This window comes from Myotis brandtii, unplaced genomic scaffold, assembly GCF_000412655.1.
Source record: "Myotis brandtii unplaced genomic scaffold, ASM41265v1 scaffold440, whole genome shotgun sequence".
Lineage (NCBI taxonomy): Eukaryota > Metazoa > Chordata > Mammalia > Chiroptera > Vespertilionidae > Myotis > Myotis brandtii.
The window spans coordinates 5,656,197-5,728,285 of NW_005366834.1; the positions used below are offsets into that span (position 1 = coordinate 5,656,197).

The 72,089-nt window shown below is 36.7% G+C and overlaps 2 long non-coding RNA genes across 3 annotated transcripts; both read right to left on the bottom strand.

Annotated features, from left to right (window-relative positions):
* Positions 1-36,777: 36,777 nt before the first annotated feature.
* Positions 36,778-54,459, bottom strand: LOC102259619. Of its 2 annotated transcripts, XR_314069.2 has the most exons (5): positions 54,122-54,459; positions 52,566-52,756; positions 44,004-44,130; positions 38,029-38,119; positions 36,778-37,047 (listed from the first exon to the last, which is right to left on the bottom strand). It is a non-coding gene; the product is annotated as an uncharacterized LOC102259619 (long non-coding RNA). The 2 variants fall into 2 exon arrangements; XR_001363738.1 differs by lacking the exons at positions 52,566-52,756; positions 54,122-54,459 and adding an exon at positions 44,989-45,166.
* On the bottom strand, positions 48,998-50,622 carry LOC106727515. Its single transcript, XR_001363739.1, has 2 exons — positions 50,220-50,622; positions 48,998-49,542 (listed from the first exon to the last, which is right to left on the bottom strand). It is a non-coding gene; the product is annotated as an uncharacterized LOC106727515 (long non-coding RNA).
* Positions 54,460-72,089: the final 17,630 nt, after the last annotated feature.

The following is a 72,089-nucleotide window of genomic DNA, read 5'->3' on the forward strand; positions in this document are numbered from 1 at the left end:
TTTCTCTCATCATTAATGTTTCTATCTCTCTCTTCCTCTCCCTTCCTCTCTGAAATCAATAAAAATACAAAATACATTCTTCTTATTCATTTGTCCAACCTCATGCAGTCTTAAAAACTCAATCCAAGAAATCTCCCTGGCCCTAATATCACAGGTTACTAGTAGGTTACTTGCTAAGATACCTCAGAACAGCCTGGGCTTACTTTTATTACTATACCTACCACAATATTTCACCTTCAGTTGACTCTTTCTTTTCACAGCTATGAACTCTGAGGCTAGGGTGTATGTCTTCTTTTTTTATTGTGCTTAATTTTCCTGAATCCAAAGTGAGCGTGAACTGTGCCATATATTCACACATAAGCAGTCTTTTTTCATTTGACTTGGTTTTACTCTACTGTATAACACAATGGAAGCTGTTAGAAATTTCATTTACGCCTTGGTGCCTTGTAAATACATCATCTTCGGCTCTGTCTATATTGGTCAGCTCATTTTTTTCCCATCCATTTATCTGCTCATCAGGAGAGAGAAAAGTAATGGAAATAACATATGCTGTTCAGAGACTGGTTAATAACTGCTTCTGCTCGACATCGCAGTAGCAGCTTTCCAATTGGAACCAAGCTGCTTATTCATTGATTGATGACCCAAATGGATATTGTTTCCTTTCCTCCCTTAGAAAGGTTTGCCACAGTTCTAAAAGGCTTTTCAAGACCTTTTCCTGAACACTTTACATAAAGTTAATCAAGGACAATGGATGAAATGTGATTTCATGTCACTACTGAATGTCCTAAACGACTCATTTCCATTTTTGTTCAATTGAGGTTATGCTGGGTGGTAGGAAATTATAACAGTATCAAATGAGCTTGATACCAGAAGACATCATGCACTATGCTATTTTTAGGCTGGCAGGAAAACACACTATTTAGTTTTTATTTAAAACCAAGAGCCCAGAAAATTTAACAAATAAGCTTTTTTTTCTCCTCACCCAAGGATATTTTTCCATTGTAGGAGAGGGAAAGTCAGAGAGAAATATCAATGTGAGAGAAACACATTGATTGGTTGCCTCCTGCACGAGCCCCAAGCAAGGCCAGGGCAGGGGAGGAGTCTGCAACCAAGGTAGCAGCTTTCTTTAACCAATGTGCCTTTGACCGGAATCGAACCGGGGACCTTTTGGTCTGCAGGCCTATGCTCTCTCCACTGAGTCAAACTGACTAGGGCAAATTAGTATTTTTGAACAAAAACCTTGCAAAGTTAGAAAAAATCTGGCCTCATAAAATTAACATGATTCATGAATCCTACTGTTCTCATAAAAACATAACTTATACAAAGATTTTTGTCCTAGAGTTCTCAGAACTTCATGAAATAATTTAATCATATTCCTAAAACAAATGTATTCTAAGTTGTTGTAGGTTTATCTAGTCCAAAAATTTGTGACTCTGCTTCATTGCTTACTTAATATGCTAGGACAGGAAACACTGGGTACATGATAACAGAATCTTTATATCCAGACTAGCAATGTTGCCTCCTCTGTTCTACTTCCTCAAAACCAGAGAAATTTCTTTCAAGATAGATTTAGAGAATGCTTTACTTAGATAGCCATAGAGAGGAACTTATTAAAGGAGTCTTCACTCCATCTACCCATTATTTTCCTTTTTCCCTCTCCCTCCCTTGCACAATAATGACATCAGAGTCCAGGGATGCATGAACAAAGAGTAGGTAGGTTTTTAGTACTAAGATAAATTTAGTCATTTTTTCCCAGAAGATGTGTTAACCTAATATGTTGTTTTATCCATTGATCTTAACCACAGACACAATGTTATCTGGAATGCTTTAGACTGTTTAATATTTTTATTATGAATTTATTCTTCAGTAATTTGCTTGTTTATTCACATTGTACTTCTCCCAATATAATGTCCATTACACAATGACAGATATTTTTTGTAGGATTTTGGGAACTGGTGCTATTCAGAACAAACTATATTCTGAATCCATTTCTTCAAAGGTTGACACTGATATGTACATCAGCATGGGTTTCTATAGATATCATTTGTTCCACTCCAGCCCTGACACACACAGATACAAACATATGTAACCTGAGTTTCATGGCTAGGTAAGCAAGGCTGGACACAGAAAGCGTCCTCACTCACTTTGACAAGGGAGAAGGAAAGAGGAGAGGACATTCTACTTATATATGATCCATTACACTTACTACTAGTTCAGTTGCTTTCACCTTGTTTGGCAGCTAATCATCAGTATTTTTCTTTATCTCTCCTGGAAAAGATTCGATTATTTTAGAAATTTCTATTCTAAGATATAGACTAAAATCACTTCCTAGAGATCTCTTCGTTTAAGTGTTCTCAGAACTGTCACTTAGAAAATTGAAAATTGCCAGCTTTTATTCAGTCTCCCTTTCCTTCCGAAAAATCACCCTCTATCTTCTCAGGACACTCAAAACATTACATAGGACAACTTCAAAATTCTTCTCATTATGCAACCATGGAAATTCCAGGTTAGCCATGAATTCTGAGTCTCCCTCATCACTAACAACAATTCTCCGACAAAGTCATGGACAGTGATTTAAGATCCCTCTGCTTTCATTCTACTCTATTGTTGTTTATGAACTGTAATAATTTGCAAACATAAAATGTATCCTTCCACAATACACATGTTTATGTTTTTTAGTATATTCTCAAAGTTTTTCAATCACCATGGCTATCTAATTTTAGAATATTTCATCACCTCCAAAAAGAAATATAGTAGCCATTAGTCTACATTCCTCCCTGTTCTTTGCCCTGGTAAAACACTAATCTATTTTCTGCTCTACAGATTTACTTGTACTATTCACATAAATGGGTTCATATGTGGTGTTTTATGACCAGCTTCTTACATGTAGCATAATGTTTTATGATGTTCATCCATGTTGCAATATATATCAGGACATCGTTCCTTCTTATTGCTGAATAATATTTCATTGTATACCACATTTTGTTCATTGATACATCAGTTAATGGATATTTTAGTTGCCCCCACCTTTTGGTCATTATGAGTAATACCACTAGGATCATTAATGCCAAGTTTTTGTGAACACATGTTTTCATAGTTCTTGGGTATGTACATAGGAGTAGAATTGCTGGTTCATATGGTGACTCTATGCTAAATTTAAACATTTTGGAGAACTGTCAAAATGCTTTCCAAAGCGGTGCATCATTTTTAAATTTCATCAGCATTTATGAGGATCCCAACTTTTTCACATTCTTGCCAACATTTGTTATTTTTCTGTCTTTTTCATTTTAGTCACCCCAGTGGATGTGAAATGGCATCACATTGTGGTTTTAATTCACGTTTCCCTTGTGACTAATTATGTTGAGCGTCTTCTGTGGAGAAAGGTCTATTCACATCCTTTGCCCATTTTTTTAATTGGGTTGTTTGTCTTTTTCTTGTTGAGTTATAACCAAAGACGGAATATATGTGGTGATTTAAAAGGACAGTTTATCTTCAGCCCATCAGATAGCATAGAAATATCAGAACACCTAAATGAACTCCACATATTACTGGGATTAACATAGTAATGACCAGTGTTTATTAGAAAATTTTCATTGTGGATAAAACAATGTGAGAAGAGTAACTGTACTATTTCATTTCATAATGTATTTCCCAAAAATAAAAAGTCGAGCATTTTAACTGAAGAGGATGATTTTGTCTTTTTGCAAAAGTTATTGCAAAATGGAAATTATTGATGAAATGGAAATAAATAAATGTGGTTGTCTTAAAATAGATTGCAACAACAATGCTGGCTTAATGAAAGTTGGCCTCTCATTTATGAGGCAATGGCCACATCTGAATGGAATTTGAAAGAATGTAGTTTGAGAAGTTTTGTGTTCAACCCTAATTATTTTTTTTATAAATAATGATAGATAGCACTGGAGTTTGTTTCACCATTTGCTTCTAATACATGCTGGTAACATATTAAATTTTCATCACTTTTACACATATAACAAAAGCCAGAAATCACTTGGAAATATAAGTGTTGGCATGCATGTAGCTATTAAAAAATTCTCTTTGCTTAAACATCATTGAAGAAAAGCTACAGAAGAATTACTACATAAATGTTATGTACATTTAACATTGTTGTGAAACTAAAATAAAGTCAATTTTATAACTTTAGACTGCATCTTAATGTAAATGACTATGTCTACTTTCAGAATGAGAGCAATAGACCAAATTTGCAGAGGTAGAAACTAAAGGCCTGATGACGACATAATCTCTGAAGGTGATGGCATGAATTATGGACAGAGAAAGAAACAAATTCCAGATGTTTCTGACTGGCTCCAAGTGCAGTACTGCTTCCATCATAAAATAATGGTTATTCAAACATCTGTGACAAATGAAGAATGGCATCCATGGTATGAATTAAATAGAAATAAAAGTACTAACATGCTCATGGAATTTCTTTATTGGATGAAAGTTCTGGTAATACAAATAAATTATATTTCCCTAAAAAGTAGCCAGAACCAGGTCTGCAACTGGCCCCTCAAAGAAACTACAGTGATCAAAGAGTAATTGTTTTCTACTTTCAAATTTACCCTAAAACCAACAGATTTCCCAAATAATGATGATTCTCACCAGGCATGTTCCTACATTACAGAAGGTATCATGATAATTTAATCAGTAGAAAAACTCAAGAAAATAGCCTAAATTTTTGAAAATATGGAATATTAAAGGCCTGTAAGTTATCGTCTAAAAACAGCTACATTTTCATAGCACCAAATAACTGTGTTGATTATAAATTATCATAAATGCTTAATGTTATTGCTTCTAGCATTCATACTTTATCCTTATATAGACCTGGGTATTATAAAGTATTGCCAATGCTTTAATTATGTTTTCATGAGAAATTTGGACATAAAATGTGCTTCACATAAGAACATGCCATGATTTCTCTATATCACCACCCCCCACGCAGGTACAGTTAATGTCCTGAGAGGTATGTTGGAAGGAAGGCCACCACTCACCATTGGTCATACTTGCCGTCAGAGTAATTTGAGAAGCAGCACGTTATGGCTATTGTCCAAAGAACAGAAGACTGTCCAAATAGGTAATCAATCTGTTGGACCCGCAGAGAGAAAGCTTCCAAGTAATGATGCCAGTGGCAGAGGAATCCGGGAGACCAGACTGGAGAGAGTATTCAAAGTAGATGGTGAGAGTTGTAGCCACCTGGAATAAATCTCTGAGTCAATTAACCAGAACCAATGCTGGATTTTTAGATAATTCTTCATGCTATGGAGGGGAAAATGCCCACCTTCAAAACACAGTTTGGATTTAAACGTGCGGGGGAGAGATTTTAAATGTATTCTTCCTTTTTATCTCTTCTACCATTTCCCTTCTGCCATCACCTCATTCCTCACTCAGTTTAGACCCCATTGATGATTACCTTGATTTCTTCCTACAAGGAATCTCATCAAACTTGCAGCTGATTTGATTTTGGTTTTTGTTTGTTTATGTTACAACTATTAACAGTGCAATACTGACTCTACTTCTGAATTTAGGCTACCAAATACTCTACAGAAAAAGAAAAAAGCAAAGGTTTGTTAGGATAGATTTTAACACATTGTGGAAGGATCTTGAGAATTCTTGCTTCATATTACACAATGTTTTACAAAGTATCATACTTTAAAAAATATTAGCTTGTAAGAACACGTAATAAATAACTTCAAAATGCAATGGCTATTTAATTTTAAAGCGTACCTTTAATATTTATGTAAAACATTTTTTGTACTTATTCAGTAGAAACTTATCTGGCCATTGGGTAAAACTAGCAATAAAACTACTGGTCCACAATGTGTGAATATTATAATCTAACCCTTTACTGTAATTTATTAATTGTTTTCTTTCTGGCCGCTGAGTAAAGCTAGCAATAAAACTACTGGTCCGCAATGTATTAATATTCTAATCTAACCCTTTACTGTAATTTATTAATTGTTTTCTTGTCTTTAACCAATTCCCTCTACTAAGTAACAATTTTTAAAACTTTGCCACTCTGTGAATTCTACTACTGCCCATCATCTATGCAAATGACCACAGGACTTGTGGGGAAGGTAAGGAGAAAGTTTCTTGAATATTCTACCTCTACTAAGTAACAACTTTTAAAACTTTGCCACTCTAGAAATCTACTACTTCTCATCATCTATGCAAATGACCACAGGATTTGTGGGGAAGGTAAGGAGAAAGTTTCTTGAATATTCTTGTTATGTTATAGGGTCCTTCCCAATTGTTTTCTTCCTCCTTCTATGAACATACTGAGGCTTTATCTGATAGTTGGAGAGGGCTGTATAATCTAAATCATGCTTACTCATGCCAATCTCTATTCAAGAGTGTTGAAATTCTTGTATTAAAACATCTGATGAGCCCTGCCGGCATGGCTCAGTGGTTGAGAATCAACACATGAAACAGGAGGTCATGGTTCAATTCCTGGTCAGGGTACATGCCCAGGTTGCAGGCTTGATCCCCAGTGGGGAGTATGCAGGAGGCAGCCACTCAATGTTTCTCATCACTGATGTTTCTATCTCTCTCTCCCTCTCCCTTCCTCTCTGAAATAAATTAAAAAATATGTTTAAAACATCTGATGAAAGAGCATCATGAGTTGACCATCACTATCACTCCTAGATAGCCTACCATTAATTAGCCAATTTGAAAGAGCTCAGCAAATAATACAAATCTCAGAGATATCTTTATAACGTCAATCCCACCTTCTCTTATGAATATCACGTCCACTTAGACTTTGATGGCAAATGTGCTCCTACACATCTCTGCCTCAGTGTGACTGTCCCATCCTCATTTGCCACAGGGTGCCTGTGTCAGAGTCCATAGATTCTTCTCGATCTCAGCTGTCTCTAGGGATGTTGACCACAACCACCTCCAGCAGGCCACAACAGAAGTGACCCAGTCAGTATGAGCTCTGACTAACTTCATGGAAGTATAACCCAACAGTGCATTACCTCATACCAACATCCTACTTCCTGCCCAAGGTCTTCCCTGTGGTTTGAAGATGTAAAAACATCCATAAAGTCTTGACTCCAAATGCAAAATGAAAGACTGCAAGGTTGAAAGTAGTTACAGAATAAATTCTCCCTTGATTCTCCTAGGTGGACTGACCTGAGAGGTGGTTCCTAAGACACTTCCACAAGATCCAATTGTCAGGGGTTTTTTTCAGTTATTGTTGTTTTTAATTCTCACCGAGGATTTTTTTTTATTGATTTTTAGAGAGAGTGGAAGAGAGAATGAAAGACAGAGAGAAATATAGATGTGAGAGAAACACATCGATTGGTTGCCTCCTACGTGAGACCCAATCAGGACCCAGGCCAGGGAGAAGCCTGCAACCAAGGTGCATGCCCTTGACCATAATCAACCCGGAACCCTTCAGTCCACAGGCCAATGCTCTATCCACTGAGCCAAACTAGATAGGGCATCCAGTTGTCAGTTTAACTTGATACCAAGGAATGGCCAGTTTTTGTGTCAGACCCTGATATTTGTTCTTCCTCCTTGTCTGCCTTCCCCTTGCTTCCTTGGCTTTGTATTCCCTCATTTCAGCATTTGCCATAAGCTCTTCTCTCTTGGATGAGATACATGTGATAGATTTAATCCATACTTTGAATAATTCTTTCTATATTTGTCAGGGTCTTTCCGAATTCTCAGTGTCTGTAGTATAGATCAAAGTTTCTATTGTAGATGACTGCCACTCAGTTCTTATGAACTCTAAATGAAATATCATTCTTCACTCTGTCCTTCTAGGACAGCGTGGGCAAACTATGGCCCACGGGCCAGATTCGGCCCGTTTGAAATGAATAAAACTAAAAAAAAAAAGACCTTACCCTTTTATGTAATGATGTTTACTTTGAATTTATATTAGTTCACACAAACACTCCATCCATGCTTTTGTTCCGGCCCTCCGGTCCAGTTTAAGAACCCATTGTGGCCCTCGAGTCAAAAAGTTTGCCCACCCCTGTTCCAGGAGCTTCCCATTGTCTCTAAGACAAAAATCAAAGTAATTTTTAGCCTTATACACAGGATTATCCTCATCTGGCATCTGTGCACCTCTCTAGCTTTAACTTCTACCACTCCCAACCCTGTCCTTTACAAATTATTTTCAGTTTTCCATACACATCTGCTAATGTAATTTTGCTCATGTGTTCCTTATTTTAGGAACTTCGGCTGTACATTTGTTTTACTTGTAAAGTTTCATTCATAAAGTCTGAGCATAACCTCACTTTTCTCTAGGAAACATCTTCTGACTCCCTCCCCCAATCATTGTCACCCTAAGAAATTATATTACATGAAATTATGTCATTATGGTAAGATTACTTGTTGCCTTGATGTCTCGTCCACCAGGTAAACTTCTTTGAGATCAAGAACCAAGTTTTATTTGTGTGTGTATTCCTAGGACTCTGAACAATGTTGATTATTCAGAAGGTGTCAAATAAATATTTGCAAAATTGTTGTTAAAATACCCAACAGGGGAGATTGAATAGAAGTCCATAAGATGAAAGCACAATTGACCAAGGTTAGACTTCAATGAAAAATGTTTATATTTAGCTTCAAGAAAAAGACACAAGGAGTGGTCTGGAAGGCAGGCAATAAAAGTCTCAAAGAAACTAAAGAAGACAGACACCAAAGTTCTCCCTAATTGTTGGTACTTTCCTAACAAACTCTGTCTCCCTCAACATTTCTCTAAGACCAACTCCTCAGCTTCATCATAAAAACTGACTCCTAAAGTGATTCCACTTCAATTCACCTTCTAGCCAATCACATAGACTGAAAACATCTTTATTTATTGCCCCCATGAATTCTCCATTGTGATTAGGATTATGTTATTGGAAAATATCTTGTTTTGTAAAACTTTGGACACTTTAACTTAAAAACTCTGTTTAGAAGCATGTTACAAACAACAAATACCTCAAAGATGAAAACAAATGATGATGCTAATTATCAGAGTTGCTGCCATGTATTAAGCGCCTAGCACATAGGAAAGGTTCAGCATAAGATAGTCTATCTTTAATTCTCATACATAAAATAGAAGGGTTTTTTTTTCACTTTACATCTAAGGAAAAAAATATCTCAGGAAATTAAAGTATTTGATCTGAGCTCAGGCCTGTTTGAGGTGAAACTTGTGCTATTAAGAGAACAAATGAACATATTACAATGAAACTAAATTTAATATCAATGGGGAGCTTCATAATTATAAAATTTTTAAATGAAAATAAGTATTAAACTTTCAACATTCAGTCTCAAGACACAAGATTTCTGAAGAACCCACTGAACTGTGTTTCTTCTTGCAATTTACTGCTGGCACTCATTGCCGTTTCATTTGCTTTAAGTCTTGTATTTCATTTCAAATGACTTCCACTGTTACTAAAAATGGATTTAGAGCATAAAGAAGAAAAAAATATTGACAAGTTATTTCCAGTTTCTTAGCTGAGATTTCCAGGGCTTCTGTTATTTTAAAACAGAATCTTTTCCTTTCCTATCCTTCGAAAATTGTATCACTAATGATTAAAGTGAACGTGGCTTTTCTTATATGCCAGGAAATTGCCCCTCATGATCTTCTATCCCCGTCACCACCACCACCTCATCTCTCCAAATCTTCTTAATGGAATCCAAGAGATAAAAATAGCCAAGAGTTACATCTTTAATTTATGCTTAAAAATTAGACTTATAAATGGAAAATTCGGTTTTGGTAAAGAGCTGAGGGTTTTGTTATGGCTCCTGAATGAAGGCCAAGATTTAATAACATATCATTCAAAATGAGAACTCCCTCTGATAGACTGAGATTGCCCCATCCACGGTGGCAGGAGGGAGGAGAGGTCAGGGCTGGTGACTCAAGTGCACGTCAGGGCTGCTCTGGGAACAGGAGCAGCTGTGGTTGGGAGCACAGGCTGGACAGGCCATCCTGGCAAAGAAACCATGCTCTGGGAAAATGTCTGAACATGTGAGTATTAACCAATGAACAGACCTGAGAAACCCAAGCATGCACCTCTCCTTCCAGGCAGGCAGGGTCTGTGCCAGCCTGAGCATGTTGTCCCGATCCTGGATGGCGTGGGGACAGCCTGCAGGAGAGACAGGCCATGGCAGCAATAAAAGCACAGACAGGCAAACACCTGGTCTCCCTTGTGCGCTGATGGAACTCTAGCTTGACTTTAAATGGAATTGAGAAGCTGGAATGATACTGAATAAGTCTCTGTGGTACCCTAACCATCCAGCCAGTGAGGGAATTTATCTAGAAAGATGCCAGGCTGCCTCCTAATCTGAAAAGTTACCTCTTTTAATTTTGAAAAAACAGAGGTATGTTCATTTCACTGTGATGTGGTAATGTGTGTCATACTTATTGCATACATATTTCTGATAATCAAGTATTTTGCATACAGCATTTCTATTGGATTATAGGTAAGCAATTTAAATTCATCATGCTCCTGTATTGCTTTAGAATGGGTGGAACCTCACTAACCATTAAAATCAAGATTGCAGTGTCCAGAATGAGGAAAAAATCAAGCACAAGTCCCCTTACAGAATGCGGTTTTATCAAAGCGTATTTTAGTCTGATTGCGTTACCCGTTACAAAACCATGATTTTCATACCACTGAGAAGCTCTTATTTTAAGCTGACCACATGTTGATGATCCTAAACAAAATATTCTTTCCCTGGGTTAACTGTAATGAAATCCTCACATCAGTACTGCCATATTATTATAAACCGCATGATTCTCACATATCATATTCCCGATTTATAATGTAATTGTTTATAAGAACATGGCCTCGAGAACTTGTGCTTTGGTAACTGTAATACTCTTTTGTAATGCCTAACTGTAGAGTTTTTTCATGAATGCATAGCAGTGTAACTGTATTTCAAATGTAAAAATTCTAACTAGGGATTTAATTTTAGTATCTAAATTGTATTGAGGATTGTACTGACTCCTTAATTGCACTTAATATTTATATACCTCATTACATATTTGCAAGCGACACCTCTCATTCATAAACTCATTAAATCTTATCATTGGTTAACTTAAAAAAAGGTGAGTTTTCTACCTAAGGATAGAGATGACAAAACAGAGAACAGTTTCCCCAAAGTCATGTAGATATGAGCCATATCTCTATGCCTTTGAAAGCTGTTGCTGAGCTAGGAAGACTGATCTTTACAGTTGTTCTGGCTTGGCATTTACATTTACATAAAGCTCCAAGAGTTCAGACTGAGATGTTCATCACAATAACCAGTTCACCATCCAACATGCCACCAAAGTTCTCCTGGAATCAGTCCTTTGGCAAAGATGCGTACCAACCTCATTGCTATTAGAAAGGAAGTACCAGGTGGGTTCGCATGCATCATCCCTCCTCCCTATAGAACCAGAATATTGCATGGCTTAGTGGAACTGCAAACTTGTCTTCAATGGAGCCAAAAAATCTAGCTTTGTTCCTAAACAACAGGTTTCAAAGATTGAGAAAGACTAAAACCCTTTTCTCAACAGCCCAGACAAATTTTAAACAAAGAACACATCTTGACCTTTTGTTCCTAAAGTATTAATTCTGAGTTTCCATATAGCTATCTATCAGTAAATGAAGTTAGGCATTTGTAAAAATTCTCAAGAATCTTTAAGGCAAAAAGTACCAATATGAGCAGGTTTTCTGCCAGATGTTCTGGGGAACTCTATAATCAACAGCACTTTCCTAAACTTTGCCAACGGACATGTGACTCCTATCAGCTAGACACATGAACTTCCAACTTCCATCTCAGTGTTGAAGATACAGAGCATGGCTGTCACATCATCTCAAGCCTTCTGGCCAGAGGAAGAATATTTCATCAAAGAAGCATACCCAACAGTGGCTTTGACTTAACCTGAGATTGATTTCAAGAGATACAGTGGTAAAGAAGTATGATTTTGTACCCAGTAATGCAGTGTTTGTTAATTTTGAGGAACTCCATTCCTATGAAGAACGACACCTCTCCAAATATCTATGTCCTGATTTATGTCTAAGTCCACCAGTTTATTTCTGTAGAAGATGGCCAAGGTCTTCAACTGTAACAGAGGCTAGTTTAGCCAGTAAATGGTCTACAAACTATCTCCTAACTCTTCGCAGCTGTGTGTACAGTCACATGCAAAAGGAATTAGAGTAGGAAATAAAAATATCCTGGGTAATCTATTACCATTTTTTCATAAACAATTCAAAACGCATACCTCATTCTACCCATAATACTAAGAAAGAACACTACTCAAAAGAAAATCCACTAGACTAGCATTAATGAATTAGTATTAGTGTGTAAGTTTTGATTTATGTAAAATTTAAATATCCCTAGGAGAAATGAAACTGGTTATATTCATCAACACTGATAATAAGCCCTAGCCAGTTTGGCTCAGGGGATAGAGTGTTGGCCTGCAGACTGAAGGGTCCCGGGTTTAATTCTGGTCAAGGGCACATGCTGGAATTGCAAGCTCCATCCCCAGTAGGGGACATGCAGGAGGCAGCCAATCAATGATTCTATCTCATCTTTGATGTTTTTCTCTCTCCCCCTCTCCCCTCCTCTCTGTAATAAATAAAAATATATTTTTAAAAAACTGATAACAATAAGTTAATTTCAGATTATTAGTTAAGATTATTTTTGGTGGGAAAGGACCAAGGGAAAATAATATTACAATAGGCACTGAAATTGTTGATCAACTATAATTTTAAGTGGATGAATTGAAACACAAAAATACAAAATAGATATATGTATTTATGTACTGATATGCTATTAAGTCATTTCTTTGCCTCTGTTTAGCATTTATTATTGTTTAGAATCAATTTTGCCTAATAGTTTTATTGAGAGAACAAACATTTCATCATGAGGTCAATGACTATGCATTATCAATTTAGCCATCATGAGGAGATGACAAATTTTTATATATCTAAATACTAATTATATAATGACTAGCCATGAAAATATTTTTGCTGCATATATATTTTTTTTCAGTGTGATCTGTCTAACATTCTAAATTTCATACGTAAAAAGGAAAGCTTACTAAAAATTCCTCATATTTTTAATGTAAACTTAATACATTTTTGTAAGTATATGCATCTGATAAAAATTATGATTGTTAATCATACTTCTTGTTTAGTATCTATAAGAAACATTTTTAAAATTAAAAAAATTTAGTTTACCTTCTTCTCAAAGGGAAATAAAGAACCATTTCAGGACATAGTAAGTTTTGGAACATTGACAAACTGCTGCTATAAAATTGAGGGATAAATATTTGAAGGCTACAAATGAAATTTAAACTATTACAAACCAAATTCTAGTATGAAGATATAGAAATTCCAAAGCATTCATTTATTATTAGAGAGGGTATGTTTTATTTATACTTTTGCAAAGTTGAATAGCTTCAAATGATTAAAATCTTATGTTACACTTATATTAAATATTCATCTAATGACATGATTGTTCCATTCCTGCCCTTCTCAATTCTAACATATTCTTTCTTGTTTTACATGAATAACTTACTTCTGATATATTAAAAATTAAACATCTTTTTTATTGTTGACCAACGGCTCCTATAATAAGCATTGTAGCTAAAGAAAAGTCCCCTGCTCCAGTAGCTGCCTTGTGCTGAGTGGCAGCTTCTCCTGGCGTATCTAATAATTCTTCAACTGCCCAGAGTGGGCTGACCAGTTTCTCAATGAAAAAGAATGGAAAGGACTCCTTGTAATCTAGCCAGGCTCCAGAGGATAAGCTCTTTCCAGTATCCCACATGCAGGAAGGTGTGGAGGACAACTCCTGGGAGCCATCTCTAAGAGAAGAAAGAACTGGTCCATAGCAGAGACAGGACATGGAGGAGGGCAAAGAGGCAACTGGACTGAGCTCCCAGTATTAGCACAACTGTGACGACCTGCTGTTTCAATTCTCACAATAAGACAGTGTCCCAGGTGCAAATCATTCCCAGCAGGACCTGATCAGAAACACTCCTTTCTTCTCTCTCCTAATATTCTTACCTAATCTAACACACTGGATGTCTCTTTCCCTTAAACATACTGATAATTTTACTTCAGGGCCTCCATTCACTCCCTTGCCTCCATGCCTTGTTTGGATCCACCTAAATCCATTTCAAAAATATTCTCCTTTTCAGAAATATAAACCTTGGAAACAGCTGTTTAGAGGCTATTGGTCTCTTCCTCTCAATAAATGATAGGCACTTGGGCAAAGTGACTCAATCTGCTATGGACTCAGGAGATGCCCAGTAGATGAACAGACGGTTCCAAAGGGTCCCAGTACATTCTGTCCTACCTAAAGGGCTGGGCAAAAGCAGGTTTACAGTTGTGAATACACAAAACACAGAGTTTATTCTTGTATTATTTATTTATTAATTATTGTAGTTTTTCTAAGAAAAGCCATTAATTTGATATAATTTGGTACAGTGAGTTTTATGGCATATGATTATACTGTATAATTAACAGATGCAGTATAAAAAATATAGAAAAGGTCAATTTTATTTACCATTTCTGAGGCCTTTCCATGAAACCTGGAGCCATAATTCTGAATTTTCAACTTAAACTGGTCAAGGTTAACTGGAAGACAACTCTGAGAGCAATCTGGTTTCATTTGGTTTCCATGTTTTCTTTGTTTTGATGACCAACATCAGTAATGCTCATTTCATTGATACTATTAGTCTCTGGCCCTAAAATGATACAAATAACAATGGACTGTTTGGTGTTACAAAGGAGACATTTCACTTTATTTGTTACTTTTCCCTGGTAGTTTTATATGTTAAGCCCATAAAACGTATAACCTGATTATCTAAGTAATTGTGCATCTTTCTAATATTTGCCTTTTTAAAATCCCAGGATAACATTTCTGAACATAATGTTTTATTTTTCCATACTGACTCTTAAAATAATAGAAGAGAAAATACTTAGTAATACTTAAGAGTGTAAATGCGTTGTGTTTTAAAGATTTTTCATCTTGCAGCACCTCCTACTAATACTTAACCTATTACATAGAAGTAGAGAAAATTTAACTTCATGGTTAGTTTTAGGTGTATTTAAGATATATGTTATTATGCAAGGTTTTATGAGGTTCAAGAAAAACTTTGAGTGGTTAAATTTGTTTTAAATTATTCTTAGAGGATTAGAGATTATTTTAATTTTCATAAACTGAGATCCCTAAAGAATTGTTCTGTAAATTCTAAAATTTTAGTTAACTTAAACTCATCAAAATCAGCTTCTAAAGCATTATGATTTGATTAAATTATTTCATGAGATCTGGTGTGTGTGTATGTGTATGTGTTAGTGAGTGTGTATATGTATACTTATTAAAACTACTTTCTCATTCTTTTTCTAAATGTATAAAATTTAATTTATTTGCATTCCCCATATTTGAAATAATATAGTAATGGAAAATTTAAATATGTTATTATAGACATTGCTTGAATGTGTTTTTACCAAATGATGTCATAATAACACAGATGTGTTGGGATGATGAGGGAAGAATTGCACTTATTTAGCACAGAAATCTGGAGAATACATGTGAACTACACTCATGAATAAAATATTATGTTTCAAAAAATTATAGTATGTATTTAGAAAAAATATTTTATAATCACATTTATTTTATCTATTTAATGTTATTGACACCAAACATTGACAGCTATTGGGGTGGGGGATGGAGGGACTGAGCAAAAAGGAAAAAAGAGAGAGAGGAAACTCATGGACAAGGACAACATTGTGGTGATTGCCTGGGGATAGGGTGTGGAGGGAGGTGGAGGAGGATATAGGGGGCATAAATGATGATGGAAGGAGACTTGACTTGGGGTGGTGAACATAATACAGGGTACAAATGATGTGTTGTGGACTTGTGCACCTGAAACCTGTATAGTTTTTTTTAACCAGTGTCACCCCAATAAATTCAATAAAAAAAGGGAAAAAATGAGATATATTCCTCTAGAACAGCGGTTCTCAACCTATGGGTCGTGACCCCTTTGGCGATCGAATGACCCTTTCACAGGGGTCACCTAAGACCATCCTGCATATCAAATATTTACATTATGATTCATAACAGTAGCAACAAAAATAATTTTATGGTTGGGTCACAACATGAGGAACTGTATTTAAAGGGCCAGAAGGTTGAGAACCACTGCTCTAGAAGAAACTCTGACTTGCCTTACTCCTTATGCTAACTCAGATATTTTAATTTATTTACATCAATCTACTAGAGGTCCGATGCATGAAGAGTCATGCAAGAATGAGCCTTCCTTCCCCTGGCTGCCGGCACTGCCTTTGCTCCGGCCTGGAGCCACCTTTCCTTCTTCCCATGCTGCCCAGAGGCCTGGAGCAGCTGGGGTGGTGCAGAATGCCTGTGTCATTGCCATGGCGATGATGCAAGCATCCTGCCCCACCCCAGCCACTTGGCGCCTGCTTATGCAAATTAACCCACCATCTTTGTTGGGTTAATTTGCATACTCACTCCTGATTGGCTGGTGGGTGTCGCGAAGGTACGGTCAATTTGCATCTTCCTCTTTTGTTAGTGTAGATGGCCCAAACTCTATTATATCATTATTTAAATATACCTATATAAGATTAAAATAGCTAACAGAGTATCCTTAAAATAAACTCAACAATAAAACAATTACTCAAAATGAATACTTTGAAATTTGAGACAAATGGAACAGATCCCTCACATTTAAAATGACAATGTGTAATCATCATGCAGATTAGTTGAATGAGAGGGTTGAAATATTGTTTTATGTGAAAGAATTATATTTAAATATAGAATAATGGGTAATCACACAACTAGATTTTTTTATTATCATACAGTTCTATTCCATATTTATCTTTTTAGCTCTATTTTTTAAGTCTTCTACACTTACTGTCAAAATCAGAACTTCTTAAATTAAACATTAAAACACAGCAATTCATCTAGATACCACGCAATTCCCCATATGGTGCTGTCATCACATTCCACACACTACTATCTCAGACTTTTGCACATATTCTGTTGCTATGGCCAAAAATGAATAAATTTAGCCTTTGTGAAAATAAAGGACCCCTATCATCACATGTATCCATTCACTCAACTAAGAGTCTTCCTTCTCAAGGACCATATTAGGAACAAGACCCCCTCTCAACCAAAGGCAAAGACCCAATTTGGTGTCACAAAGTTCAGAAATCATCCTCCCATGGGAACACATAAAATCCCAAGAACTGACTGACCACCCCAGTAACTCACTCATGAGTTCGCCCATGTTCACTGGGACATGTACTTTCACATCTTTCACAGCTGCACCCTGTGGGACTTGCAACCAGGGGGGCATCAGGCAGTGGCAGCTTGTCCAAGCTCACCCCCTGATCATGTGTCCAGGAACCTGTGTCCTGGCATCTTTTTCTCTACTTAAATAAAACTTGATTTCACTCTCACTCTTGAATTCTTTCCTGAACCTAGTCAAGAACCTGGCGGTCCCAGAGCACAGTGAGAAACCCAGCCTGTTCCACCTCCAAGGATACACTGAAATTTGCAACCAGAAAATTTTATGGATAAATGATATATAAAATTCTCTCAATCATTATAGTAGTAAATTTTTGTTAAGGAATGAAATTTTTATTCAAATAATCACTTTTTATTGATTTTAGAGAGAGAGGAATGGGAGAGAGAGAGGAAAAGAGAGAGAGAGAAACATCAATGTTAGAGAGGCACATTCATTGATTGCCTCCCGCACAGGCCCTGACTGGAAATTGAACCCGTGACCTTCTGGTGCATGGGAGGATGCTCAATCAACTGAGACATACTGGCCAAGGCTCAATTAATCACTTTTTATTGTGTGTCTATTGTATGTCATGCATTGTGGTAAGCACAAGGAATATGATTGTGAATAAAGTAGATATAACCTCTGCTCTCAGAAAACTTTTGCAGAATAAGATATTAAATAATCACAAGGGTGAATTTATAATCAAATCATTTATAATGATATATTAGGTTACTCACTGCCATTTTAAGAAGACTACAAATTAGATGGCTTAAAAACAGAAATGTATTGTCTCACAGTTCTAGAGGCTAGAAGTCTGAAATCAAGGTATTGGCAGGATTGCTTTCTGCTTTTAACTGTAAGAAAAAATCTGTTCCATTATTCTCTCCTAGATTCTTGTGGGTTTCTAGGAATCTTATTTTTTGGCTTCTAGCCATATCATCCTCATTCCTAACTTTATGTTCATCGAGTGACACGTGTGTGTGTCTGTCTGTCTGTCTGTCTTTATGTATGTATGTCTATGTGTGCACATGTGAAAATTTCTCCTTTTTATAAGGACACCACTCATTTTGGTTTAGAGTCTCACCCTACTTCAGTATGATCTCATCTTAACAAATTACATTTGCAATGACCCTATTTCCAGCTCACAGTCTGAATGAGGTACTGGGAGTTGGAACTCTGACATAGGAATGGGGCGGGTCAGGAATACAATGTAACCCATAACAAATGATAAGTGCTTTTAAAAAAGGACCACATTCCATAAGAGCATAGCAACTTGGGCAAAAGATTCTATTACTCTAATTAGTGCCAATACACAAACCCTGGACATTTTAGAATGAAGGGATCACAATAAAAGTAAAAACTGAGAGCTGTTGCCTTAAAATAAGAATATTTGGTTATTAAAAGTGTAACCCAAAAATAGGGCCAGGAGAGAGAAATGTAGAAAAGTTTGAGTATTTCTCCAAAGAAAATACCCAGACTGAATGTAGATGAAAACAGTTAACACATTGTCAGTAAAACCCTAAGAAAAGCAATGTGATAGCCATCACTCAAAAACTAATACTTTATTGGATTTTGAGAACAACTGATTCCAGGTGGCAAAGCTGACATCCAAAAATCTACTCTTGTTAATGTCACCCATGATCTTGAAATTACCAAATATAGTTGACAATTTAAGTCTTTAACTGACTTGACATTTCATCAGTATTTGACATCAATGCCTAATTCCTTCTTCTTGATGCATCCCATCTCCAATCTTCCATGGTGCCATTTTTGTTGTTGTTCTATTTCTGCCTGCCTACCACTTCTCCTATACACCTCACTGACACATTTTCATGCCAATGTTTCCTAGAAATCCATTATCAACTTTCTTCTCTTCTCACTTTACATAGTCCTGTGGTTCTCAACTGGGCAAATTTATTTTACTCCCAAGGGGCATTTGACAATATCTGAAGACATTTTTTTGCTGTAACAACTTGGGCTATGCTACTTGATTCCTAGTTGGTTGATGCCAGGGATGTAGCTAATCATCCTGCAATGCATAGGACAACCTCACACCCCAACCCACAAAGAACTACCCAGCCAAAATGTCATCTTTCACCTACACAATGACAACTTTCAAATGTGTGTCTGCTGGCCAGAATTGAGCTTGAAATCGCCCCTTATCCATTGCATTTTCTTCAGTTTTGATTCCTACAAGCATCTCATGGAACGTGTCTAAGACAAAATGTACCATCTCTTTCCCAAATCTGCTTTGCCCCATGCAGTCTCTAATTTTGCCACTGACAGCAAAAATAACACTGACATTTATCTTAGTCTACTCTACTTCTCTTACCCTTCATATCTAACTAGCCTCTAAGTCGTGTATTTTCTACTTCTCTCAAAGGAACATTCTTGGCCTAAGTGCTAATATTTATCGGATCATATAAGAATCTCTTAACTTATTACCCCTTTCCTAGCTAACCCTATTAAAGCCAGACTTCTAAATTCATTCACAGATGTCTTTCTAAAATGAAAATCTGAGTGTTTTCTTCCTTTATGAATAACTTCAATGATTTCCAACCTTTCAAAATGTAGTCACCTTTATATGGATACAAACAGTTTATAATGCCCAACCTCACGTTGACCCTCAACTCCATGCTAAAACTCCGACTTTTCTGAAAAAAACAAAAAAACAAAAAAAACAAAAAACATTTCCTGAGAACTGTATTTCCTCTGTGCTTCCTCACATTTGTCCATGATTTCATCTAACCCATTCCTCACCCCTTTGCCCTTCAGCTGCATGGCTAACATTTATTCATCTATCATGACATACTGGTAATAGAAATACCACCTGTTTTCTAATAGAATGGCAATCTTTTTTAAAAAAAAAAATCCAGTTTATAAAAGTATGAGTAAAAAAACATTGTATACACTATTGTTAGATTTGTAAATTTGAACAACCATTTGAAGAAAAATTTTACATTTAAAATGTTAATATTCTTACTTTTGGCAAATTTATTTTTTTAATTTATTGAATAAGATATTACATATGTGAACTTATCCCCACATTACCCCCCACCCCACCCCCACTCATGCCCTCACCCCCCTGTTGTCTGTGTCCATTAGTTAAGCCTATATGCTAGCATATAAGTCCTTTGGTTGATCTCTCCCCCTTACCCCCACCCTCCCCTACCTTCCCTCTGAGGTTTGACGGTCTGATTGATGCTTATACACAAGGTTTGCATACAAGAATATATTTGAAAAGATGACCTTTGCAACATTATTTGTTAAGATAAAAAGATTGAGTCAACTCAATAAAATAACTTTAAAATATGTAAGTCAGCATTATAGAATGACTTATAGGCATTTTTAAAATGAAGTAGATTTATGTGTATTGACCTAAAAGTCTACCCTATATTGTTGGAGGGAAGGAGGGCAGTATGTTAGTATGATCTTACTATCAGCAAAATAAAAGAGGGTTTTTTCACTTTTTAAAAAATAAATGTTTTAGTTTGGAATAATTTTAAATTTGTAGAAAATTTATAAATGTAATACAGAGAGTTTCTGGACACCCCTCATCCATTCCCTCCATTGTTAACATCTTAAATTTTCCTAATACATTTCTCAGAACTAAAATAACCAACATTGATATATAACTATTAACTAAACTCCAAAGTTTATATAGATTTCATCCATTTTTTGTTAATATTCCTTCTCTAAGATCCAGTTCAGGGAACCACATCACATTTAATTCTTTCCTTTCTGACTTTATATGACTCTGTATTATTTGTATTTCTTTTTCAAAGTCCATCAACAACTTTAGCAGTGTTAACAAAGAAATCTCAGTGTTACCTAGAAATCTCTGAGTCCATGGTCCTCTTCAGTTCCCCAGCAATCTTGAGTACCCCACCAAGGTCACACATACTACATCCTGTTGTAATCACTAATTTCCTTTTCTGTATTCAAAATTGGTTTTAATTAGGCAACTCTGAAATAAGATAGTTCTCAGAATTACTAGCTTATTTTGTTTCTTCACATCATGATATCCCTGGAACCAATATGCAAGCACATTAATAAAAAATACAATCAACTAAATAAATAATAAATATTGGCCACTGCAATAATAGAACCAAGGGATACAGCTACCTAAAATATTTATATCTACATCTTTATACATGATAATGAAATCACTGAGGGCTGAGAGAAAAGGTACAAACCTCAGCAGCGGAGTTTCAGAATCAACTAACAAAATTTCCACTTAAAATTAATTAGGTAATGAAATGATTTCATAACCACATTTCACTGTCATTTAAGGTATTGATGAAAACTGATTATAGGATGTGATAGGTAACATGTGCATAGCAAAGTAAACATGCTTATCATTTTCAATGAGTGACAAATATTAACATATATCATAAAGAGGTCTTAGTTGAGAATTCTAAAATGTTCATTCAAAGAATGATCCAGGAACCATTTTATTGATTAGGAATTTTAAATAATCTTTCCAGAACATTATGCATCTGATCACTCAAGGAATTTCAAATGTCCCAAAGAATACTATGACCCCTGTTTTTAGAATCCTGATGAGTTTTGTAAAATTCATTTCAAGTAAACTTTTTGTTTTAGCACAAAATGTTACTAATCTATTGCAAACAGTGCTTGTAATAATTAGATAAGTAGTGAAAAGAAGAGAGTTGGATAAAAAGTTGGTGGCCTATGATGAGAGCAAAGAATTTAAACAATAACAACAAAAGTATTAAAATTTTAAAGTGGCTAGTATTTCATTTAAAATTAAAGTAAATATTTTATATCAAGGGAGTATGTATAAAAAAGCCACTCTTTCTTAAACAATAGATTATGAATTCAACCAATTCTTTTCAAAGTGTGATGTGTATCATGAGTCATGTATTTAAAGAAAATTACTGAGAGTCAAACTCTTGGAAGAAGGAAGTTGGTAGAATATAATGGAGTCAGAAGAATTGAGCACAGAATCCACTTTGTAAGTAAATCATTTTTGGAACTTCAGCAATGAAACACAGTCCAAATAATTCCACTGCATTGTAAATAGTATAATTGCTACAAAGTCTATGGAGACTCACTGACCAATCCAAAACATGATGGATAGAATAAAGGTTGTATGGAAGAAATCAATTATTGAAGGTCAATTAAGCCAAACTTGAAAGGACAAATAAAAAAAATACACTACTTAACTTAACAGGAGACTATATAAAATGCACTGCTGATTACTATATAAAGATAAATTATTGACAAAGCTACATTTGCCTCTCCATTTAAAAAGAGGGCTAATAATAGAATATGGGCAAGGAGTTTATTGAACAAAAGCCCAGATATCTTTCCATTAGGAATTTTCATGTTTGGCATTGTATCGATGCTTGTGAGTTGTCCCACCCTAGGAAAACCTTCTGAACCTATACAAACACTCTCTGTTTTTTAATTTGCCTGGATCTTCTTTAGACCAAATTTTCTTGGCCATTTAAAAAACAGAAAGTCGAAAAATAAGTGATTGGGTGTTGGATTACAAAGAACCTGTCTAAGGAGACTTTGTCATAGGCTCCTTAAACTTTCTTTTCCTTGATAAAATGCCACATTCTGTGGTCCTATTTATCCCATCAAAAGTCTGTCAAGAACTGTGAAGGGCCTGAGATTTCACTCTGCATGCATTGTAACAAGTTAGCAGCTACAGTGTCATGGAAGCTGACCAAAGGCAGGGAACTCCTGGGACCAAAACCAAGGACGTTATTACTCATAGCATGTAGGAAGCATGAGGCTCATGGCTCTGTTGGTCTCTCTTGCTCTCCAAGTTCTATTTACCTCTGACAGCATGTTCTTACTTGGACATTCTACCAGTTTTTAGCCCCAAAATATCTTAATTCTCCGTGTAAATAGAACAGCCACTCTGAACTCAGCCATTACTTACAGGTCTCTGTGATTAAACATTTTAGTGGTTATTCTTCAAAAGTCTATGTGTGAAATAAAGTAGATACCTTACTTGTATCTATTAAACTGTAAAAAAAAGGAAGACCATAAAATGTTACCTTGTAAATGATTAAAGTTTAATAAAACTTAGACTGGAATATTTAAAGCTGAATAAATTCTTTATAGCTCAAATATTCTGTATTTAAGAAATTCAAGATGTAAAAGTTTTCTCATGAACAAAACACACATTGTGTGTGTGCGTGTGTGTGTGAAAGTACCTAAAGTCAGTGAAAGTAAAATCATGATGTAAAGTCTAATGATTATTTTATTTTCTACAGGATCCCTAAATAAATAAAAACATCACCTTACTTCGGAGTCTCCTATATACAAATTAATACACTAGAAAGAATTTGGTTGGCCATTAGAAAAAAGAAAATGCTTATTTTAGTATCTTCAAGCAAGCATGTTGCTATATTTCAAACACACAAATAAAATGCTTATTTGGTTTTAGTATCTTCAAGCAAGCATGTTGCTATATTTCAATCACTCCAACAATACTTTTGCAGCGATTCATACTGCTAAAAACAAGAACAAAACATGCCTCTAGCATGGGTTATATGAGTCTCTTGATTTGGCAAAGTCTAGGTATTTGGTTGATTGACAGCTGGGAGAATTCCCATGATTGGCAGGAGACAGAAATGCCTTCCAGGTGGATAGTTTACATGCTGGCACTGAAAATGATGCCAGCCTCTCTCTCTCTCCTACTTCTTTTTCCAAATTATTTTTTTGAAATATATTTTTATTGATTTCAGAGACAAAGAGAGAGGGAGAGAAACATCAATGATGAGAGAATCATTGATCAGCTACCTCCTGCACACCCCACACTAGGGATAGAGCCTGCAACCTAGGCATGTACCCTGACCGGGAATCTAACCATGACCTCCTGGTTCATAGGTTTAACGCTCAACCACTGAGACACACAGGCCAGACTTTTTATCCAAATTCTTATTAGTAAACTTCTCCTGCTGTTGTACCTGAACCATTAAACACATTATAGGCTTGCTTACCCAGGAAGAAGAAAATAATGAATTAGCTAAAGTAGAGGTTTCAACAGTGGCACCTCAAACACTGAACCACAGTGACATGTCAGAAAGGCAGGTCAAATTCTGCAGGTGAAGAAAGTTTAAAGATTTTCACTTATTCCTTATTTCTGAAAAGGTGCAAAATAATCTAAATCTCCCCCATAATTGTTGTTACCTTCTTTCTTTGGGCTTCCCTGATATGAGATGGGTCTTGGTCATGGTTGGTGATCAAGAGAAGAAAGATTGTAAAACATCCTTCTAATCCCAATTCTTTTTCAAAATAAGAATTAAAAAAATGAATATGAGTCATAGCTCCTATTCTTTGGAGAACATTTTGTTTGCAACCTTGGGACAAAGTGAGCCCTGTTACCAAAAACATTTAAAGACAAATGGAAGAAGTAATAATGATGTGTTAATCAGTTTGATAAAGTCTGCATTTTAAGATTTATCGAGTCATTGTATTCAATATGAATTGGAAGAGCTGGTGCCTAAAGGCTGGAAAAGCAATTGAAAGCCAAATGCTTTGTTCCAAGATGAATAGTATGAAACCCTAGGCTAGGACAATGCGAGGAAGGGGAAAAGAAAGAACTCAAATTAATTCAATGACCACAGAGGCAGCAATAATTACACAGATAACTTATTAGGAATATATAAAAAGCAAAAGGCTAACAGGTGTCTGATTTTTCTAGCCTGAGACACTGACAAAAACACTGTTTTTAATAAGAATGTGGAAAACTCATGTAATAACCTATTAACACCTCGACAAGAGCCAGGAATTGATGGCTGGGTTCTATCACCTCCTGGGGAAAAGTAGTTCATTCATAGTAAAAAAAAAAAAAAATGGGAAGAAGGGATTTATAAACAGACTCAAAATTTTTCATTTGAAAATAATTATGTGAAAGTTAGAACCATGAAAGAAATTTTACTTACTCAGGTTTTTTCACCTATAATTTACATTTACTAAAGTTCACTTTTTTAGATATGCAGCTGAAAGGGTTTTGAACAACATAGTCACATAATCTCTGACAAAATTAAAATGGAGGTCATTTCCATATCTCCAAAAATGTCTTCTATACCTCTTTGCAATCAACCCCTTTCCTCCCTTTCTTAGTCCTTGGTTTCTGATTATGTAATTATGGTCCCTATAGTTTTTGCATTTTCTACAATGTCATATAAATAGACTGATAAACCATATAGCTTCTGTACCCCTTTCCCTTAACATAGTGCTTTTGACCTACCTCCTGTCATTGTAAGCATTAGTAGTTTTCCCTTTTATTGCCCTACATAAGTACACCAGAATTCATCTCTTCATCAATTGATGGGTATTGGGGCTGTTTCCAATTTGGGGCTATTATGAAAAAAGCTGCTATAAACATTTATGCATTGGGCTTTTTGCAGACACGTGTTTTCATTTCTTTTGAGTAAATACCTAGGAGTGAAACTGCTAGATCACATGGTAAAGATATGTTTGACTTAACAGAAACTGCAAGATTGTTTTCTAAAGTGATTGAAATATTTTATAAACCTAATTCCAAAACTATAAAACATCTAAAAGAGAACATGGAAGAAAATCCATATAACTTTAGGTTAAGCAATGATTTTTTTTAAATCTGAAAAGCAAAGCACCAACCATTAATATATATATATGTTGGAGTCAGTCAAAACTTGCTCTTTGAATAATACTATGAAATGAAAAGACAAGGCAAAAACTGGGAGAAAATATTTGCCAAACAAATATCTGATAAATCATGTGTGTACAGATTATATGAAGAATTTAAGCAAAAGATTTGAATAAACACCAGAGAAAAAAATAGAGATGGCAAATAACATGAAAAAAAAAAGTTCAACTAATTAGTCATTAATGTTTTCCTAATTGGTTATTACAAAAATGCAAATTAAAACCATAATTAAATACTAGTATTCACCTTTTAGAATGTACATTTAAAAAAAAAGTGCAGGTGATTGTAAAGAGCAACTGGAACCTTTATAAGGTTTCTTGACTTCTTTATATTTTGTTTCTCATGGCAATTAATACAGTGATAGAATAGTCTTTATTTCAGAAATAGGATCTTTTTCTCCATAATATTGCTTAAGAACCATCTTAGAAATCAGTATTTGAGTCTTTTGGGTAGAAAACATTTATTTGAAAACATTTATTTGCAAAGATATATGCATCCCTATGTTCATTGCAGCATTATTCATAGTGGCCAAGACATGGAGACAACCAAAGTGTCCATTGGTAGAGGATTATATGAAGAAGATGTGGTACATATACACAATGGAATACTACTCAGCCATAAGAAAGGATGAAATACTGCCATTTCTGACAACATGGATAGACCTTGGGAATATTATGCTAAGTGAAATAAGTCAGTCAGAAAAAAAGCTGAAAAGCATATGATTTCACTCATAGATGGAGTACAAAACTCAAACTCATAGACAAAGACAATAGTAGGGTTGTTACCAAGGGAAGAGAGTGGGGGTAGTGGGGAAAAAAGAAATTAGTAGACAAAATCCTCCCATTTTAGCAACGCTGTTTTGCATAAGACACTTCTCTGAAGACATTCATTATAAATCAAGTTTCTCCTAACAACTGTCTATAATAAATATGCTCAGCTTAAAAGAGAAACAGAGACAGAGGAACAGAAAGAGAGGAAAGGAAGGAGGAAGAGAGGGAGGATGGAGTAAGGTAGAAAGAGAGGGAGAGAGAGAGAAAAAACAAATCTTACTCTAATCCAGAGGCTTGAATAACATGGAGCTAAATATGTCCACTGGAATTCTGAATCTGCGTCCCTGAACCATCTAAATACAACAGGGAAATTTTAAAATTTTGAAACGATATCAATGTTGTAGATTGCCTTATGTCCAGACTGATACCAATTGAAATTTCCTCTTTTTCAGCTATCTTTACTGAATATTTTGGTTTCAGATTATATTTTAATTGTCTCTACTCAGTTCATTAGTCAATAATCGCATGCTCCAAATGGCATTGTGGGGGCGGGGGTGGGGGGGTTAAAAAGCAACCAAAGGACTTGTATGCATGCATATTAGCATAACCAATGGACACAGGCACTGCGGTGGTGCCGGCTTGCCTGGGGTGGGAATGGCTGCAGGGGGGTGTCAAACGGGGAAAAGGGAGACATATATAAAACTTTAGACAATTAAAAAAACTATTGCCAAGTACAGGCCCTTAACCAAATAAATAAATATAAATAAAATTGAGATAATAATAAATAATAATAATTGCATGCTCAAAAAGTCAAAACTGGGGCCCCTTTATTGCATGGCATATCAAACCCTGAAAGTATTAAAGTAAGAGCTCTGATCAAAAGATTCATTTTTATATACCTAACTAAAAATAAAATGAATATTTCTGCCTGAACTGAATTTGACAAGAGTTGTTTGGGTAGTTATGTAACCCTCCATTTGCTTTGCCTACGTATGTCCCCACTGACACCTACCGCCAGGTTACGCAGAATTTAGAGCAGGAATTTGCAGAGTCAGCACTAAAAAGCAGCAAGTGAGCAGCAGCCTCAGTTCCTGGTAAAAACCCCGTTCACAGGGTTAGGCAGGAGCAGCCAGAGGTCAAGGAAATCCAGAGCCAAGTAGGGCAGGTGCCAAATGCCATCGGCAAGAACGGGAGCCAAGGAGCCATCAGGAGCCCAGGAAGCATCCATAAGGACACAGACAAGAAATAATTTCTAGAGATTGAATTGTGCAGGATGCTCCAGGAAATCTTTGTAGGTTATCATGCCCGAGCCTGCCGGAAGCTGGTCCATCCTTGCTGCTTGACACAGTCGCTGCAGGAAAGAAACATCTGCACAGCATATGTTTCAAGGGACCTGGCATATATAGCATATTGTTCTTAATATGTTTGCTCTCCTTAAGCGCCATGTGTTTTAACCAAGGTCACCTCTCCGAGAAAGGTTGTTTCCCCAGGTGGGGATTTTTCCCCGAGGTTAGGGAGGGGATACAACCCCTTAACTAAGTGCCAGGCGGGTAGTTAAGCTACATAATCTTTACTCCCTGGAATGGAGATAAGAAACGCCCTAACCTTTGTAATAGAAATTGACAGGATTAAAATCGGCTGGTATAAATATAGACGTAACAAGACAATAAACATCAGATCCTGATCAGTTCCTAACCAGAACTCCAACCAGAACTTTGGCTGGAGATCCTGGCTAGAGGTCCTGACTAGGCTGCTGATCAACTGAAGGCTGTCTCCGTGTCATTCCTTCTTCGCCGACTCTGTCCACACCTTTGGGGACCCCTGGACCTGCTGGGGTTGGACCCCAACACGAGCCAACTTCTATTCTATAACATAGGAAAGACACTACCTTCACTGTAAAACCTTGGTCTTGTTATGGATATTTCTGTTGTTGTTTTGGTTGTTTATAATAATTATCTCTGTTGATAAGTTCAATGATATAGATAATTTATATCTTCATCGCTTCTTTTTTCAACCCTGTAATTGTATACATTTCAGATGCATGATCTCTGGTCAAATTGGTATATTGCAAGATTAGATAGTCATTAAAATCTTTGTTAAAAATTTTCCATTCATATTTAAATAGGTAATTATATGTAGAAGAAGCATGACTATATCAGAGAAAGACTATTTGGATTCTAGCATTTTCTCACTATTTATCTTAAGAATTCCTTAAATATTATGAGCCTCAATTTCCACATTCTGCAAAATACAGCTAAGTAAAACTTTAGCTACCTGAACATAGAAGATAAGACCAAGATATTACCTGATAATCAAAAAGATGGAACGGACTTTTTGGAACAATAAAAGAGAAATATATTATTTTTTGGATAAATTGAAATCTTCCAGTATGGAGCTGTGTAACTGTAGAAAATACAGAATACATTTACATATAATTCCATTTACAGAGACTAAAAAAACAACAATAACAAGGCCTCAGGACAATAGGACCACTGATCCCACCCATTCAGTGAGATGCCTAACAAATCATTTGCTCTCTGTCACTGTGAACCCACAGATCTTAGACATACTTTACCTCAACGCTATACTTACATGAAAATTGGCAAACTGCATTGGTGATCTTTGAGAGCTTGGAATGTCCTGGAAAGAAGTTGTTGGAATAAGGAGCACATAAAAAAAATCAACTTATTTGCTAAAGAAATGCATTTTACATTTCAGTTTCTTTCTTGATGACATGTTGGTAGAGATACTTTTTTCTTTTCTAATTTTAGACTTCAACAAATGATTACATGGAATAAAAAAGGACATTGTACAGAGACAGATACTAACAATGGACAAGAAATTAAAGAATTACTTGATGATAGCAAGTGGATATTACTCATTACCGCACTCAAATGGAACAAAATTATCCAAAAGATTGAGTGTAATATGTCTTTCAACAAAATAACCCAAAATCAAGGCTGGCAAAGGAGGTGACAGGGAGGCCATGTGGAAGACTACAGAGTAAGTTCAAGAACTGTCTCAATTCTAGACACCCCTGACTGTAGCATTCACACCATGCTTGAATTTTGGTTGGGCTGATCACTAAAGAAATGTGGGAATTTTGCCAAAGCAGACTTCAATTATTGGTGTTAGGAGAGAGAGAAAAAATAAATAGCTCTCCAGCTAACCTCCAGCCACACTACACACGCAGGATAAAATGACTCAACACAGCAGTAAAAGCTCCAGAAACTTTAATTTATGCAGTAAATCCTTCCCTACAACTCTTAACACTGACAACTAAAATTTAGGCCGGAAACAGACACATCTTCTCACCCTCAGAAGATGGATGTTTGGCTGGTTTAGAAAGAAGACACCGGGGAACAAGCTGAAGAACTTTGACAATGCTCTCACAGCCAGGAAGAGAATGGCTTCTTAATGTATTATGTCTGGTTTTCCCATAGTGAAGAAAATCAAAACAAATGGAAAACACAAAGTATTGGTAGAGCTAAAAGATATGCCTGTAGCAATGCAAGTTGCATTTGTAATAGAGAGAAGATACATATATTTACCTGCTGACACAGCTACACAGACTCTTAGCTCAGTGCTATATGGAAGAAGTCCACACCAGCAGCAACATATGGATCTATGTCAGGGATTTCAAAACTTGGTATGATTGTCAGATAATGTGATGTTGGACAACACTCAATATCCTGAAAAGAAGCTCAAACAAAGACAATAAATTATTCTAATTAAATAGGGTTAATACAGAAAAGTAGAGGGAATGTTAGTATTCTCAGAGGAAGTTGAGAACAAATTGCATCCATAAATCAAGAGCAAGATACTCTAACAAAGGGATCAAAAAAATTCAAAGAATTTAAAAATGTAAGTGCTGAGGTATTAAAAAATTTCATTTAAGCAGAAAAATACATAATAAATACATACATTTCTTTCTTTCTTCTTCAATATATTCTTAGTCTCTTATTGAATTTAAAAAAAAAAAACTATTCAAGCACATATAGTCAGTCTTCTCCCAAAGAAAGTTGAATGGCAGCAACAATAAAAGTAAAATATAAATTAATATTCTATATAATAAAAGCCTAATATGCTAAGTGCCAGGTCATCTGGTAGTCCATTCAACCAATCAAAGCTTACTATGCTAATGATATGCTAAGGCTGCTCAACTGCTCGCTAAGATGTGCACTGACCACTAGGGGGCAGATGCTCCAACTGGTAGGTTAGCTTGCTGCTGGGTTCTGGCCGATCTCGGGACTGAGCGAGATGGTCTGGACATGTCCTGGAGCCCTCCTGCAGCCCCTCCCAGCTGGCCAACCTCTTGTATACCTCCCCATCCTCGATTGTGCACCAGTGGGGTCCCTTGGCCTGGCCTGCACTCTCTCGCAATCTGGGCTGAGGGACCCCCCAAGTTCACAAATTTCATGCACTGGGCCTCTAGTTTTATATAAGTATTCATAGATGAAAACAAATGAATTTTTAGGTGTCACCATTATTTTTATTCTAACATGGTAATAGTATTTATAAAACCTTTATTATTTTTATCTTTTATGCTTTTTAATCCTCATCCAAAGGTATTTTTTAATTGATTTTGTGGAGAGAGAGGAAGGGCTAAAGAGAGAAACATTGTTATGAGAAACATCAATTGGTTACCTCCCTTAGGCGCCCTGACCAGGGATGAAACCTGACCTAGTTATGTGCCCTACCTGGAATTGAATCTGCAGCCTTTTGGTGTATGGGATGATGCTCCAACGAACTGAGCCACCCGGCCAGGGCAAACTTTTTTTTAATGGAATTTATTGGAGTGACCTTGGTTAATAAAACCATACAAGTTTCAAGTGTACAACTCAATAAAACATCATCTGCATACTGTAGCTTATGCTCGTCACCAAAGTCAATCCTCTTTCTGTCCCCATTTACCCACTTCCAACTCCCTCACCCCCTTTCCCTCTGGCTATCACCATACTGTGATTAGTGTCTATGTGTCACATATATTTTTTTCTTAATCTCTTTACTTTATTCACCAGCTCCTCAATTCCCAACTCTTCTGAGAGCTGTCAGTCTGTTCTATGTATCTATGCTTCTGTTTCTATTTTTTTTGTTAAATTATTTGTTGATTAGATTCCATATATAAGTGAGCTCATATGGTATTTGTCTTTCTCTGACTGGCTTCTTTCACTTAGCATAATAATTTCCAGGTCCATCTATGCTGTCACAAAGGGTAAGAGATCCTTCTTTTTTATAGCTGCATAGTATTCCATTGTGTAAATGCACCATAGCTTTTGTATCTACTCATTTACTGATGGGCACTTGAGCTCTTTCTAGATCTTGGCTATTATAAATAATGCTTCAATGAACATAGGAGTACATGTATTCTTTTGAATCAGTGTTTCAGGTTTCTTTGGGTATATTCCCATAGGTGGAATTGCTGGGTAAAAAGGTAGTCCATTTTTAATTTTTTGAGGAAACTCTATAGTGTTTTCCACAGTGGCTGTATCAGTCTGCATTCCCACCAATAGTACACATCCTTGTCAACATTTGTTGTTTGTTGATTGATTAATAATAGTCATTTTGACAGGCGTGAGGTGATATCTCATCATGGTTTTAATTTGCATTTCTCTGATTAGTGACATCAAGCTCTTTTCATATGTCTATTGGCCATCTGAATGTCCTCTATAGAGAAAGATCTATTTAGATCCTTTGCCCCTTTTTTAATTGGTTGTTTGTCTTCTTGGTATTAAGTTGTATAAGTTCTTCATTAATTTTGGATATGAATCCTTATCAGATACAAACAAATTTTGTAAAATACCAATAAAATAAAGACCTTCTTGCAAACATTCTCAAGAATAAAGAAATGAAATTGGTGAATAACAATAATCAAATTCAAGAACATAAGAATAGTCTAGGACTTTTGAAAATAACAAAGGAGAATGATCACCAACGTTCCTTTAAGACACTCTACAGACAGCACTTCCACCAAAATGCTTTACAACTTTACATCTATTATTCAGGAAATTAAGGAACCTACAGAAAGTCCCCAAGCTGAACTTGGCTCCTAGACAAATCTCCTTAAAGTCAGGAATGGCTTTGTTCAGCGGTTGGGAGCAGCCTGGCAGAAGGATGCTCTCTCACTGGTGCCCCAGTGGATATGAAGGTGCAGCGACTCGAGTCTATCAACCAGGTAGGCTCTCCCAGCAGGTCTTTGGAAGGCACACCTCCATGGCCCCTACACTTAGGGAGGCATAATAGCTCCTTTTAGTCTTACTAAAGATCTATAAAATAAACAGTGGACTAGATTTCTTCTACGTGACTTCAAAGTACAGAAGTAGAACAAAGAGATGGATATTGCCCTCAGACAATGAAAATATGAAGAATGTATACTAATTGGAGTTCAAAAATGGAATGAACAGTTTCATAAATAATGAGAAATATCGTCACAAATTAATCCAGAAGGCCTGTGAACCCCCTTCTCAATCTTGAAGCCTGACACTTAGAAATAAAGGCCGAAAGGAGCTCTGGCCCATGTGGCTTGGTTGGTTGAGTGTCATCCCATACACCAAAAGGTCCCCAGTTAGATTCCCTGTCAAGGCACATGCCTAGGTTGTGGGATTCATCCACAATAAGGGACCCAGATGAGGCAACCAATTGATGTTTCTCTATCTCTTCCTCTCCTTCTCCTTTCATCTCTCTAAAATCAACAAAAACATTTTTTTAAACAGCAGAAAGAATAGAAAGAATTCAAACTATTAAGGAATATGATTTGTTCAAATGATTATAAGAAGACTCAGTTTGGAAGCTTTCATTTTTTTTCCTTTTGTAATAATGGTACATTTTGCATTTCAGTAGAAAACAGTAAAGAATACAGTATCTTAAAAAGCTATTGCCTCTTATTAGTGTGAACTGATTTTTCCCCTGCATTGGGTTAGAATCAAGGACTATAAACCAAACTAAAAGCATAGCCTTTCTGAAGCCTAATGTTCTGAAAAACATCAATAATGTTTGTCTCTCTTTTAATTATTATTTTTTTAAAATCAATCATATGTATTTGCCTTGTGGACACAGCATATGTCCCAGAGAAAGAATAATTTTAGATTTTATCCATGTGATAGTTTCTGCTTCCTTTGGGAGATAACAAAAAAAGAAAAAGCTTTTACACTCTATCTTTTCCCAGGCCACAGAAAGGGTTAAGTATGTTACAGAAGAGTCCTGAATTTGAGCATTGAAAATCTGGCAACCAGCCCAGAGTCCGTTTCCAAAAAGAAGCAGCTATCCTGGGCCTGTACAAAGGAGGTGGTTGCCCTAGCAACAGTATCTGATAAAAGAAAGCATGGCCGACAGGTACACACACAGATTGTTCCAGAGAGAGGAAAGCCATTCGGCTGCTGCTGCACTCGGTTGAGGAGTCATTTAGCAAATCTCAAGTTTTAAAGCTGAATCCTCTAATTTTCAATTGCAGAGATTTTCCGTGTGATATTTATTCAGGTCAGGATCAATGTATTTCATAATTTGGCATTTTTGTAGTGATAGCTGAGAATGGGTACGCCTTTTACTTAAACACAGCCACCACAGATGATTGTTGAGATACATCAGCTAACTCAAAATAGAAAGAGTTGCTCAAATTATGCACTGATTTTTTCCCAAGGTTTTGAATTCAATTCTTCAATATGTCCCAGTTTCCTTTTTTTATCCTTATGCGGAGCTATGACTTTCATATGAAACATTCAAACTGCTCAGAGCCTTCATTATTTTCTTTTACATGATTATTTGACATTTGTGCTGTCATCTTTTTAATAAAAGACTAAACATTTTTTCAGTGTCCTGTGTGTCCTGATTATTTTTAAGTGAATATTTCTTGATGAAATATTTTGTGAAAATAACTTTCGAGATTTTTATAAGAAGCTCTACAGTATGTATAGTCGCTAATGATGCTTGCATGATTATAAAGACCGGATGCTTTTTTAAATATGTTTTTATTGATTTCAGAGAGGAAGGGAGAGGAAGAGAAAAAAAGAGATATCAATGATGAGAAAGAATCATCGATTGGCCACCTCCCGCACAAGCCCACAACCAGCATGTGCCCTCGACTGGAATTGAACCCAGGACCCTTCAGTCTGCAGGCCGTCGCCCCATCCACTGAGCCAAACCAGCCAGGGCAAGAATGGATGCTTTTTTTTCTGAGAAGCTTGAAAAGATTGCTTACTAAAGTATCAGTTTCCCTAAAAGTGCACTTCAGACGGATCTATATATACTTTTTAGCACAATTTATTCCTGTTGTGTTGAGTTCTTCAGTCATACTGTCATCAGCACCTGAGCTTAGTGAACCAGTTTGTAAAAACATACACTTTTATTCCCCACTCCTATCCCTGACTAGCCAATTCCACTTTCAAAAAACTATATAACACAAGGGAAAACATTTAATAATCTTGTAGGACATCCAGGTCCTAATCCTCATAGGTCTTGGGTAATATCCTTAGCCTCCTGAGGTCCTAGAGACAGGATGCACTTTCTGTAAATGACCTCTAAGGTTCTTACCTGTGCTGTCCCATGAAAATGCACCATAGCCTACTGTGAGCACAAAGCAAGGTTCTGTGTGAGCCTACCCATTCTATTTTGACCAGGGCTTCTTTAGTAAGTGCAAGTTTTCTCTGCACAAACACTCCTGATTTTCCTCAGCAAAATACTATCAGCTTTAAAATTGTAGGTAAACAGTTCATTATGAACAAAAGACTCCAATAGATATTACTCGGGGATATTTTAATGCCTTCTGATCTGCTAGGTCCTTGGATTGGAGTACAAAATCCCTGGAACAAATCTAAAAGCATGCAGGAAGAGTGTATTGATTACTTCTTAAAAATGTGGAATAGCAAAGCATAGAGTAGGACAGAAATCGATATTATCTAGTTTTCTTTGACATAGGAGCAGGCTAGGACAATTTCAGGGTTGTCCATGATTAACTTGAAGGGCTCTCTAATCCAGTGTTTCAAAAATGTGAGCAGTACCTTTTCAAAGGAAAAATATATGAACCCATATTTCCACTGTTGATTCGCATTGTTTTGATTATGCTTGTAAATTTTTATAAATATAAAACTAGGTATAAACATCTTATACTCAGGGGACTTAGTCAGCTACAGAAACAAATTTACAAATTTAATATGAACTAAACTCCAAAGCCAATAAAATTAAAACTAAATTTATGTTATTAATGTAATGTGGTGAGTCATCTTGATATGCTGAAACTTAAGCTGTTTGAAATTTGAACATTGTACTGACTGCCACAGCGTGGTTTCAAATGTGTTTGTCATGCCTATGCTACTGGGTGCCATCTGTTGCCTCAATTTACTTACCGCTTTTCTCTACCCACACTCACGTGAAACTTTGTGTCATGATTTATGACATCACTTGGCCATCACAACTGGGAAAGCATGGTGCACGTCCTTAGTAACATCCTATTCTTTTCTTGGTAGTTGCTGACTATCAGAGGTGTACCATTCGTGCCATTATGACCTAAACATAAAAAGAATATAGAGGCAGTTCTAGTGAAGTCATCTATGTGATCCAACATATGATCATGTGGTCACATGATGCAGCATCCATTTTTTTTTCTCTGTAGACTATAAAAATAACAACAGAAAAATCAAGAAATCATTGTTAGAAAATTCACAAAACCCTAATTGGAGAAACAAAATTATGCTTTTCGTCATTTCCAAGGTAAGTTTTCTCAAAACCCAATTTCTTCGTGCATGTTCACTGTTGATTGACTAACCAAGCAGCATTCTCCTTTCTTTCTCCCTTTCTGGCCTGTTCATAGGATTGAGCAAAGCCAAATTTTGACTTTTACAGACTCCCTTCCAGGTAGGGTGGCAAGAGGATTTTATTTTGGCCAAAGAGACAAACGTGGAGGATGGCTCTGATTGCTGGAACAGTGATTTGCTTTCCTGATAAAAGTGACAGGTACCAAATGGTAAATTGTTTGTCCTTCTGTTGCTGGAGGAATACACTAGTGGAATCCCTCCATTGTTTGTGAGAGTGTGGTTCTTGGGCCATTGCTGAAATCAGAATTTTCAGAAGCTACAAATGGGAGGTGAGAGGTGGTAGAAGGTTTTATTGGCATGGAGTTACATTCCTCAGTTTCCAATGTCCCATTTCCCCCAAGCTAGTCCTAAAAGAGTGGCAGCTGGGAGTTCAACAGAACCAGAAGGAAGGCCAGTGAGCTTCCGATCAATGTAGCAGCTGGGTGTGGTTCAGCATCCAAGCTAATTAAAGTCCATTAGTCCATGTGTGGAGTCCAACTTGGCCATGAGCCATGTGGGCACTGGGGAGCTCATCCCCCTGCCACAGGAGAGCCATGAACCCTGGAAATGAGAGGGAGAAAAGAGACAGAGAGAACTCACTTCTTTGTTTGGAAGCTAAAATATTTAGGTTTGGCACACTTGCAGTGCCCACGCCCATCCTGGCCACTAATTTGTCCCCAGGTATGACTGGCAGATAGGTAGGCACCTTTTCACTCATATCTTACTGGGCATGTATCTAAACTGCCTTTGTCTCATTCCTTCCCCTATGGCTCAGCAGGGAATAGACTTGGAAAGTGTTAAATGCAGCTTTTTGGCAAAGCTGTATGTAATAAATGGCATGCCTATATTATCTGGTCTCTCCTTTCAATCCTTTCCGTTAAATAATAGCCAGGTTATTACAATGGCACCACGTCCTCTTCCCTATTGTTTCTGCCTTGAACATAGACTGTTTTGTTTTTTTTTTGATTCCTGGAAATATGTCAGACATCTCATGAGAAATTAAGGCCATTAAGTGTGAAAGAGAAGAAAGATAAGAAGATCCTGTGTCTTTGGTGATTTCTAGATTTCTTACTAGGTAAACAATGTATGTTCCTATGGTGTAAGCCACTGTTAATCAGAAGTCCTGCTTCTCACATCTGGAAACATTTCTGATACAGAGATCTTATATTATCTTCCACCAGACCTTAGATATTAATTCTGTATTTTTACATGAATTACTGTATGCGTGTATACATACTAAGAGTCTTTGGCCCTTTATAACAATGTGATTTGGCTATAATTCGCTGCTACAGATAAAATTACAGAAAAGATGAAGGCTATAGTTCCTGCTGTTAGGTCTGTATAGCATTCATGCTCCTCTGAAGTGTTTACTTAAATTGTCGTTCTTTGAACCTAAAGTTGAAAGGGCATCTTAGAGAGGTTCTGTCATCTACCTCCCTCATTTTTATAGAACAGAGATGTCATGTGACCTTCCTGAAGACCCACAGGCCAAAGGTGACCGAGAAGCAGATAGTGACTGGCTAGCCACAGGAGTTAACTTACTTTGAAGAGTGTGGTGTTAGGAGGAACTCGTCTCAGTAGGGATTAATGTTATTTCTAGCTGACTAAAAGCAGATCACTCAGCTGGCATCTTCTGCAACAACACAGTACATATTTATTAGCAGATCAGTGATGGGTTCCACAGTGTCTACAGACCTTTGTACAAAGCTCTGATAAAACCAGAGAAGCCAAAGAAACTACTGCATTCCTCACATACTTGAATTATGGTCCTTCTACTTTGTGAAAACCCATTTGAAAGAAAATACACAGCTGTGATAAAGTTCCTTCTTTATATAAAGCATAATTTTCTTATTTTAACATAAAGGATGTTTGAGAGATGCAACATCACAAGTGCTTTGGGCAGCTAAAAAAATACAACAGAATTATTAAGGAAATGTCAAAGATAATATCAGAATATAGTGTGGCCTTGCCACATAGACCAGTGGTTTTCAAACAAGTTCTTAAAATCACTTAGGGTTTTAAAAATATCAATGTCCAGGTACAAACCCCAAGATTGAATCAGAATATCTTAGATGGTACTTTGCCTGTAATATTTATTTGTTTGTTTGTTTATTATTAAAGCACCTCCTGGGTTTCTAATGTGCTGACAGGTTTGGGAACCACTAACATAAACCAAAGGCAAGCTTATACATTTAAAAATGCTGCATCCTATCCAGAAAAAATACATTTTCTCCCATTTACCTTACTTTCTCTCATCTTTACTAAATAATAGGTTTCCTTTATGTCAAATTTCATGAGTTGTTACTTTCAGTCCTTGTCTAGAAGCTCAAGATGAAAGAGACAATATAGCAATCCACAATCGTTATTTGACTCAAGAAAAGGAAATTATTACAAACATAAATATTCCAATGGAGGCCATATCACCAGATGCATGAAGAGAAAAATAAACCCAGCCCTCAATTTTTTTTCTGCTCATAGTCTTGGACTCCAATATGACATATAGCCCTTCAAATGGACCTGGTTCAAAGGTGATGGCATAGTCATCAAGCTAGACTTGACCTTCTTCTTTTGAAAGTGGTCCTAAACTCAGATTATCTAAGTGGGTATTGGGTTGTGCTTCATGACATCCTCAAACAATACCCAAAGAACACTGCATCAAATAATGCCCTAACTAAGGTTGCCTCCAACTGGGGGAAGAGGCCAAACCTTTGAATCAAAGGAATAAATCAGCATCACAGCATGCTGCGATCATAGCCAAAGAATCAGAACACTCTCAAGATAAAAGGCAAAATAATACATTCATATCACTAGATGCCAGGTGCATTCTGAGTATCACCAAATTCCTGGTATGTGAAATAGGTGTATGCCCTTGGGAATCACGGCCAGGGTTATCTATGTATTCCTTATGTATTGTTTGGGAAAGCTTTGATAGATGAGAGAATTAGAGGTAGCCTGAGTAAATTTGGTGGCAATAAAATGGGGAAAAGCTTAGGAACTATTTTATATCTTCTATATGTCTGCATTCCTCCTTGGAAGCATGACTCACAATTAAGAGAATTCTCTTAGCATCTCTTAAAATCTGAATAAATCCTTTGGAAGTGTAGGGAATCTAAAGATCATTTTTTAAAATTTTGTGACCCTAAATAGCTCACATTCTAGGGAAGAAATGAGAGAATAATAATCACTAAATTATTTGTCTGATTAAAGCTCAGTTATAGAAGTGAGACCAGAGGTTTCCAGGTATCAGCCCCAGTGGAATGAGGAGGCAATGACCATGAAATACAAGTCTTGGAATTGCCCCAATCTTTTTTGTGATGTCATTTGCCCTTCAGTGATTCCAGTCAATATTACATAGTAGAAGTTTCTATACCAAAAGCCAAAGATGGGGCAAAAGATGGGGCAAAGTGTTTGCCTATATTGTGTGAGTTCTCTCAACAAAATACTGGTCAGTATGATAAAAAAAAAAAAGAGAGAAAAAAAAAGTCCTATGTTTAAGTTCATCTTTGGAGGCTGGAATTTGGTCGCATGCCTTTCCAAGGAGTCTGCCTCGAATTGATTTGCACTGGTATCATCAACATTTGGGAAGAGCTTTCTGCCATCGTTGTCCAGGTTGGAAAATCTATTTTCTATTCAGTTCTAGCAAAACATGAATAACTTATTGAATACCCAAAATAGCCAATACAAAGGTAAACATTATTGGTATATTTGAAAGAGGAGGAGTAGACTTAGGGCAAGAATGGAAGAGGAAGTAAAATTTTATAAAACTTTATATCCTCTAGGAGATGCTAGCCAAGTATTCGAATGGTGGAGATATCACTAATGAAGGAGGTCCATTCAGCAGCTGTGAATGAGTGACTATTATTGAAACCTGGGCAACAGATCCCAACTTTTTAAAAATACCAAGAAAATTCTCTTCAGAAAGATGATGAAGCTGTGAAGTCTTCATTATTATAACACCAGATTTATGGGAAGGCATGACCTGGAGGGCCAGGAAATGGTTAAAAGACTCTGATAACTTATCAGACTAGCAAATACTTATCAAAAATTATCAAATCCATGGTTGGCAACAGTACAGAAGAAGAAGTAATTACCTCTTAAGGTACTGGCAGGAGTTTGGCAACATCTATCAGAATGTTAACATTGTACCTTTAACCAGAAACTCCATTTCAGAGAATGCATCCTAAGTAAGTAATCAGCAAATGTGTAAAGATGTTTGTAGAAATATATCCATCCTGATTTCTGTTACATCTGATATCAAAAATTAGAAATACCTCAATGTCCATCAGGAGGAAATTAGATACATAAATTACAGGAGTGCCAACAGAATCCCAGGTGACCATTAAAAAACATAATGAAATTCTTGGGCTATTTTGTACATGAAAATATATAAATAACATGTTTATAGTCAAGTCAAAATGCTGATAAGGAATAGTATGAATGATAAAATTCCATTTTTATTTTAAAATGTATATACATAAAAAAATCTCTGAGAGTATGAATTTAAATGCTAAAGAATATACAATAAAGAATTAGCAATAATTGTCAATGGGCAGGACATTTTGTCTTGAGATACTTTATTCCTTCATTATACATATTTATATTGATTCTTCATATTTCTATATTTTCTGAAATGTTATAAATATGTAACCTTTATTATTAAAAAAAAACAAAACAATGACTCATGTCCTTTCTTTTTTTAACACTTAACAGACATAGAGGTTTGTGGTTGTCAAAAGTCAGGAACAAGAAAAGGTTCCGGAATCCTGAGTGTCGCATCAGTTAGGAATCAGTGTTATGAGTTTCATAGGAAAACTAAAGCTGCCTGCCTCGGCCAGAGGTCACACACATTTGGGGGAGAAAGCTAACTATATAATTACTTTCCAAGAGTGAGGCATTCAGAGTCGTTTAGTAATCACCTGGGCTCACATGAATTGTGCCTTATTCTACTTGACCTGTCTGTAACTTTAATAATGTTAATCATACCCTCCTTCCAGAAATCTCGTTCTCCTTAACTTTTAATTTATCACTCTCTCCTGCATGGTTAAAAGGCTCTGTGAATTTCTTTTTAAATGCTGTCAATTCATTTCTTGTTCCCATCCTGTGAAAATGCATATTCCCTAGAGTTCTTTCATTAAGCTTCTGTTTTGTTTGTTTATACTGTTCCTGAAAAATCTACTTTGTACTCAGTTTCACTCATTCACCCCTCATTAGTTTGTTCACCAACATTATGACCCATACCTAGACTCAGATACACATCTGTTCTGTGGACATTTCCAATTAAGTGGCCCAAAGACCTCTTAAAGTCAATATAAACTGAAATAAATGTATTGCACGCGCGCGCGCACACACACACACACACACACACACACACACACACACTTCAACCACACATTATTTTTTTTGTATTTTCTTTTGATAAATGCTACTGTCAGCAACCTCTCCAAACACCAGAGCCTGCAGAGTCAACCTCAACACTTTCTCCCTCACTATTCCACAAAGTCCTATAAACTCTGCCTCCAAAGCAACTCACTTATTTACACTCCACTTTCCACTGCCACTGCCACTGCCACTGCCCTGGTTTAGACCAAGCACGTCAAACTCAAAGGCTAACACGGGCCAAATAAACAAGTTTTAAGTGTATGTGGGCCGCAAAAAAACAAAAGCTTCAATTTTTATAGAAACATAGGTTTATTTCGATAGAGACATGCTGAATACAAAGGGCTGAACTAAATGAGTAATCATTAACATAAAATAATAGAACATTTTAATAAAAATTAATATTTTTTCTTGAACATTAACTTACCAGACACTGAATAACTGCACAAATTAATAAGCGTAATGCAAATAAACCTATTTTTCTTGTTCTCCGAAAGTGAAGTATTTCCTGTTGTGCACACCAAACAAGTGAGTACAAAACTAATGATGTGGCAATTGGCTGCTAAAATATTCACTGCTAGTATTAGTGCAGAGAAATGGTGCGCCTGTATGTAAGGTGTGTAAGGAAAATTAATGCAACATGATTATAGTAATCAGTCATTAGTGAACATTGTAGTTCGTTATTAATAATTGTGTATAAAAGTTCGTTATTAATAATTATGTAAAAATTAAGTTAGGAAATTTTTATTAAAATGTTTCTTAGATACCGTTATATTGGCTGGGCCACAAAAATATTCATTGTGTGCCGCATGCAACCCACGGGCCGCGAGTTTGACATATTTGGTTTAGACCCTCTTTATATATCTTTACATTATTTTAATAATCCTTAAATGGCCCCTGAGTCTTACACAAAGCTTACATCAAGCTTTTTCCTGATATGCATATCTAATCATGTCATTCCCCTATTAAATTCTTCATGGGATCACCATTGCCTTCAAATTCTCCATCATCTTTTCTTACCATTTCAGACTCAAATATTTTTGTATCCTCACATATACTGTATCTCTAAGTTCCCCTTAAAGTAGTAAACTTTCTTATGCCTCCAAACATTTTTTCATTCCCTCTACTTTCAAGATTCAATTTGTCAAAGACCCACTTGAGAGCCACTGGAAAGTTAACTAGGAGACAATTCCAAATCAAGAGAGTTATTATTTGGGGAACCTGAGATCACATAATCAGGGAGAGAACCAGAATCATTTTCAAGAAAAACCAAGATTGGTGAAGTAATGGAATTTTGTGGCAAAATAATTGCCCTTAAAGAAAAGAAGAAGAAAAAAGGGAAGGACAAAAATAGGAGAGGTTAATGTGTGGTCATGTTAGTTTAAAGAAAGAAGGTTCAAAAAAGAGACCTTGGCTAGTAGTTCAGATTAAGGCAATAAATTTACAGTTGGTGCTGGCAAGCCACTTTAATTTGGAAACTGAGAAATGAAGGCAAGACAAGTAAAATTGTTACCATTCCCCCAGTAACCAAGTCCATCAGTCTCTTTGACCATTGTTGATCGAGTCAAATATGGAGACATGTGACCCAAACTAGACCCTAATTCTCTCCCTTAGGAATTTATAAAGTGGAACAGGGACAACCAGAGAAAAAGGACAGTGTGAGTTGAGTTATATCATGACAATGGCCTATTGGTGGCTGTTTCTGACCTCCCCAGAACAGCCACGGTTTCCTCCTTCTAGGAGGCTTGGTTTGGACTACCCAGAGCTGTCACTAAATTTCCTTTTGGACTGGAGTGCGGGAAGTCACCACTTGCCAATACTGTCAGTGCACCAAGAAACGGAGAAGGCTGATGGACCTTGGGCATTAGCAGGGCTGGCACTAAGCACCTCATCTGTTTAGATAGTGGTGGCTCAAGGCAATTCCCTAACCAGATAATCCTTTTACTGTTTACCAAACTTTACCTTTGATATGCCTGTATGCATTGCTAAAGGGCAAATGTGTATTCAAGTAAATGAATAGCGGACCAGGCCAGAAGTCTGCGTGTCTCTTCAAGAAAGAGGCTCCTCCTTACCCCCAATGCCTTCTAAAATCATGGACCAGGCCAGAAGTCTGCGTGTCTCTTCAAGAGGCTCCTCCTTACCCCCAATGCCTTCTAAAATCATATTTCTTGTATGTCATTTTCATTTGTGCATCGGCCCCTCCTTCAGATCCTGAGCCCAGTCGTGCAGGTCGCGGCACTGGAGTATACCAAAAGGTCTTCGAATTATCTGAGAACAAAGCAAGTTGGAGGACAACATGTTCAATATGATTTCTATTGTGTAAAAAAGAAGGTTGTTTATAATTTAGATTTAAAACAACAACAATCTGGATGCCAGGAATGCATAGATTTCCAATGTTGTCGAAGGTGCCTGCTGACTTGCATGACAGTAAGCCAGCTGCTCTCCTGGTTGGTGTTGTGCCTCTAGTTAGCATCATGCAACCTGACTGTAGATATTGTGAAAATACTCAACAGAGATAAGCAGACACCAGTGAAGAGAAGTGTTTGTTGAGGGCAGGGTGTGTCTTAGGTAAAGCTGTAATACAGCACTCCCCACGAGAGGATCCCTCTGGAAGAAATGTTTCCTACACACCCCTCCACATGGACTTATTAGATATGTCAACAACTAAAAGTTTGCTTTCCAGTAGATAAATAATGAAAATTAAATGTTGGAAGAAATGAGCCAGTATTATCCTGGTGAAGATATAGCCATACAATCATACCAAAGCAAAATAATTCCAGGAAAGACATTGTTCAAATTGACCTATGTAGCACAGGCAAAGAGCAAAGTAAGAATTGAGATAAATCAAGGTTATAACTAAGGGAGATGAACTCTGACACATCCAAAGACTTGGGCAAAAACAGGAAAGCAAGTGGTAGGGACAGTAATAAGCAGTGTCAGACACTGAGGATTATTCAGGATGAATATGTAGGTGCTAGAAGAATCTATTTGGGAACACTTTACAATATGTCCCTCAACCCCCATGTTCATTATTTTATGGCAGCATTTACCCTACTGAGATCATTGACTATCTCCAGCTGTTCCCCACAAAACTCAATTCATGAAGGAAAGGGACTGCACGTTTACCTCTGGATGCTCAGCATTTAATAGAGTATCCAGCACAGGGGAGACCATGAATTGTTGCTGAAAGCATGTTGAATGAATTAAGACATTAGCATATATTTGGAGCACAAAAGAAGCATTTTAATCTAACCTAGATAACTATGGAAGAGAATGACAGAAGCAAATATATTTAAATAGAAGTATTTCTAAATATGCAAATAAAATGCCTTCATATAACTTTCTTTACCAAATTGTAAATAGTGGCCTTATTCTTTGGAGAAACTTGGAAACATTGAACTGATGCTGGAGATAGGAGGAAAAAAAGCAAATTCATCTTGCTTGCAGCAAATTAAAGTATGCATTTTCTTCTTTTGCCAAATCCCCATATTCCAGGGGAATAATATCTTTGTGCTTTTCCTGCATATTTATGATCATCTGGTGAAGTGTTTGTTAATCTTTAACCTAGCTGGGATCAATCACAATATGCCTTCACACCAAGTAAAATATTTGCACTGCCTTATTGGACACTGAGAACTGTATTTAAAAACTGCCTGTTCATGGTGTGATCACATCTTAAAATGTCCCTGTATCTATCAAAGAACTATTTATTTTAAAGTATCAACTCCAACTTTGAAACCTTGGGATGCAGAATTAAAATTAGTAGAAAATCAGAAATCAGAGTAAATCTAATTGCATTAAGATTTGTTCATGATCAGATCATGAACCTAATCCCTCCCAAATGTCCCCATAGCCCTGCTGTATATATCAGGATGCTATATGCTCTTTTTCAATTGCAAAGAACAACAGATGAGATAGTTACAAAGTAGGCATTCAAAGTTCAATTTTAATTAGCTTATCTAGTATTTATAGAAAGGTAATAAAAAGAAATCTCACCCTAGCCGGTTTGGCTCATTGGATAGAGCGTCAGCCTGCTGACTGAGGGGTCCAGGTTTGATTCCAGCCAAGGGCACATGCCTGGGTTGCAGGCTTGATCCTCAGTAGGGGGCGTGCAGGAGGCAGCTGATCAACAGTTGTCTCTCATCATTGATGTCTCTACCTCTTGCTCCCTCTCCCTTTCTCAATAACAATATTTTTTTAAAATGTCAAGGAATTGCCATGTATGATAAAACCATTCTTCTCGGGGTCCAGGTTTGATTCTAGTCAAGGACACATGCCTGGGTTGCAGGCTTGATCCTCAGTAGGGGGCGTGCAGGAGGCAGCTGATCAACAGTTGTCTCTCATCATTGATGTCTCTACCTCTTGCTCCCTCTCCCTTTCTCAATAACAATATTTTTTTAAAATGTCAAGGAATTGCCATGTATGATAAAACCATTCTTCTCAGTATCTACAAAAACTTCAGCACTAGAGTGAGTTAGGCAAACCTTGGAATTGCATTCTACTTGTGAGAAAATCCAAAATAATAGAGTGAGAAGGCTTTCAAGATGCTTACTTTAAATGTTCTAAGATTCAATATGGCTCTTTTCTGGCTAATATTCAATGTTTAGAAAAGACATGTCCTGCTAGTAATATTATAGAAATAGAGTTAGAAAGTTAAAGACCCCATAGCGTAGTGAAAAGGTTGAGCTAGAACTCAATATGAATAACAGCCCCACTATTCTTGACAAGTTATGTAGCCCACTTGAGTCTCAGTCTACTCAATTGTAAGATGAGATAAACAATATCTATCTCACTGAGTTTACAAGAGGAGTGAAGAAAATGGGATAAAGTAAAATTCCTGTTACAAGGTAAGTGCTATAGAAATTTATCTGTTTGGGAGGCCTACTGATTTTTTTTAATACATGATAATTTGGATACAAAGGGAAAGCATATGTACAAAGGTGAAGAGAAAAGACAAATATAGTTTATAAAATCAAAGCAAATTGATATGCTGAAATCTAAATGTCACTTGGGGATGAAAAATCTGTATTGATTTCTGATGGCTTGGACATGGTGTGGAGTCAGCCATCACCCCACAATTCTTCCAGCTCTTTGACATTCAGAAAATGATCACTTAGCCACTGAACTTATAGTTTGATGGATCTAATAAAACCTGTATTAAATTGTTACCCTCTCATGTTCCATTGTCTCTGTAAATTGAGGAAAACCCTGATAGAAATCCTAGCTAAAATAATTTGGGAAAATATCATTTTATTCATTGCCTTTGGACTGAATTCAGAGAATCTCTATTTTTACATATATTGCCTTTGACAAACTTCACTTGAGATTAAAAATATTTTCAATTTTATATTCGTTATCATCAGCATCTCTCCATTAGCTGTGATGTGTCTTTAAGGTTTTGATCTAAATTTTACCAACATTTGGAAAATGTACAGTCTGAATAAACAATTGGCTCAAAGCAATCTGTTAAATTCTGCTAATCCCATCACCCATCATTTTATCAGGAATTACAGAAAAAAAAAGTAAAAGAAATTTTCTCATGGTTTCTGCCCAGAGGAGTACTAATGGGTTATGAACCCTTTCAGAGTCATAGAGGAGAGAAAGAGAGAGAGAAAATGGTTGCCTTGGTAACAAGGCCATCATTTTACAGGAATTACAGAAAAAAAAAGTAAAAGAAATTTTCTCATGTTTCTGCCCAGAGGAGTACTAATGGGTTATGAACCCTTTCAGAGTCATAGAGGAGAGAAAGAGAGAGAGAAAATGGTTGCCTTGGTAACAAGGCAGACCAATCAGCTGCATACACACTCTCTCCAGATCATCTAATTTATTCAGTAAATGCAGGCTAGAACAGGTGGCTAACCTAAATGATGCCAAAAAGCTTTAGTTCTCAAACATACACACCCTCTACATTTTCTTATACATAAAGTTTCATTCTTGCCCTTCATAAAGGAAGAGTTAACGGCGCATTTCCGTGTGCAATGTATCATATTAGTAGTCAGAGGAGCTGTCAGTACTTGTCACTTATGAATTTTCTAACAAAAAGAAAGGTATGTGATTTCAAGACTCCTATCAGAAAATTCCATTAGTTGTATTTTAATAAATCAAATATCGCTGTGATTTTTTAATACCAAGAGAGTTTCCCCTACATTTCACAATTGCTCACAATAATAAAGCATCATGGACATAATTACTGGCCTGGTTAGGTAGCTCAATTGGTTAGAGTGCCATCTGGAAAGGGATACACCAAGGTTGCAAGTTCGATCCCAGTCAGGGCACATGCAAAAATCAAACAGTGAATGCATAAATGAGCAGGACAACCAATCAATCTCTCTCTTTCTCTCTAATTAATAAATTAAAAAAAGGAAAAAGCAATTTCATTTCCTTAAGCCCTCCGAAAGCACCTGGGTATTTGTAAATAATTCTGGATTGTAAAGGGGAAAAAAGAGAGAATCATAGTAAGCTAGTTAAAGCTCTATTAATTATAGCATTGAATAACCCCATTTGTTAAATCTGAAGTTATAAAGAAAAATCTGGAAAACTAACATTAAAGCATAAACTTTTTCATACTATATAAGGACTTCTATGGTCTGTGCCAACCTCAACTCCAAACTCTTCCAAATACATCCTGATCATCAATCAGCAAAACATCAATGAAATCTGCCCTGCACATATCTGCACTTTGCATTTGCTGTTGTTTGTGTCTTAACATGTCCTTCTGGTGCTGGACTGTCTTCTCAATGCATATCTATCCCTCAAGGCTAAAATCAAACAATTTCCCTCTCCAAAGCCTTGCTCACCTCCCCAGGAAGAATTACAAACATCACACTGTGCTCCCTCTGCAAGTAATTGCATTGTTTGTTTTTATATCTACCTTCCTCATCAGATTGAGTCCTCAGACCTCAAAAGCAAAGACTATGTTTTATTCACTCTTCATCTTGAGGTAGTACCTGACTTATAATATGAAATAATAAATATTTGATAAAAAGATTAATTAATGGTTGAAAGAATGAGTGCATGAATGAATGAAATTGTGCTTTTTTGACACAAAATCTGCACAAACCTACTATATGACAAAACATTTTTTAAATTAAAGTAAAAAAATCTCACTAACTTAGACAAAATCCAATGCAGTGTGTTTGTATGAGTAAAGAATCTGTATATTTTGAAAACTTTTCTGCAAATGAAGTCTTAAATGCAGCTTTTCTTTTAAACCTGAATGTCATTCCATCATCCAGACTGCTATTCCTGCTCATTTCCCTCTCAAAGCATTTCTACCAAAAACCACAGGCTTCTAAAAGCAGAGCTTGACAGTATGGACTAGAGTTATTATCATTTCAATTTTGCCTTCCTACTTCCCAGTACATGGTATTCACATAAGCAAGTGTTTGTTGAAAAATGACATTTAAAATAGGAAACAACATTAGCTGGGAAGTTCAGGTCTCCGCATGTCTCTATTGATCTGCTTTTGAAGTCTTTCAATTGTTTCCAAAGGTGACCCTTGCTGCCTCAGGATGTTTCCGTGGCAACAGGAATGCCTGCTTCCAGCATGTAGAGAAAAGGCATCTCTGTTTGTTTTATATCCCAGCACCGCCCAGAGATGCTATGTTCCTTCCAGGAAAGCAAAAAGCCCTCATTTTTAAGTAGCAGATCGTCTCTCCAGTTCATGGGCTTCCCATTACTCTGAAAAACAAGAGGTGAGGATCATTATCTGGCAATCGTTTCCTCATCTCATGAAAAGGATGCAACCTCTATATTGATGCATTTGTATTCTCCTTCCCTAATTGTCTCACATGCCTGCCTATGCATTCAAACACACAAACACACGTACACAACACACACTACACACACACATACTTACACACAAATACATACACATCGTCACATCCTCATTTCTTTCTTTTTTTATTTTCTGTATTAAAGCTTTTCGCTTACTATCAATTTTCTCCTTTTTGTACGGTATCAAATTTATTTATTTTCTATTTCCAGCAAAGGCTTCTTTGTACATCTCATTTTCCAACATCCACCAAATTACAAATTGTAGTTAAATGTCAACCTCTATGGCTAAAAAAGACTTGGTTGGAGCAACTGGCATTTGATCAATAATATAAGTACTTATTATTGCAAGATTAGATGGAAAAATAAAATAATCCTTGACATTAATATTGTTTATGATCAATTTCCCTTTAATTCTCATTTGCTTATATTTTATTTTAAATGGTATAGCAGCATTTTATTTGTCATGCTTTATGCCTTCCAAAAGCAATTTGAGAACATTTCTATTGCTTCAATAAAACCTCTTTGTGCCAATTTCATGTAGTTGCGCAGTCATATCATAAAGTGGCTGGTGTCAAACAAACCTTCATATTAGTGAAATTCTTTTGTCTGGATTTGTTCCTGCAAAGAGGAAGAATATTAATGAGGCTATATATAGTTTTGCTGGGGGAAAATTATTCTTAAAGGATGCTTTCAGATATAATTTTTGTACTAATTTCAGCAGGTAAATAACTAAATAAACTAGATTTTTAGAGTGCATTATCAAAAGACTCAAACTTATAGCCCAGTTTTTCCAATGTAGAATGTATAGAATCCTAAGATGAACAGTAAAAGTACAATGACTTCTTTCATAACCAAACTACCTATGGAATACAATTTTTAAAATATTATTCAATATATAGTGTGACAGCCTGGCCAGGGTAAATCAGTGGTTGAGCATCAACCTATGAACCAGGAGGTCATGGTTGGATTCCCTGTCAGGGCACATGCCCGGGTTGTGGACTTGATCCACAGTAGGGGGCATACAAGAGGCAACCAATCAGTGATTCTCTCTCATCATTAATGTTTCTATCTCTCTCTCCCTTTCCCTTCCTCTCTGAAATCAATAAAAATGTACAGATTTTTAAAAATACATAGTGTTACAAATCCATAGACCTAAAATACATTTATTCTAATAAATTCAGAAGTGTAAATCTGCAATGGACCTTAGAAAGAATGTAATTTTTCAATTTATACATGAGAAATTGAACACCAAGAAACGGTAAGAAATATGCCCCTGCAAATTTGACTCAAGCCATGGATGAGTATCAGAAAGTTTTTTTGATTTTTATTTGCTTACCATATAAAATGTCCACCATAAAGTTATTAAAGACAAGAATTACATTTTGCTCTTTATTGTTAAGTGTTTTATTTTATAACAAAATGCTCAACTTTTAACAATCTCTAATAAATTATTTATGCGTGCAGCATTGGTTAGGAATTCTCCCAGCTAAAAGTAACAGAAAACACCACTTATGGTGACTTAATAAATATTGATTTATTTTTCTGACATAACCAGGAGTCTTGAGAGAGGCAGCTGGCATTGGTTCAGTGGTTTCAGCGTGTTAGGGTTGGCATTTCTGAAATTCTCCTGGGATTTCCTCATATCTACCTCATAGTCACAAAATGGCTGCAGTAGCTTTCAGCATTCCAGTCTGCCTTCAAGAAAGAAGGAAGAAGGAGCCATGCCACCATGTCTTTCCCTTCTAGCAGGTAAATAAAGTCTTTCATAAAGTTCTTAGCAAGTATATGTCCGTGTCTCCGTGTCCAGGACTAAAGAATATGGGTGCTCTCATTGCAAAAGAGATTGGAAACATGAGAACTTAGTTTTTTCAACTGTCATAATAGAGATGACAATGGAGAAATGGATTTGAAATACCTGAGGGTGAGCTAAAAAGAATAGATTCTTAATTTTAGATAGACAGATAATAGGTAGATAGTAGATGATAGACAGACAGATGATAGATAGATGATGATAGATAGATGATGATAGATAGATAGATAATAGATGATAGATACGTAGATAGAATGATAGATGGATAGATAGATAGATAGATAGATAGATAGATAGATAGATGATAGATAGATAGATAGATGATAGATAAAATATAAAAAGAAAACAAGAAAGAAACAAAGTAAGATATCAAAAGAGAAAACAGGAAAAATGTATTCTACTGCAATCTTAAAACAGAAAAATGAGGCATTTAAAATAAGAAACAGGGAAGACATGAAGCTGCATTTAAATGTTTTCTAAATGCCTTCCATGATGAGATCCCAGAAGCATGCTCAGTGGACTAGTTTCACTAGTGACCAAAGCAGCCAACAGAGAGCGTATGACCATCTCAATGGACATTAAGAACTTGTGTGTTTTGCCAGTTGGTCAGTCAAGGGAAAACTCGGGGAAACTATTGCTGAAAACTCACTTTGAAGTGTCTGAAATTTAAAATCATTTTACTGGGTGAGTAATTTAATTTTTGCATACTCTTCTTAACACAGACTTTGAAAGAACAATATTATTACAATTTGTCATTTGACTTTAAAGGAATTTCCAAGTATTCTGAAAGTGCTATGAATATTTATAAAAGCTCTTTTTAAAAATATATATTTTTAATTTATTTCAGAGAGGGAGAGGGAGAGATAGAACATCAATGATGAAAGAGAATAATTGATCGGCTGCCTCCTGCACGCCCCACACTGGGGATCGAGTCCACAACCAGGGCATGTGCCCTAACTGGGAATTGAACCATGACCTCCTGGTTCATAGGTCAATGCTCAAACTCTGATCCACTCTGGTCAGGCTGTAAAAGCTCCTTTCCTTTCGCTCAGCATAGTCCAGTAGAAAACCCAAGTGGGCCAGATAAATTGCCATAAAATCAAGTCAACAGGCTTACTTTCTCAGTCATACTTGCCCATTTCTCTTTCTCAAAACAAGTGTGAAGGATTATGCTGTCTCCTCATCTTCAATTCTTGCTAGAATCTAATAAGTTCCATGATAGAGGCTCTGTTGTCTTGTTTGCTGCTGTATCTCAAGTATCTCCAACAGTGACTAGTACAATGCAGTCATTCAATAAATAGTTGTTGCCTAAGTAGGTAAAAAAAAAAATCAATCCTTTGTAGATCAATTGCCTACTAGGCAAATGATATTCTCCTTTGAGGTGAAATTTAATACATCAACATAAGCTGCACAGTAATAGAGTTAAACATCAGATCCTTCTTCAGAAAATAGCTCATTGATTAAAATTTAAAAAGAAATTTAGACTATAAATGTCTTAAGAGTGAGAACCACATGCCTATCTTTTTGTCTTCATTGCCAAACCCAGTACCTAGCACATAGTAAGTGTTTGTAAAATGAGTTGCTGGTCAGATTTTATAATGCATAATTACTAAAGTCGTAGCAATCAATACTTTGCTTCAAGCCTTAAAATAAAACTATTTTGACACATTTCCAATACACATACAATCCTTCAACTCCATTCTTAAGAATGGTATTTAACCTCTAAACATTCACCTTGTCAATTAGTGGCTAATGAAAATCTGAGAGGAAATTCATAAAGCCCAAGTCAGAGTAAAGCAAACATTTATACATGCATGTGCACATACACAGGTCATATAGCTCTCTTTTCTCATATTATTCTGGGCTTGTAAAATAAATTGTTCTCAAAGAGAAAATAAAGCAGTCAACCTAGAATCCTAGTGGATTTGTCTCTAAGAACACAGAAGCAAATCACTCTATGAAGAGCAGGATTCTATAAAATAGTGTTTATTAATTTATACCTATGCAATTCCTACAACAAGTGTAAATGAAGATAGTGCATTTCTTTATGGCTAGAGGATGAAACGCATTGCTTTTTTTGAGATTAACTCTTTTTTATTGGCACCCAAAGCATCCTTAAAGCAGAGCTCCCATGAATGCCATGGTACACACCATTCCACAACAGAGCAGCCGGTGAGGTACAATATTTGCATCTTTAACAAATCAAATGTTGCATCATTTAAATACTTTTAAAATGGGTTTACTTTTTCAATTGTGATATTTTTACAGTTACATGCAAGTGAGCATGATCCCATGTTCATATGCTGTGGGTATAAATGTACACATTTAAAAGCAAGCCCTATAATTCGTTCAACTCCTACTGATTTCAGCAAAACCATAAGCAGTCAGTATTCCTCTCCCCTAACTGCAAGCACAAATATATTTTCAGTGTAAGCATTTTATTCCATAATGAAAAGGAGCGACAACAACAACAAAAGATCCAAAGCAAAATGTTCAAAGACAGAAATAAGTCAGTTGCAAACAAAAGGCTGATTGAAGCCCTGTTATTAGGTGAATGCATATTTAAGACTGCTCTGTTCTTTTGATGAATGGACATTCTTATCATAATAAAAATTTCTCCATATTTAATTTAAAAAAAGAAAACAGAAGGCTGGAGTGTTCATTAAACATTACCTTTTTCTCATGGTGAGGAAGATGCATCACGGTCATTTCTGTGTTTTCTCACAGTGCTGATTTCAAACCCCCAGCTGAGAAGGCAGCTGTGCGGAGCAGGGAGCTGGTGAGCGCAGCAGGAGTCCTGTTCCCTGATGCTACCCCCAGAAATCCATGCCTTCTTGCAGTTGCTGTGTTGTCATTAGTAATGCCAGAAATATGAAATGCTGTCCTCTTTTCTGCAGCAGTGATACAAAGATCACAGCGATGTGTCTTTAAAGACTTCCAAAGCCTGAACCACCCTCTTTTTATTGTTCTTTATTTGATGTAGCTTCCAGAGAGCAAGCACTGGCTACTTTTCAAGGAATTTGAAATTCTGGAGAACTTTCATTAATCATTATGCTAATGGAATAGATGGCAAAACAGACATGAAAGTTGAAGCATATGGGAGAGGGGATGGTAAGGTTGATTTTTCCCCTCCCGATACCAAAAAAGAAAGGAAAGAAAGAAAGAAAGAAAGAAAGAAAGAAAGAAAGAAAGAAAGAAAGAAAGAAAGAAAGGTCATATCCTATGAAAGACGACACTTAGGACATGAACCTGATTTTGATAACTGTTATTAATTTCAGGAGGGAAATCCATATTAAAGGTTTCAAGAAACTTTTATTTTTCATACCAAAAAAAAAAAAAAAAGAAAGGAAAGAAAGAAAGAAAGAAAGAAAGAAAGAAAGAAAGAAAGAAAGAAAGAAAGAAAAAGAAAGAAAGAAAGAAAACTTCACTGTTATACAGCAATTTTTTTCTAGGTTGCAGCTATGAAAACCTTACCTAAAAAAAAAAAAAAAACACTATATCTTATGTCTGAGATTAAGGTAGCAATATGAAATTAACTGCCACCTAAAATCAAGCTACATTTCTTAAAAGCTCTTGAAAATTGAATTAATTTGTCTGTTTCCATCCAGTAGCATTAAAAATGGTTTATGAACTACTGGGGAAATGACTTAAAAAATAATTACAGGGAAACTACTGAACAACAGAAGGGCTGCAGTTGCTGGCTGCAAGGCATGATTGATGTTACAAGATTGTCATAAGTGAATTAACTGTGTCATATTCAGAGCTAGGAATTCTGGTGGGGATTAGCCTTCAACATCAAAGAAAAAATAATTCGTTGTATTTCTGAAGGTAGCATAGGTGTTAAATATATATTGTAAAGTATTTATAAACTCTATGTTATATCCACACATATATACTATATGCCTAATGTATAAAATTACATTTCTATGCATAAAATACATATGTGTTGCTATGTATATTCAGGGATATTAGGCTTCAATAGCTAAAATAATATTTACTATGTTTCAATACTTTAAATAATTATAAAAATATTTAAAATAAACCTTGAACACTTTCAATTTTCATATTTTACTCAATTTATGTTAGACATCAAAAGACAATGAATGAACAAAAACTCTCCCTTTAAACAGGTTCAACAACAAGAAAAGAGAAGATTCAGACATAACTTGGCTCAAGAAACTCCCACAAACACTAAATAGTAAAATCTGTTTTTATGTTGTATTACTTAATGAACTTTTATTCATATTTTTAAAATCTTGAACAGTAATTTTAATATATATTTTATTATTGAGTATATTTCTGTTATTACCTGAAAGCAACAATCAAATATCCAAGTCAGTAAAAATTACTGACAAAGAGGAATACATTTTAAGAGTGTCTTTTATTTATATTTAGCAATTTTATAAGTCAATTTTGGAAAAGATGTAGAGCTGAAAGATTAACATTTAGAATAATTTATCTAAGGATTATGTCATCCAATAGGTATTTATGACAATGTACTTGGTGTCTAGAATTTTATCTTGCTAATTTAAAACCAAGATTACATCAAACAAAATTTCAGATAACACACATTATGGAGTTATTTCAGAAAGTCTCCTTGGTATTTCAAATGGAATTCCAACCAAAAATATTTGGAAGACTAAAAAAAAACTAATACATTTTTTTATGACTGCAGAACAAATGGCCACAAATTTAGCAATTTAAAGCAAAATAGTCATCTCATTTTGAAAATTTAAATGCACTATTTTTATAAATAAGTTTAAAAATGTTGCCTTAGCATCTTGTTGTATGATCATAATAATTTTTTTCATTTACCCATTCATTTACAATACCTATTGTTTTGACTTCTGCAAATAGTTGAAATTTTGCCCTGAAGAAATTATATAAGTATTTTGTCTACTGAAACACTATTTCTAAAGATAGCAAATATTTCATTTTAGTCTCAACACATATATGCAAGGCCATTCAAAGTGCTATGCTTTATTAGAAAATGAAGACAATAAGAAATTGAGCAGATAATATCTACAATAGTAATATCTTAGAGATGCATTTTACCATTCTCCAAAATAATTTTAGATACCCACAAAACACAGATAAAAAAGAGTGACCTCACAAATAATTATAGAAACTCAAATCAGTTCAAAATTATATTCTATTTTTGCCTATTAAATAATTTTTAAAATATAAAATTTACAATAACAATGGAAGTGCAGTATTATATATTCCTGTTGATAGTCCAAACTGGTGTATGACAGTTTGACAGGAAAATAATGACAACAGAGAAATCAAAGGGGAAAAATGACCAGAAATTAGTATTAATGGCCATGTCTGGGATATTTTATTTATAATGGTGCTCAGCATATGACATCAAAGAATTGAAAAAGTGAAAAAAATGAACTGTTCAACAGTAAATAAATCATTCCAGAAAGTGAAAAATCAGTGCTGGCAACGGGCAGAGTGAGGCTGTGATGAGCAACATACACAAAACATCAATACTCATCTGTGAAGTGTGGCTGTGACCAGGTCTGAAACAAGACAGAGACCAGGACTATCAACAAACACAAAAAACCACCCAACATCCCCTCTTTGTACTAACCCAAGTGACTACTACTTATTTACCAATGATAACACAGCACCACTTTAACCTTCCCACCACCTAGAGAATTGCCAAGATAGCCAATACCTGAATTGGCCCTATTTTTGACAGCATCCAATTCAGAAGTGACTCCCTCCTCTTTAAGCCCCATTTAGAACCACCCACCATAAGCCAAATCTTTAAAAACCATCTCCAAGACCCTTCTACTGAGACCTCCACAGTTTCTCTGGAGAGAACTCGCCCTTGCTTCATCAAGCTAAATAAGCTTACTTTGTTTCTCTCCAATGTGTTCTCCTGGATTTTGGCTGGTAGATTTCAGTAAGTACTTGACCTAGACCTTAGAAAATGGGGAAGGTATAGAGGGGAAGAAGGAAGATTCAACCTGGAGTGATGACATACCCATCTGATAAATTAGGAAACTAAATTTTAGATTGGAGATCATCACTCCAAGGGTCATTCAATGGATTACAAATTACAAATTAAATCAGCTCTCACATGTGTCAAAGATTTATTTCTGTGGGAGTCAATCGTCACTTGCTGAAGTATCTTCCCTGAGCCAAGGAAGGTTCACACCAAAAAGCCACCTAAAAAGCTTCAATGAGAACTTTCTGATCTAAACCAGTTGTCCCTCACAGACACCATCCATCTACTAGGATTGTCCTCACAAGACTACAAAGAGATTTCTCTGATACCCTGCTACATTTTTATGTTCTTGTAACTCTGGGTTGGGCCAAAAATTACAAAAATAGGAGGAAATACTTCTTTGAAATTAACTAGCTTTAAAAAAAATAGAGGAAAAGAAGATCAGTCAGATTTTGATAGAGAAAACTTATGCCAAGTTCTAAAGGCATAAAAATGCCAAGTGCAGGAAAGGATATATTTCAAACTTTAAATTGGGTCTGGAAATGTTGCAGGGATAGATACATATGGCAGACAAACAGAATGCATGCCAAAAGAGGCAAAATGAGTGTGAGAAGGTGTGAAGATTGATCTGTGCATATGGGGAACATTAGCCAAAGAAAATATCTGTATAGGAAATGGGCCACATTTGTACAGACAGGCGAGACCAGTGGAAGAAGTTGTGAATGTGCTATGAATGAGGAACCAGAAAAATTACAGTTTGACATTTTAGTATATTTTTTCTTTTTATATTTTTATTTATTTCAGAGAGGAAGGGAGAGGGAGAGACAGAAACATCAATAATGAGAGAGAATCATTGATCTGCTGCCTCCTACATGCCCCCTACTGGGGATCGAGCCTGCAACTTGGGCCTGTGCCCTGACCAGAATCAAACCATGACCTCCTGGTTCATAGGTCAATGCTCAACCACAGAGCCATGCTGACCTGGGCCAGTTTGACATTTTAAATGGTCTTAGATTCTATTTATTCCCCCCTCTGATTCAAAATAAGTATTTTACTTCTTTATCTAGAACCATCCCTTTCCTCTTTTCCATTCGATTAGCATAGAACGCATGAAAGAAGCCTGCTGCTCTTGTAGAGTTTAAATGTAGACATATCTAGGAGGAATCTAGAAGGCATGACCAAATATTTATTTTGTCTTATTTCATGTTTTCCCATTAATGATTAGAGAGTCAGCACTAATCGGAGGGGTTAGCGAGGAGGGTATCACATGAAATGTAATAGAATGACTCATATGTTAAGGGAAGATTTTAAAATAGAATACATACTGAAAAGTATTATTACTCTGAAAAGGTAGAAGGCATAGCATTCTTGTGTCTAGTTTCAAGGGGTCCTATTTATAGAGACAACTCTATTAACATGTATTGAGCCATGACAAAGGTATTTTCACATTTCAACATCATCTTAGTTAAAAGCAAAAGCTCATCTGGTGACTTGGTTTTAATGTTATATAAAATATATATGACTGGAATAATTACATAATGTTCATAACAAATGATCTCGAAATCTTAGAAGCTTAAAACAACAAATATTTATTATCTCACATTTTCTGTGGGCCAAGCACCCTGCTGCGGCTGAGCATGGTCCTCAGGCTCATGGGCACCCACAAGGCTACAGTCATGACAAGACTTGACTGAGAGAAGATGTACTTTCCTGGCAACTACTGATCTGGCTTCTGTTTCCATAGTGCTTCCAAGTCCTTAATCTCATGTAAATAGAATCATGAAGTACATAGCCTTCTAATATTGGGTTTTTTATTAGTAACTAGAGACCCGATGCATGAAAATTCATGCAAGAGTAGGCCTTCCGTACCCCAGCTGCCAGCACCGGCTTCCCTCTGGCACCCGGGACCCAGGCTTCCCTCCTCCAGCCACCGGCAGCCCCCCGGGACACCAGCTGGTTTTCCCCGGGCCCCCAGCAGGCACCCGGGACCCAGGCTGGCTTCCTCCCGCCCCGGCTTCATCAGGAAGGACATCTGGAATGGCAGCCCCCCCGGACACGAGCTGGTTTCCCCTGGGCCCCCAGCAGGCACCCGGAACCCAGGCTGGCTTCCCTCCCGCCCCGGCTTCATCAGGAAGGACATCTGGAATGATGTCTGGTCTAATTAGCATATTACCCTTTTAGTATTATAGATATTCACTTAAGATTTTCTCCATATCTTTACATGGTTTGATAGTATATTTCTTGTTATTGGTGAATAGAATTCTATTGTATGGATATACCACAGTTTGTTTCTCCTTTCCCCTTTTGAAAGAAATAATGATTACTTCCAGTTTGGGGCAATTATGACTAGAACTCCTATGAAAAGTCATGGACAGGGGTGCAGATGTTTATGTGGGCATACATTTTCAAGACAATTGAGTAAATACCTAGAGGCACAATTTATAGGTTATAAAGTGAGTCTATGTTTAGTTTTATATCAACTTTTGAACCTAATTATATACATGAATACTAAGTTATACAATTTTTAACATAATGTGATTTATATATTTTTATCACCCATTCTCCCTCCAAAAAAATGCATCTAGTGAACCATAAGAAAATTGGGAGAGAATGAATTCAATAATTACTGTGAGGCAGCATTTCCTAAATTGGCTTCTATTGGGGAGGGAAGGAGTGGGGAAGAAATATTAAATGGAAATAGAAAATCTTACTGAAACTGTAAAGGTTAAAGGAGTATTTGAAGAAGTAGCAGTCAGGAGTGGAGGGAAAGTATCTGAATTTGGGTATTAAAATACATACTGGAGAGAAATAGTAGTCTTTTTTTATAGAATATTTTATTTTAGTAGAGTCTTTTAAAAAATCAGTCCTTGAGTGGGGAAGGCATATGAGAAAAGAGAGACACAGCGTTAAGTAACTAGGAAGACAAAGTAAACAGCAGGGATGAAGAGCGCATGAGAGTATGAGCTGGAGGTGCACCCTAATGACTGGGGTATGAACCCTGGAATCATTAGAAGGATGTGGATTTTGGTTTGATATGCTTCCAGGATAATAAGCCTAATAGCAACCTCAATTTCTGATTGACAAGAGACTTCCATGAGTAATTTTAAGACCTGTTGTCCCCTGTACCTTCACCCCTTTTATGCCAATGTCTTTTATGAGAATGTTAACAACTCTACTGCTCTCTGAATTGCCTCACAGGTTACACTCATTCACTTCTCATATGTGAAGGGGCTCATTATAAAAGTCATAAAGAAAGAAAAAGATTCATAAAGTTGCCTTATAATACAATCTTTAGTGCAGAAATATGATGTTTAACGTGTAATTTATTATGGCTACTGAAATGCTTCTTCTGGGAGCATGTAAATGAATGGTGACTGAACAGGTGGTCACTAAAATAATCAAATATAAGAAAATAGGGTGCAGAAATGGTTCATCAATAAATGCTATATCATTGCTGTCACCATCTCACACAGGGGAAAGCAGGCTTCCCTAATCTTGCTCTCTGCTCTTGCTACAAGGGAACCTCTTGACTTTCCACTTTTTTGGTCTCTAAAATGATTGGAGAACTATTTGCTTCTCAAGGACTTCTGACAGTCAGAAGGCAAAATTAGGAAGCTCATAATGGATGCAGAATTAAGTATGGTCTTTGTTTCTAAAATATGTATTTCCCATATAAACTGCTATAATATTCTCATGAGGCTTAAATTCTGTTTTAAGTTAGCCTCACTTAAACAATACTGTAATTCTAAGTTTTCACTAATATTTCTTCAAAACTCTAAAATACAAAGAACCCAAATTGTCAGCTGCAAAAATATGCATAATTGAGGTAATTTGTAACTGTGGCATTAAAAAATATAATGTGCTGTTGAACTTCATTTATAAGTTAATTAAATGGCAGTAACCTTTTATAAGGATGAGTTAATGAGTTCTTTATTTCTTCACCTTCATTGTTCTTACTCTAGGATTGTCTGTATACACTAATATGGAGAGAAAATAGAATTTACATCCTTTTGTAATATGCCTGATATATTTGTATCAACCTGCCACCATTGTTTGAGTCTAACCTGTTAGTTTCTTATTCAAAAAGCTTCCAAAGTTACCAGTGATATGAAACACAAAAGCACCCATATCTAAAAGAATCCAAACTTACGAGTAGCTGAGTCTCACAGTAGTTCTCCATATCATTGAACAGTGAAAGTTGTGAGACATTAAGCAGGCGGCATTCACTGCATTTGCAAAGTAGGGCTCTTCTATTGTGTGGGGGAGGCACTAGATCATGGGAGACAGCACCACAGACTTGCAAGGAGCCTCAGTACAACCTCATCAATATTTTCAAAACACATCACATGCCTCTTGTGCTCCTCTGAGATACATTAGCAACCTTATTAGATTCTCTGTTTTGAATTATCTCCCTGTCTTAATCCTTGACCTACTAATGTCTCAAAATGCATTAAAGCAACAATTAGTCCCTTCTCTGCTCTTTTCTTTATGCTGATTAGGCATTTGGCACTCTCATAAGCATAATAAGACTCATTTTTCTTCCCCCTATTTAGTGTGATAAGGTTTTTATTTTAAATAAGTGAATATAAATTACTGCACAATGTTGAACAACTTCGGTGAGAAGATTATGGGAGTAGAGATGGAATAAAAAGAGGCAGAGAAAAAAATTTAATTGGGAGAATATTGATGTTTCCAGATGATGTTATTTTTAACCTATTAAATAGAGCAAATTTTTAAATTCTTTTACATTTGAAAAACTGAAGTCTACAGTTTGCTTAATTTCTACGATTTTTTCCTTCAGTTGATTTTCCAGTAAAGGATCTTTCTATTTTCTATCACCACCAGAGATTTTTCTTTTTGATGTTTTATATTCTTCATGATATAAATCATCACTTTTCTATTTATTTGAATGGTTCAAATAGAGTGACAAAAGTTCTGCATGCACATAAACATATAGACACACATACAGGGTATCCCAAAAAAATGTATACACACTTTAACAGCTGATAGCTGTAGATTCTATTATATTTTGAAAATAAAATGTATGTTAATAAACACTGCCTTTATAATGTGCATACATTTGGGGGGACACAGGAGAAAGCATGTGTCCTAAAACTAGTTAAAATATTACATATAATATATATGTAATCAATATGTTACATATTTAACTATATATAAAATTAGTCATGCAGACATTCATGTGGATTCCAAAATTATCTCTAAATTTTTGCCAAATTGTTCCTTAATTGTGTGATAATTTCCCTGGCTCCTCAAAATACCCCTTATATCTTGGAGTCCTATATAATAGCAGTAATATTAGCTTCCAAACAGAAATGCAGTTATTAACGACACAAATTTTCTTGATGGATTTGTGTTCATACCAAATAGAATACAACTGATTACTAAAAATGAGGTATAGCCCAGCTGGTGTGGCTCAGTGGTTGAGTGTTGACCTATGAGCCAAGAAGTAACGATTCAGTTCTGGTAAGGGCACATGTCCAGGTTGCAGGCTCAATCCTCAGGGTGGGGCGTGCAGGAGGCAGCCAATAAATGATTCTTATCATTGATGTTTCTATCTCTCTCTCCCTCTCTCTCCCTTTCTCTCTGAAATCAATAAAAATATTTTTAATTGAGGTACTTACTGATTCAGCTGAATCTCAAAAGCCTAGAACAAAATGTAGCCACCAAATACTCTCTCTTTAAAAGCAAGCTGCCAACTGGTCCATGGATCACTTGACAAGGTGTGGCCCCAGGCAGTGCCACCAGCATTGCCAAGGCTAGAGGTGAGATTGGGGACATCCATGTAGATGTGTGATGGCAGCCAAGTAAGAGGGGCTTCAAGGGACCACCAAAGAGCTTGACCCACATTTCTGGAAGTTTGGGGAATTAGACAGGTTCAGTGGTGATATGTGAAATATTTAACAACTTGCTACTACACTGATGTTGGCAGACACTGGAGCAGGAACCTGGGGCCCTGTGATGCTGGACAATACCTTTCAATTGCTGGATTGTGGCAAGTGAGGAGACTCATGGAGGCAGTGGGAAGGGTGCACGGACTTGATTGGAGAACTCAGAGTAACCTACCTATACCAAACTTAGAAGAGTATGTTCGTGTATTAACTATCTGTAAGGTCCTGCATTCACAAAGGAGCAGCCTCAATTAATACCTAATTTACATGGGCCACACAGAAAGTCAAAAGAAGTGAGTGGGATGCTGTTAATCTGAGCCAATAGCGAGAGAGAGAGAGAGAGAGAGAGAGAGAGAGAGAGAGAGAGAGAGATGAATCATGAATGAATACCACTGCCAAGCTGGAACCAAGCAGAAAGGAGCATTAATTTCCAAACTTTGAATTTGATTATTACTCTGGTCTAGACATTTTAATGACTGAAGTGAGACTGTTCTCTGAAAATTTATTTGAGCTCTTTATTTATCTAAGTGTAATTGAGTAAAAATCTGAGGCAAACCTCAGAGTTCATCCTGGGCAAGGAGAAAACTGCCCTGCAGTCCAAATTTAAAAGGTTAGTGGCACGAAAAGTAAAGTTTGTTTTCTGCATGCAACTTAATATTCGTTCAGTACAAGGATTACAATCACAAGGCATCCAATTGAACTTCAACTGCCATTCAGACAAGGCTGGGCTTTTCAGATCAATTGGTGGGAGGGGCCAGGGCACTTGGCACTATGGTTTATGGTATCCTATTTGGTTGGTTTGGGTTTCTTTGGGGCCAGCAGCAGGGAAGAAACGAGTGTAGAAAACCAGAACTGCTCCATACTGTGTTATGTGCTCCTGACAGAGGCTTTAGGAGAACACTTCTGGCAGAGGCCTAAGAAACTGTTTTACACAGTTTTCCTGAGCCCACAGGAGTGGTGCAATTGGTTGAGCGGGGTCCTATGCAATGAAAGCTTGCTGGCAAGGGGAGTGTCTTAGAAACTGTATTGGTTTTGGTACAGTGAAGATTTAACACCCCATTAGAACCTCATGCCTGTGCTTTGCAGAGTATAGGAGATGATTCCTGTCCTGGACTCCGTGATCCCAGCAGACCCTGGCAACAGGCATGTGAGGTGTCACCCAAATGGCTCTAAAAGGGCCAGGTGGCAGGACAAAAGAGGGTGAACCCCCAAGAATAAACCAGATCAGCAATTCCTAAACTTGTGGCCCTAGTACCCCTTCACACTCTTAAAAATTATTGAGGATGCCCAAGAGCTTTTGTTTATGTGGATTTCATTTACTGATATTTATCATATTAGAAATAAAAGTTGAGAAATGTCTTAAATATTTTATTGCCTCCTTAAAGTTATGATGACTATATTATGTTAATATAAATAGCATTTTTATGAAAAATAATTATATTTTTTCAAAGCAAAATTTAAAAGTTAAAAGAGTATCATTGTTCCACATTTTCACATATCTCTTTAGTGTTCATCTTAATAGAGAACAGTTGGATTCTTATACTAGTGTATGATTATGCATTTAATCTGTTAGGATAAGTTGCTTTGGTTGAAGTATATAAAGAAAATACAGCCCTATAGAGATGTGTACTTAGAAAAGAGTGGAGTATTTTAGTAGCTACTTCAGATAATTGATATGGATGTTCTGATTTTAAATTATTTTATTACACACTAGAGGCCCAGTGCATGAAATTCGTTCACGGGGTGGAGGGTCCCCTCAGCCCATCCTGCACCCTCTCCAATCCGGGACCCCTCAGAGGACATCCCTCTCATAATCCTGGACCACTAGTGCCTTCCTGCCTGCCTGGTTGCCCCTAACTGGCCCCCCACTGGCCTGGTCACCCCCAACTGCACCACCCCCACCGGCCTGGTCGCCCCTAACTTCCCACCCACCAGCCTGGTCGCCTATTACTGCCCCCCTGCTGGCCTGGTCACCCCTCACAGCCCCCCTGTTGGCCTAGTCACCCCATGCAGCCTGCTGTTCAGTCATTTGGTCATCCCTCACTAAGCCCCCTGCCAGCCTGGTTGCCCCATGCAGCCTGCTTGTTCAGTTGTTTGGTCATCCCTCACTAACCCCCCTGCTGGCCTGGTCATAGGCAGCCATCTTGTGAGGGCATGAGGGTTAATTTGCATATTACCTCTTTATTATATAGGATTATCAAAATTCACATTCATTAATAACACTACTGTATTAGTCAACTCAGACTGCTATAACAAAATATCACAGACAGGGTGGCTTAAACAACACATTCATTTCTCCCAATTCTAAAGGTTAGGAAGTCCAAGAGCAAGGTGCCATTTAGTTTGGTTCCTGGTTAGACCTCTCTTTCTGGCTTGCCAATGTTCACCTTCTCCCTGTGTCCTCACATAAGCAAGAGAGAAAAGGAAGGGAGGAGGGAGAGAGAAGGAGAGAGTGAGGAAGAGAGAGAGAGAGAAAGAGAGAGAGAGAATCTAACCCCATCAGGGAGGCTTTATCCCCATGACCTCATCTAAACAGCCCCACCTGTAAATACCATTACATTGATGGTTAGGTGAATTTTAGGGGGACAAACATTCATCATAACAACCACAAAGCTTATCAGATTAAGCTTTACATGTTGTGAAACTATCAAATAGTAGTGAAAGACGTTTTCCAAAATTCTTATTTTCATTTGAAATCTCCAGTTTTATCTTAGCTACAAATACTGTCTTTTATTTTCCTTGAAGTCACAGGCTCACTTAATTTATTTTTGAGAAAATGTCTGTCAAATATTCAAGCCTGAAAATTATAGTTTGTTGACTGTTCTTTAAAATGGAATGAGTGTTTCATTAAAAAGCTAGTTCAGTTTATACCTGAAACAATTGCATGTGTATTTTTTCATAGAAACCACCCACATTATCAGCAACACATTAAAAAATGGGTATTAAGATTTTTTCCTGCTTTATCAAAGACATTCACAAGCAAAACTATCAATTTATTTTTAACATAGCAACTGTGTCATGATGAAAAATTGAATGCCAACCAGGCCAGTTTTGTGCCATTCTCTTGATTCATGCTAAGTTACCATCAGTTTTACAATCATTGCTTTTACACCTTTACTGAAAAAGATGTATTAAATCTTAATCCTATATAATAAAAGGCTAATATACAAATAGACCAAATGGCGGAACAACTGGAACAACCAAACAACCAGTCGCTATGATGTGCACTGACCACCAGGGGGCATGCGCAGAACATGGCAGGCGTTGGCCGCGGCAGGATAGTGGAGCAGGTGAGCAGGGGTGCCAGACCAAGGCAGGGCGCTGGTCACTGTCATCAGGGCAAGCCTCTGGTGGTTACTGAAAATTCTTTGCTCCCACTCACCTCGGACCCACCCAGCACTTGCACCTGCTGCTGGTGCCAGCCCCGCTCGCACCCACTGCCACTGCCAAGCACTGGCCCCAATTGATTGCTCGGCACCATCAGCAGGTATAAATGGTGGCTGCCAGCCCCAATCACCCCTCAGGGCTTCTCCACCTCACCCTGCTCCTGAAGGGAGATCAGGCCAGCAGCTGCCTCTTGCACCCGCTGCCGGTGCCAGGCACCAGTCCTGATCACTTGGAGCTACCAGTGGGTGCAAGTGGCAACTGCCGGCCCTGATCGCCCTTGAGGGGTCATTGGGGCAGCAGCTGCTGCTCGCACCCACTGACGGTGCCTGCCCCAATTGCTCCGCACCTTCAGCAGGTGCAAGTGGCACCGGTGCCATCAGCACGTGGGAGTGGCGGCAGGAGCGGGGCTGCTGGCAGACAGGGGACCAGGGGCTGAGGCAGGAGGGGCCGGGCGGGGGTGCAGAGGATGGGCCGAGACCCGCCCCTGAGCCCACCACAACCTCACGGGACCACAGTTCTTTCAAGGTGCACGAATTCGTGCACTGGGCCCCTAGTATTATTATAAAAGGCATTTCTGACTTTGCAGTCCTCCAGAAAGAGTATTGAGAATCTTCTAGGTCCTACATACTGTATTTAAGATCTCCTGAGCTAGATAATATGGTAGTCAAGGGGGACAAATTTAGTGGCTTATCTGAATGAGAGAGCATCCTAGTGTCTTGAAGTGAATTGGCATAAGCAAAGTCACATGGATGGAAGTGACAAAGCCAACTCTAGAATCCAAGTACCCTGGCTCTGGGTACAGCACTGAATCTTCCAGACCACATTACATTTGTGATTAAATGTTCTATTCCTTATCTCAGTGAGCCTTAGTTAAAGCTACGTAGACATAGTGTAACATTCCTTAAAATTGTTCAATATCTGACCAGAAAAAGGGTGTCAGATAAGATTATTGTACTGATGTCATCTGAGCTCTTGCTTATAAGTGCATTCAAGTAGGGAAATCAATATTCTTCAGGAGAAAATTTGTGTCATTATAGCCACAGTCTCTGTTACCAGCTTGGGGACATAGTCTTTTTTTATAACATATTTTTATTGGTTTCAGAGAGGACGGGAGAGGGGGAGAGAGAGAGAGAGAAGCATCAATGATGAGAGAGAATCATTAATTGCTGCCTCCTGCATGCCCCCTACTGGGGAATCAAGCCTGCAACCCAGCCGTGTGCCCTGACCAGAATCAAACAGTGACCTCCTGATTCATAGGTCGACACTTAACCACTGAGCCACAAGACTGGAAATGCTCAGAAAGACATACTTGTTTTTTGAAAAGGAGATAAAAGAAAAAGTTGCTTGGTCTTACTAAAAAGCATCTTCCTGTGTCTGAAAGTGATGGGGGTTATTAAGCAAAGTTGTGTGCCATTTATGAGCTATAGTATTGAGCACTTCCTTCTGGCAGCCACTCAAACAAAAATACACCTCTTCTTTCTACAAAGGAAAAGTAGGTGAAATCTGGAGCAATTCAGTACTAAAAATAGAAAATACGGCAGAGATGTAGAGGTGGGGTGAGGCAGAGTGGTAATAGATTTTTGAACTCAGTAGGTGTTGAATGTTAGGGTATTAAAACATTGCTTACAAAATGTTACAGAAGATGCCCTGCTTTTCCTAATAATTATGCAACTTGGGTTGTCAGCACCATTTGGGCTTGAAAATATTCTCTGCTGATAGGATATGAGAGATGTGAATAACAGAAAGGAAGCTTTCAAGGCAAGGACAATGAATGTCATGTAAAGAATCATAAAATGGCCAGGATACAAAGAAGTTGTACTGTTGAAATTTCTTACCAAGAGAGAGTGTCTATATTCTGTCTATAGAATGAAAACAAAAGCCTTTGTTTCATTCTGTATAGACACACACAAACACACACACACACACACACACACACACACACACACACGCATACATATACATGTTTTATACAATAGTGAACAATCTAAAATATCCCAAAGCTTGAGATAACATAAAAAGATGGATATCCATTATTTAAAGAGTCTTTTAAACTTACTGTATAAATGTTACTTCTTACTTTAATTCACTTCACCCATCTGAATATTAAAAAGTTTAGAAGAGCTATATAATATATTTTATTAGATTTATAAGTACTAAAGAGTTTCCATGCTAATAAATTTTTCCTACAATTTTGGAGCTATTAATAATGTCTGCTATATACTTATTTGTGAGAATTTATTAAAAGGTTGTACATAATGATTGTTTGATGTTAAGTATTCACTTTGGCTATATACAATAATTTTTATTGCCCAGCCAGTGTGGCTCAGTGGCTAAATGTCAACCTATGAACCAGGAGGCCATGGCTCGATTCCCAGACAGGGTACATGCCCGGGTTGTGAGCTAGATTCCCAGGGTAGCGCATGCGGGAGGCAGCTGATCAATGATTCTCTCTCATCATTGATGTTTCTCTCTCTCCCTCTCCCTTATTCTCTGAAATCAATAAAAAAATATTTAAAAAATAATAATTTCTATTTAGTAAAGATTGACAGTATAAAAATACAGCACTGGGAAAGTAAAATTATTTGCTTAACCATAATTAAAACAAATTTCAGTACCACTATAATTCTCTACTTGAATTATTCTGCAGGGATGTTTCTAAAGCATTATTTGTTATGTTTCTAAATATGGAAGAAGAGATCAGTAAGGCATCTACAATCCTTTAACATTAATGCTTTATCAAAGATGCTGAAAGCGTCTAAGGTGATAATTACATAAATAGATGTTCCAAGAGCACTAAGAAGGACCTTATTTAAACACTGGTAAACAAAATAAAGCTGGCCTTTTTATTCATTTCAGTGCATATGGTAAATTAAAGAAAATAATTGATTTTCAATGCAAATGTGGAAGAGAAAAAAGTTGATTAGTATCTACGTGCTCTTTACAAAACCTTCATTTTGGTCAAACAGTCCAGTTCTTGAAATTCTTAAAATAGTTTTTTATTGACACCAATAAAAGGGGAAAGAAAAAGTTTTACCTTCTTTTAGTACACATTTGGAAATAATGCTTACTCAACAATAAACCTGTCAATCAAATTTAGAGGGAAATAAAGGATTGCCCACTCACCTACTAATTGCAGAATTAAGCTAATTTATACAATATAACAATAATGCTGCCAACTGCCACTCTTGCTTTTGTTCCACTACATTTTTTCTTTTGAATACAAGATTCTGCTTCCCTTGGCATTCTACATGCTTATGAAATATACTTTTTTTCCTACATAGCTTATAACTTTGCAAATACATTTATACTCAACAAACCATTGTTTTCCCATATGAAAAGCTTTAAAGATAAACTCCTACTATTATTTTAACAAATACTAAGTGCCTGCTTTATGCCTGGCATTATTTGAGTCCTTGAAGAAGAGAAAAAGTACTCAAAGAAATAATGGCTTGAATCTTCCCAATTTGGCAAAAGATGTAAATGTATAGATTCAACAAGCTGAGTGAAGCATGAACATGGTAAACTCAAAGAAATCCATACAAACACATATCATAGTCAAATTTCTGTAAACTAAAGACAAAAGTCAGAGGCAGTGCAGTGGTCAAACAGGTACAATCTCTGGTTCAACTGCATGTTTCTGCTATTGCTTTTGTTCTCCTGCATGTTAAGATTAATAAAAAGATTCAACATTTCTGGGTCTCCAACTTATCTCTACATGGCTCTATTTTAAAATTAAGAACACTTCTTCCCCCAAAGTTATCAGTAAACCTTCTTGTGTACTGCATTGGTCCAAATTTGGTTATATACCAATTCTGAGCAATCCTTGTGCCAAGACAGTATCTTCTGTTCACTGGATGTTCCTACTGAGCCTGGATGTTCTAACTCAGTGGTTCTCAACCTTCCTAATGCCACGACCCTTTAATACACTTCCTCATGTTGTAGTGACCCCCAACCATAAAATTATTTTCGTTGTTACTTCGTAACTGCAATTTTGCTACTGTTAGGAATCGTCATGTAAATATCTGATATTCAGGATGTATTTTCATTGTTACAAATTGAACATAATTAAAGCATAGTGATTTAACCACAAAAACAATATGTAATTATATATGTGTTTTCCGATGGTCTTAGGCGACCCCTGTGAAAGGGTCGTTCGACCCCCAAAGGGGTCGCGACCCACAGGTTGAGAACCGGTGTTCTAACTCAATCTTTCTGGCAAAGGGGAGGAAGTCTCAATTAGGTTAAAATAAAGTTCTATCCTGATGCTCTCATGAAGTAAGTCTCCCCAGTTTTCCAGGAACCATAGTGGCCTCTGTCAATTCAACATCAATCGAGCCCTTGTACCAACAGCTAAGAACAAGTTAATCAAGTCTGTCCTGAGCTACCCTCTTCTTTTTCAGGTAGCTTGTGCAAGTCGATAGGTGTTTCTGTAATTATAATCTCCAGCTTCTAATATCTGGAATCCCTGAAAGTAAGAATTCCAACCCAAATAGAAAAGGGAGCAGTGGGCACACAGGTGACAAAGCCAGTGCTGCTTCTTTTCCTTTCCTGCCTTAATTTAAGAGTATATTTTCAGTGACTTTTTCCTTCTAAGCAGACTTCACCATGCAGATTACCTATGTGTACATTTAGTAAGTAAAGTGGCCGAACCTCTCATGACCGCCTATGCTAAGGGAGGCCTCCATTAGCCTGATGTGCTGATGAAGAGGCGAGGAAGCATGGCCCCAGGCCTGTCTTGAATACACACATACCCTTCTCACAGTGTCAGCTTCTCACTATTTGGCAAATAGGACTTTTTACATGAAAAGTCATGTGTGTTCACCCACTTACTGACAAAGAAGAAAAACCAAGCCTTGGAGAGATTATGACTTACCTAATATATGATTAGTACGTTTCAGATTCATAACCATTTAGTACAACTTTAAATTCAGGACTATCTTCACCATACATCTCAGATTTTGATTAACTAATGACATCATTCACCAAGAGAATTTTAATTCAAAAATTATTATCAATATACCATAAAAGTACTTTTGAAATGAAGCCTCTCTATTTTATTTATTTTTAAGTACAAGTAATTCAAAATGGATGTGCCTGTTGTGAGGATGTCACTGACACTCATAGGCATGTGGCAGAAAAAAAAACTTCCCTGTTTTTATTTGACATGGTGATTTGTGAATTAACCATCAGAGGGCCCCAAAATATGAATTTGTGAAAGCAGTGTAATTAACACTCTCAGCTAATTTTTGCATAGGCCAGATTATGACTTCTCTCTGCAAGTCCTTATAGTACAAGGAGATCCTTAGGAATTGCTCTAAAACTGATGTGACTTGGAGGAGTTCATCCAGATTCAAGGTTCTCCAAGAATAATAAATATCTCTGCCAC